The sequence below is a fragment of the Scylla paramamosain genome, chromosome 13, assembly GCF_035594125.1.
Source record: "Scylla paramamosain isolate STU-SP2022 chromosome 13, ASM3559412v1, whole genome shotgun sequence".
NCBI classification, from domain to species: Eukaryota; Metazoa; Arthropoda; class Malacostraca; order Decapoda; family Portunidae; genus Scylla; species Scylla paramamosain.
The window spans coordinates 4,301,014-4,373,102 of record NC_087163.1 but is presented as its reverse complement, the minus strand read 5'-3'; the positions used below and the strand labels follow the sequence as shown (position 1 = coordinate 4,373,102).

The window sequence follows — 72,089 nt, the reverse complement described above, 5'->3', positions numbered from 1 at the left end:
CTCGGATTGGAGAAATGAGCCCACACATTTTCCCCTTTCAATATATTAACGGCCTTTCCTATAATGCGCCGCTTTTAACGCCCTTAATATCTTCCTCAACGCCTCTAACGAACCGTTTTTACGAATTTCCAGGAATTCCCAAAGGTTCCCCGCATCAAATTCCTAATCTCCCCAGACGAAATGGAAAACTACTTCATGTTTTGGAACTCCGAGTTGATTGCGCGGCCTGACAGTCATCAGCATAAATATTTTCCCTCGTTCGTAACCACGCTGCTCCCAGAAGAACATTAATACAGCTCTGGTATAAACTTAAGCGCAGCTGTTTATTTCTTTGTTATGTAAGGCGCGTGCTCCCTCCTTCTGCCGCCTTACCTTGCAGCAATAACGTGTACTTAGGCCGCAGTGAGTGTATGTGAGAGGTGAAGCCAGTGACCTGGATTAGCAATCGGACGCGGAGGCTGCACTAATGGCAAGGCGAGGCGCGCTAATCACTGAGCCCTGATTGGTCGAAAACTCCGGCGCGCCCCCTGCAATGAGACAGTGTTTTCAGTGTGGCTTGATTTACTCTACTCGTATTATTGCGCTTTCAGGGAGGAGCAGGCCGTAACGGGTGGATGTTGTCTATATTTCTAAAGGTTTATGTAAGGTGACAATACGTGAGTCGCCTCTAGAGAGCGGAATAGAAAGAAAACTGATATTCTCCAGAGCGAGAGTTCTCATACATCATAGGTTGGCAGCCCTGCAACCAGAGCGTGCGGGGCGGCCGACGAATACACAAGAGGCATTTCTGAGCCGGTCTTGCAATCGTATGCAAATTAGGCTTAAATACAGCCAGGCGACGCAAAATGGACGCCTCTTAATGACTTCGGAATTGGAACGACGGAGATGGGATGGCGCTGCGCCGCCGCCTGGATTCCCGATTCAGAGAAGGAATTTGAGAGATGGGTTCATTAACGCTGTTGAGGAATTCCGAATTTATGCAGAGCGAGAGACTCGGACGGATATTCCAGCGGCGGTGGGGATGGGGGTAGGCGGGGGTGATGGAGGGCGGCTCTGCTCGGAGGCCATGTTTGTGTCGGCAGCGGCGCCTTTGTTTCCGGGGCGTCGCGGTGTGTCCTGGTAATTACGTTCGACTCCCTCCCGCCTGCGTATTACTGAATTAAATTATCCCCAGTTGCCGGCTCGCCTCGTCGTGTTGTTGTCGCTGCTGCTGCCATTGCACGCAGCCGGGGAGCGGGAGTGTCCAGATGCGCGACAACTCCGCCGCCCACACCCGTTCCACGCCCATCGCCGCCCGCCGCCGCCACACTGCCCCCACCCCGCGGAAAGCAACATGTATACACCCACTCCCCGGCAGCACCTCACCATTTTTATGCATTTCGACATTTTGTGACCTGGTTTTAATGAAGCCAAGTAAGGTAGAGGCGAGTCCCGGGTGACCTTTCCCAACGGGGCGAGGGCGGGGGAGAGGGAAGAGGAAGCAAGAGAGTGCCACGCGAGGAGAGGAAAGCGCCGGCATCGACCCAGCGGGAGGGGGACGTGCGGCCCAGTGTCCCCTGCTCCCCTCAGCGGCTTAGCATTTTGTTACTCGCTGTCGGGGGTATGTGTTTTTAACGATATTCCGGGGCGCTTCTTAAGGTTTTCTTCCATACATGATTGGATGGCGAGGTCCCCGTAATGATGAGCCAACCCCCTTTCCCCTTCCCCTTCCCCTTCCCTATTCCCTACCCTCCCCTTAGTCTGGTGTTGGTGCGGATGGCGGTGTTTGCGATGTCACTTGCCCCTGGTTCTCGTGTTATTGATAAAGGTGATGGTTGTTTGGTGGCCTTGTCAGTGGTGGTGCTTGTGTTGCTGTTGTTGTTGTTGTTATTGTAGCGGTAGTGTTCTCTGTCTTTTTTTTTTCTTTTTCTTTTTTTTCGGGGAGAGTGGGTAAAATTGATGGCTGTGTGTGTCTTGTTGCGTCGCCGTAAGATGTGTTGTCTTGTGCTTGTAAGAAAGTTGGTTGCCCATTACTTTCTCCTATGTGTCTTTCAGGTGTTTCCAATGAAGGTGTAGTAGTAGTAGTAGTAGTAGCAGTTGTTGTTGTTGTTGTTGTTGTTGTAAGTTTTGTTGCCTCTCGTCTTCGTCCTTGTCTTTCTTCTCCTTTCGCCTGTCGTCACCAGAATCTTAATTGTCATGGCAACAGAATACCAAGAAAACTAAAACCCGCTTCCCGCCATTCCTTACCTCCTTACTGCACCCTCTCTGTATCTAATGCCCGCCTCTCTCCCATCACTTATCACTCTCACTACCGCCCTTCAGCTCCTTCCCGACACCTCTTTTCCTTCTTACCACCCTTCATTGAACTCCTTCCTCCCATCCAGAGCTATCTCAATTACGCCTTCAATTCGTATCATCCTTACGTACCTTTCCTGGCCGCTGCTTTTTCTCACTTTAGATTAGATAGCGAGGTAAGGGGGAAACAAATCTGCTGGTGTTTGTTCTTTCTTTGTATTCCCTTGTGTTTCCATCACTGCACTTCCGGTATTAGTCCTTAGTAACGCTCACGCCCACCTTTCCCCTCACGCTCCTCATGGAATACCCACCCCCTGGCCTGTCCACCTTCTCTGCCAGTGTCGCCTCCCTCCTGCCGGGGACACAAAGGGCGGGACAAGGCCTGCTACTGGCGCCCGGTCGGTCCATCACATCCAAACTGAACGGCAATTATGTCTGATGGTCCGTGCGTGTGTCCAGTAATCTTAGGAGCTTATTATTTATCCTTAATACGTCCCCTGTGATGGGTATTGGCTATGTGTGTGTGTGTGTGTGTGTGTGTGTTTTGTATTTTTTGTTCATCTCTTTCGTGTTTCTCTCTTTGACTCCTTTTTTTTTTCTTTTTTTTTTCTTGTTATTGTTTTCTTTCCACTTTCCTTATTGTTGAGTTTTCTTCTTTTTTTTTTCATTCTCTCATTTCATCATCTCGTCTTTCTCTCCTATCTCTTTCTTTGGCTATCCATTTATCCATCCATCCATTCATCTCTCTGTTTATGTATCTGTTTATCTGTTTGCTTACCTGTTTGCCTGGGTATCTATTTGTCTGTCTATTTACTATCAATCTGTTTATCTCTTTTATCTATTCATCCGTCCATCCATACGTCTATCTACCTATCTGTCTTTTTATCCATCTATCTCTCTGTCTATTTATCTATCTATCTACCTATCTATCTATCTATCTATCTATCCATCCACCTATCTATCTATTTACTTATCCATATATCTACCTACCCATTTTTAACTACCAGTAATTTACAATAAAAACGTTGGCGAGGCGAAGGTCACACGGCAACAAAACCTAATATTTTGTACTGAGTATCGAGTCTCACGAGGTTTTCTTGCAAGGTATTGACTTCCCTCGACTGTAAAAGCGTTTCATGTCAATATATGAAGCCGCCGGGGTACATCAAGGCCGCTGAAGGAGGTGAGGGGAGCAGGTAGCCGCCGCGGTAATGCCAAACTTGAGAACCCGCTTGCAGAAATATTTGGACGGCGCTGCACATAATGAGGGAGAGAATGGGAGCATTTCGCCTCACGGAATCTACATGATGGGTGGAAGGCGGACGAATCAGAGGGATCAGGGTCACTGGGGGTCTGATTTCCCGCTCCTGATGACGGCCCTTGCTGGTGCCACGCTGTCGGAGGCGCGGCACTGGAGGCTGCCGGGAAGTGGCCTGGTTTAAGAGTCTGATGAGCAGATGGGGTCTCAGTTTTTCTTCATTGTTTTTTATGAGTTGGGGATTTTTAGAAGTATATCTCGAGTTAAGTATGAGAATAATTAGAAGTGTATCTATAGTTAGGTAATGGGATATTTAGAAGTACACGTATACAGCATAGCGATCTTTTGAAGTGTATTTAAAGTCCAGAATAGCGATATTTAGAAGCATATGTATACGTAGTTGAGCATAACGATCTTAACAAGTTTACGTAGAGTTTGGCATAGCGATTTTTAGAAGTGTATATCTATGATCAAGCAGTACGATGTTGAGAAGCACTTCTATACATCATAGCGACCTTTAGAAGTACACCTGTAGATTAGAGGAGTGATTTTTAAAAGTGTATTTCTAGTTTAGTATAGCGATAATTAGAAGTGTATTTATAGTATAGCATAGTAATATTTTTATTATGTACAGTTTAACAATCTTTATGCTTTAGTTAGGATTTTTTTTTTTTTTTTTATGTAAGAGGGGCACCGACCAAGGGCAAGAATATGTAGAAATTAAATAGGCCCACTGAGGCGCAAGTCCCCTGAAGGAAATATGTTACGGATTAGTAGTCTTAACCCTTTCACTGCCACTTGGCACACCTTTCCCTAATTACCAGTCAATCTTTACTTGTTCTATAGCCACATCCAATATGTAAACTATGAAGAAACTGCAAAATGTATTCTTTTTCATTGCTAACTTTCTTGTAGATGCTTATAAAGACTACATGCATTACCTCTGGTGTTGCTAATTGTTTCGTGTCGCAGTGAAAGGGTTAAGTAGTGTCTTGTGTTCTTAGTGTTGCAGAGAGTCAGTTTATTGGTCAGTTAATCAATCACGTGCGGTTCAGTTGTGAGTTATGAGTGTTGCTGTGAGTGTTGTTGTGAGTGTTGTTGTGAGTTGTGAGTGTTGCTGTGAGTTTTGAGTGTTGCTGTGAGTGTTGTTGTGAGTTATGAGTTTTGCTGTGAGTGTTGTTGTGAGTTGTGAGTGTTGCTGTGAGTGTTGTTGTGAGTTATGAGTTTTGCTGTGAGTGTTGTTATGAGTTATGAGTGTTGCTGTGAGTGTTGTTATGAGTTGTGAGTGTTGTTGTGAGTTATGAGTGTTGCTGTGAGTGTTGTTATGAGTTATGAGTGTTGCTGTGAGTGTTGTTATGAGTTGTGAGTGTTGTTGTGAGTTATGAGTGTTGCTGTGAGTGTTGTTGTGAGTTGTGAGTGTTGTTGTGAGTTATGAGTGTTGCTGTGAGTGTTGTTGTGAGTTGTGAGTGTTGCTATGAGTGTTGTGAGTTGTGAGTGTTGCTGTGAGTGTTGTTGTGAGCGCCTGTGTGGTCTTCAGATAAGGAAAGGCGCAGGAGGAAGGGATATCGTTTGTTGCTTAAGGCTTTTTGTTTGCTTTTTATTCAAGTTATTGAGATGCTATCAGAAATGTTTTTTTTTTTTTTTATTATTATTATTATTTGGTAATGTTATTGTAATGGTGGTGGTAGAAGTAGTAGTAATAGTTATTGTTGTTGTTGTTGTTGTTGTCGTTGTTGTTGTTGTGTCTTCGGAGTAGATTTTTCAACGACTTAAGTTTTCAAAAATATCTTACTATATTCAAGATATCCTAAAGAACAACAACGACAGCAACAACAACAGCAGCAACTACAACAACAACAACAACAACAACAACAACAACAACAAGCTCCGGGGTTTACATAAGTCTCCCATAACCTGGCAGCGACAGAAGCTTTTAGTCAGCACGTAAATAATTGACTAAAGGGAAGGAAAGGGCAGGGAAGGAAGAAGGGAAGGGAAGGGGGGGGGACACCGCTCCCTTCTGATCAGACAGACTTCCCTCCTCTCTTTGATTTTCCCTCCGGCCAGCCACCAACTCGGCTTCCCTCCCTCCCTCCTCTCCCTCCGCAGCCTCTCCCTGCCTCTCCCTGCCTCGGCCGGCCGGTGGTCAGTCTCCCCGGCCGGTCAATAGGGAGGTAATCCGGCTTCCGACCAAAATTAATCCACCGACCTCAAAGACGCGGCCTAATTGGTGGGCGGGGCCTGAGTGGCAGCCAATCCGCGGCCACCATCGCCTGCCGAGATTAATGAAGACCAATCAACTAGCGTCTTGCACCACCGTCACCTTATTAGGGCAATAAGAGAACCAATGAAGTGACAGAATTTCCACAAGCTTTTGACAGACTTCGCGCGCGTCGAGGGAGGAAGAAGGAAGCCACAGGAAGGGAAATATAGGGAAGGAAAAATAAAGAAATGACTCAATAGGTGCAGGAGAGGGGAAAGAGAGCGAGGGAGGGAAAGAAAAACAGAAGGGGAAGGAGCAGAAAAAGATAAAGGGAGTGAGAAAGAGAGAGAGAGAGAGAGAGAGAGAGAGAGAGAGAGAGAGAGAGAGAGAGAGAGAGAGAAACGTACCTGGTGAAGTAATAGTAAAGTCTCTCTCTCTCTCTCTCTCTCTCTCTCTCTCTCTCTCTCTCTCTCTCTCTCTCTCTCTCTCTCTCTCTCTCTCTCTCTCTCTCTTCGCTCGAATTTTGGAAGGAAGAGGAACTTTGACTGATGGTGGTGGCGAACTTGGTGGTCCGCGGAAGAGGAAGAGGAAGAGGAGAAGGAGGAGGAAGAGAAGGAGGAGGAAGGAAGGAAGAAGGAAACAGAGGAGATAGCACTGAAGATAAAGGTGATGAGAAGACAAGAATATCAACGGGAAAAAACGACGAGAGAGAGAGAGAGAGAGAGAGAGAGAGAGAGAGAGAGAGAGAGAGAGAGAGAGAGAGAGAGAGAGAGAGAGAGAGAGAGAGAGAGAGGACATATTAACTTGTACACTTGCTGCCTAAAGTTTCCGAGTCTTTCTTCTTTACTCGTGCGTGGCTTGGCGCTTTATTGCCCTCTCCTCCTCCTCCTCCTCCTCTTGCCTCTCTACCTCACTTAGTCCGAGTTGACCACAAGGGGAAGGAGGGGGGGCCGGGAGGAGTGTACGTAATAAAGAGGGAATGAGAGACATAACAAGAAGGTGCAGGAAAGCGACAGCAGGGAGAAGTAAGGCACACCTCGCCTTAGAGAGAGAGAGAGAGAGAGAGAGAGAGAGAGAATATTATAACTTAAAGAACCTTATGATAATTAATTGATTGATGTGTATTAGTAATAAGAAATGTCATATTTTTTTTTTTCTATGTTCACTATAGTACAATCCGTTATGTTGGAGCTTAATTTTGTTATTTATAGTGATGAATCCATTAGTGCAGACAGTGTTTATTCAAGTTTAAAATTGCCAAGGCGGCGCCAGAACGTACCCGAAAGGTGATGTAGTGCTGATGGTTGTAATACTCGACCTTGGAAGCGTTGTAGCGGCGGCGACGGGTGTAAACAATGACTCTTCGGGGCTGATCACTGCCTAAGAGATCGAGACGCAACATCACTTAATCTTGGAGAAGCAACGTTACTTTATCATAGAAATGTAGCTGCGCGAAACTGTTTTGTGGGCAGAACTGGACACGACTCCTAGGCTGCCAGACTACTCTTTTGATTCTCATGCATTTCAACCAGTCACGAAGGACCGATTATCATAAAGGCATTTCAGAAGACCAGACGAAAACATTCTAGGCTTTATATTACGAAATGATTATAGTTTCTTGTGTCAGAGTATTTTTTTTTTTTTTTTTTTTTAGATCCTGCAAAGTATCTCCAAAAATCTTGTGGCAATAAGGACTTATCTCATTTTTTATTTAAGGTTTCTCACACGTGCGGGTGCTTAGAGTCTTAGATGGTCAGCCCGTTCATGTTGGTACGGACAGATTTTTAGAGTGACGCCTTTGCAGAGCCTCATCCCGCCCCCAGAGGTCCCAAATACAGTCGCCTTCGATAGGAAGCATGTGGGTATTCTTAGGCCACTCAGCGATGGCTTGAAATATGTCCAGCTCCCGGCAGAATTCGAAGTCGAGTTTTGGAGATCACGTCTGAGCGATGACTGTTAGACCACTGCCTCACCCACTACACAAGATTATAAATATATATGCCCTACTGATTGCATTTAATAGGGTTCGAAATTGTTGATTCGATTCCCTTTCCTTTCTATTTATAAAGAAATTTAGCCGTACAGTAATGATTGTTTCCAAAATGTTTATCAGAACTCATGATGATGTATTGGTGGTACTTGCGTTTAAAATTACTGTTGTGAAATTAAATAGTGATCTTCTATTGGTAGCGGTGAGTTATTAAGGGAACACACACACACACACACACACACACACACACACACACACACACACACACACACACACACACACACACACACACACACACACACACACACACACACACACACACACACACACACACACACACACACACACCACTTCTTTCACTCCCCACACTCACTCTTCCCACTTAGTACATCCTCTCCCGCCGCCTCTCACTACCTGCATCTTCTCCATCTCTTTACCCACACCCTCTTCTGTCCCTTAACAAGCATGCACCTGCCTTTCACCACACCCACTCTGGCCCTCACTACCTAACACTCCACTCCTCGCACCCTCACCCCACCCACTTCAGTCCCTCACCACACCCACCACACCCACCAGCCTTACCTTCAGCCTGTCCTCGCTCACCACAGCCTCACCTCCTCGCCCGACCAGCGTGGTGAAAGCCCAAATGCACCATAACTTAAAATGATCGTCTTTATGGTGATTCTGACTCCCACTTTGACAAGGAGTGCACCATTCTGAGAAGTTACGATCACTTACGTGTTATGGGGCGCATGAATCTCAAACAAGATGGATAGAGTGCTTTTTATTTTGGGGGATCTAGAAGGTGGTTCTGAATTTATTCATGAAAACCAGCTGATTGTGACGCGGACCAACCTGCCTGCCTGCCTACCTACCTGGCTGCATGTCTGCCTTGCCTGCCTGCTTGCCTACCTGTCTGCCTACCTCCTGTGTTTGGAAATTCCTGTTGCCTGATTAAACTCTCTCCAATACCTGTTATAAGTTGTTTTTTTTTCTTTTTTTTCTGAATTTTCCTTTCAGCTCTTCGTTTTTATTTTCTGTTGTCATTCTTTCTTTTTATGCTTTTTCTGTGTCTTTTCTTTCTCTGAGGGATTAGTTTCTTTTTTTTTTCTTTTTTTCTTTCTTTTCTCTCTCTCTTAAATTTTTGCCTCTTCCTAACTTGCTTTGTTTCGCGTCTAGTTGACTGATTGCTTTCTCTTATCTTGTGTATGAATATGTTGTGTGTGTGTGTGTGTGTGTGTGTGTGTGTGTGTGTGTGTGTGTGTGTGTGTGTGTTTAAAATATTCAGTGGTGGACGTAAATACCATGACTTTGAGACCTAACTTGAATATCGATCCAAATAAATGATTAAGAAAAAAAGTAACACCAGCATAATTAATTAATGTCTACCTGGCAACAAGATGTAACAAATAATTAAATAACCCTTAAATAATAATAACAATAATCATGCAAGAATCATAATAGTTAACTCCCATCACTATTTTCTCATATCTAACCTCATTAATCGTAGTTTCAAATGGCACTTTTCCCTCCCAATCGTAAAATAATATTGGGCTTTGTATTATTTTGCTCTTATTTTCCGTTGTTTACTCTACTCCCCGTCACAAGGCCAGGTCAGTGTGGTCAGCTGTCCTCCAGGTCATTCTTCTCAGGGTGATTTTTGACCGTCTCGCTGTCCTCGGCTTCATTAAAATCGCCTTACTCCATAATACCCCAAAGCTCCTCCTCCTTCTGTTATTCCTCCTCCTCCTCTTCCTCCTCCTCCTCCTCTTGCGAAGTCCCCGTTTTTTTGTGAAGCACAAGATGGTGGGGCAGAAATTAAAGACAAAATGAGGTTGAATTAAAAAAAAAAAAAGGGAGGTTAGCAGGAATTCCAGTAGAGGTTGTGTATAAGAAACTGAGATTTTAAAACGAGTCGAGGTTGACGTGAGACTTAGAGACAAAGAGAGAGAGAGAGAGAGAGAGAGAGAGAGAGAGAGAGAGAGAGAGAGAGAGAGAGAGAGAGAGAGAGAGAGAGAGGAGACCAAGGAAAAAGGATGGAAGCGAAGAAAAAAAAACAAAAGAACATCAAGTAAGTAGACGTACAGATGGCAGGAGACAACATAAGCATTAAGGGCATCACAGTGGGGAGGCACGATCTCATACATAAATAAGGCGAAGGGATGCGGGTAGGGGGAGGAGGCCGCCGCCCCTACGGGAGTCCCAAGCGACGCCCCCACCAGGAGTCACTATCGCCACACTCATGATTGCACCCACTCACCCTGGCGGCGCTGCGATGAGGGTGAGGATGATGAGGGCGTGAGGGCGTGAGGAATGTTGGGTTTCTTGCTGTTTTGTGTTGCTGTTGCTTCTCTTGTTTGTCTTTTTTTTTTCATCGTCTTATTCTTTCTTTTTCACCTTCCTCTTGTTCTTCTTTCTCCTTCTCTTTGTTGTTGTTGTTGTTGTTGTTGTTGTTGTTGTTGTTGACCTTCTTCTTCTTCTTCTTCTTCTTCTTCTTCTTCTTCTTCTTCTTCTTCTTCTTCTTCTTCTTCTTCTTCTTCTTCTTCTTCTTCTTCTTCTTCTTCTTCTTCTTCTTCTTCTTCTTCTTCTTTTTCTTCTTCTTTTATCATGTAGGAGTGATGACGGCAGTCGTCTTTGTAATAGTAGCAGTAGTAGTAGCAGCAGTAGGAGTAGGAGTAGTAGCAGTAGTATTATAAGCTATAGACGGAACAAGCTTTATTGAAATTAATGACCACAAAACACTCATCAATCTAAAAAAAAAAAAAAAGCGCACAAAATATACACCACAAAACATTTATTTCCACTACTAGTGTACACCTTTCACACGAGGCGTCATATCGGAATTATTAACATAAGTCACTCATAACTCTGTGTGTGTATTGCTTCTGCTTCCTCTTCGTATTGTTCCTGTTGTCTGATATTACATATGGGGATTTTTCCTCGGGAGAAGAAAGTGACCACCAGGTGTGAGATCTGGACGGGAAGAGGAGGAGGAGGAGGAGGAGGAGGAGGAGGAGGAGGAGGAGGAGGAGGAGGAGGAGGAGGAGGAGGAAGAAGAGGAGGAGGAGGAGGAGGAGGAGGGCCCTGATAACCCCCACCCACTACCGCTCCTGCCTGGCTTACATATATTTATATTTCGGGGACATATTCACCGGAGAAATTGTGAGAACGCGAGAATTTCCTTTTTGTTGTGGAGGCGAGTGTGTGAGAGGGAGGGGGGCGGCCTGGGGAAGGAGGAGGAGCAGGAGGAGGAGAGATAGCGGAAGGGAGGTAGAACTAGAAGAAGACCCTCTCCAGCCAGCCGGTTCCTCCTCCTCCTCCTCCTCCTCCTCCTCCTCCTCCTCCTCCTCCTCCTCCTCCTCCTGCTTCTCCTACTCCTGCTCCTCCTCTGGCATTCATACATAAATTTTACACATATCCCGCCCGTATTTGTCGCGGGCTCCCTGGACACGGCGCGGAAGAGGAGACGGAGCCTTGTTTAGTTGGCCATTTCGCGAAGTGACGGGCTGTCAGTCCCGCTCCGGGCGAGGGGCTCGTGACGGCGGTAAAACATGCAGCATTGAGACGCGCCCCGCCATCTTGCAGGCCCCCTGGTGGCCGGCCGCGGAATAACTTAGAGAGATGGCGCTTTGTGTTACCCATCATGCCTCGTCTCCCTTTATTTCTTCCGCTATTTGTGAGGGGGAGACGACGTGTTCTTGAGGGAAGCCGCCTGGCTCTTCGCTATACTCCACGCTGACGCTGTTCTTTGTGTGTGCCTGTCTGTCTGTCTGTCTGTCTGTCTGTCTGTCTGTCTGTCTGTCTGTCTGTCTGTCTGTCTGTCTTTGTGTCAAGTTAGGTGCACTTGTGAGACGTGACGTAGAATAGTTTTGCTTTTCATACTTAAATTCTTATCCCAGTGTTGATGGAATTCGCCCAGGAATGGATTGTTCTTAAAAGCCTCCCATGTTGCAGCACTGTGGCCGCAGTGGTGGTGGTGGCACTGCTGTGTCCCCTGTGCTGCCTGGGTCCTCGTTACCAAGTGGGGGAATTCTTAAGAAACGAGATACTGATGTTATTCGTAAGGTTGTTGTCAGTGTCAGAGCAGAGAGAGAGAGAGAGAGAGAGAGAGAGAGAGAGAGAGAGAGAGAGATAGAGAATAGTATTGTCTTTATTTCTCATTTCATTGTATATCCTTCCCAACACTTCCATCCTTATTTCCCTCTTGTACTACATCCACCAAGTCCATTTTCTATTCCTCACCTCCGTCATTTCTCCAGCCTTTCCACGCTCCCCTCCCTTCCTCTCCCTCTCCCTGCTGCTGCTGCTGCGTCCTCTTCATCAGAGAAGGTAGATTTCATAAGCAACAATGCCCATCGTCTTCTTCAGGGGTACCAACATTCCTCAACCACCATCACAACAATCATTACCTCCTACCACCCCCTCCTCCTCCTTCTCCTCCTTCTTTATCACGGCTCATCCCGAAAAATAGGCTCTTGTCCGCCATCTTTCGCCACGTTCTCTTCATTACGGTCGCTTCGCCATCACGGTCCTGCTTCTTGTTACGCGTTCAGTGCGTGGGACGGGCCGAGTGTCTCACTGACGTGTTTTGTTGCTCTTTTTAGTCCGTCTGATACGTGCCAAATTATTATTTCCAGCGGTTTGAGTCAGGTGTTGGAAGTATGTTGTCATTGTGTAGGTAGATGGATAGATAAATAGGTAGATAAGTTGAGATTTAGATAGATAGGTAGATGGTTAGACAGATATATAGGTAAAAAGATGGGTTAGAATGCTAGATAAAGAAGTAGATTGATAAATAGATAAAGAAGTAGAATGATAAATTAGATTGACTGATTAATTGATTGTCTGATTAATTGACTTGGTCAGCAAATAGATAAATTAGACTTTTTTTCGGTTAGATTAGATTAGAGACATAATACATACATGATTTAATAGTTTTATCTCGTTACTGTCTGTCTCTCTTTTAAAATGAGTGCCCACGCCAAGGAGTCTACATAAGGGTTACGGGGCTAGATACAGTGAGCACCTCGACCTCCAAGACCATTTACAGAAGCTGGTCAGGGCTGAAAGGAGCGGGCCAACCTTGGTGAATAATAACATAAGAACTACAGAGAATAAGGCAAGCTGCAAGAACCCACCAGGCGTACACGAGGCAGTCCATGGTGCTACTTAGTTACTTGTTGACTTGGTATCTGAAGGTCACGCAGTTCAGGTCAACGGGGGTAATTGAAACGATGGAAACGAAGACCTTGGGAATAAACTGCTTTCTTTTCATTCGACTATTTTGAGAGGCCGCAGGGATGATTAGTCATGTTTTCAAGTGTTTACCCTGTTAATAATGTAGAAATCTTGTTGATTTGCCACTAGAGCCGCAAGACCACCATTAAAAAGCCCGTGTAACCTTAAGTAAAGCCTTTGGAATGTAGTGGAGATCCGGCGCAGAAATGTTTCATAATAAGATCCTAAGAGATGGAGTTGCAGAATGGAAATAACACTGAAATGTTATATTCAGACAGATGATTCAGGCAAAGGTAATTGATAGACGGATATGAATGAGAAACCGGCTTCTTTCATCGCTAGACAAGACAGTGGAGTAATATACGAGCATAAGGGGACGGGTGGAGGTGTGGCGCGGCACGAATGGAAGAGTTATGTATGGCAGAGTATTGATGGGGATACTTCTGTCTTTGCCGTCCATCTTTTCTGCTGGCGAGTGAATCCCCGGAGTGGCCCGAGGGAGGAGAGGTGAAGAATCAGCTACTTAAGTATGAAACATGAAAAGGAAGAAAAGACGAAGAAGACTATAACGGAATACAAAGAAAGACGAACAGCAATAGACCTCGAGATCCAAAATAGGTTGTTTATATATATCAAATCTTCACTAACTACAGACAAAGAGAGAGATGAAGGAGGAAAGTAGTCGCGAACGAACGAACGAACAACAACAACAACAACAACAACAACAACAACAGCAACATGCAGCCGCGTTAATAGCACTCTAAAGACGACGGTTGCTACACAGAAAACAAAACACAAACAAGTAACACACCACTGACATAAGACCCGAAGCACCACCACCGCCACCACCACCGCGGCAGTAACTCACGGCATGTGCACATTTCCCGGCGCACACAGACACGTACACAAAGCACAAACACACAAAATAGGTAAAGTGTCACGGGGCCTCAGGTGAAAAGTGTCCGAACACCTTCCCGTCGCGGCAAGAGGAAGCAACACCACAAGGGACGTTTAGGTCGAAGCTGCCATTGTTGCCCCTACAGTAAACGACCATAAGAGGGCCGTCCACCTGGTGCCGCCCGCCCCGCCCCCTGCAGAATACCACTGGATAAAGGTTGTCAAAAAAGGGGAACATTATCGGGGGGAAAAGATGCCACGCCACCAAACCAACAAGGGCGGGTTTTCTATCTGTTTCCAGGAGGATTTTCGACACACGAAAGGAAGGTGGCAAGGCACGATCTTCCCCCAAGGTAAATTATTCATTCCTTCGGAGAAAATGGGGGAATTTTTGGTGGGTGGGACGTGTTTCTGGTTATAAATAACAGCGGGCGGGGAGCGGGAAGGAGGGGCTTAAGGGGAGACAAGGTGTCGTAATTTGAGTCTCACGTGCCTTGTACAGGTAATAAGGTCCGTCATTAGGAGGGCACCAGGTGACAGCGTGAGGGATACCTGGGAGAGAGAGAGAGAGAGAGAGAGAGAGAGAGAGAGAGAGAGAGAGTATAGATAGAATGATACAGGCAGAAAGACAGAGTAAGACAAAGATAAGCAAGCAGACAGACAGACCGAGAGATAGACAGACAGAGATACAGACAGACAGAGACCATCCAGCCCTCAGAGAACAAAGCTTACAGTTTATATGCTTACAAAAGAAAAAAAAAAAACAGATAGACAGACATAGAGACAAGGACATAAAAAAAAAAAAATGTGTCTTAGAAATACGTGCAGGTTTTAAAAATATATAGAGAGACTTAAAAAAAATACATACTTAAATTGAAGCCAAAAATCCTTACCTCATATAAACGGATACTTGAAAATGGGAAAATATAAACAGAAAAGAAGGAAAAGCTGCTTGAAAATAAGAAAATAAGTGACATATGGAGTTAACAAAGACTGAAATGAAGAAATATAAAGTGAAGCAAGGCATAATAGAGACGAAAGATGAAAGGGCTGAAAGGTATAGGAAAAGGAGACGATAAGAGAGAGAGAGAGAGAGAGAGAGAGAGAGAGAGAGAGAGAGAGAGAGAGAGAGAGAGAGAGAGAGAGAGAGAATGAAAACAAACAACAAAACAAAACAAGATAACGAAGGAGACACGAAAAAGGAGAAAGGGAAGAGAGGAAAAGAAAATGAAAGGAGGAGAAAAAGATGAAGATGAAGAAGAAGAAGAAGAAGAAGAAGGGAAGAAAGGCGAAATAAAATGAGAGTTAAGTGCTATTGGGGAAAGGGGAGGGCGGGCAAGGAGAGGATGGAAAGAAAACGGAGGGTGTTACTCGTTATTAAAAGCGAGTGAACAAGAGGGAAGCAACTATAAAAGGGTTTTTTTTTAGAGCCGTCCCCGTGCCGTGTCGTCAAGAGAAGAATAAATTGGGCGTAAGAGGAGTGAGTAAATACGACGATATGCCAGAAGAGGAGGACTGGAAGCACCGGGGGGAGGAGGGATTAACAGGGAAGGGAAAATGGGGAAGAGTTGAATGGAAATGTTGGTCGTGTGTTGTAGTTGTGGAAATTTTGAGGGATAGAGAAGATGTGAATTGTTGTTGTTGTTGTTGTGGTGTTGGTGGTGGTTGTTGTTGTTATTGTTGTTGTTGGTGGTGGTGGTATTATTGTAGTAGGCTCGTTATTATTTTTATTATTGTTGATATTTTGGTGTTATTGTTATTATTATTATTATTATTATTATTATTATTATTATTATTATTATTATTATTATTATTATTATTATAATTACCATTATTATTATGATTGTTATTGTTTTTGTTTTTGTTGTTTTTGTTATTTTATTGTTCTTATAAATCTCATCATTATTATCACTCATGTTATTGTTACTCTTAGCTGCTGTTATTATTATTATTATTATTATTATTATTATTATTATTATTATTATTATTATTATTATTGTCATTATTATTGAGAGCAACTTATGTAAACCCCACTTATCCAGAAACATCTCATCCCTACTCTCCTTCCATCCATCTGAATTACTCACACCAACAGCACAATACTACAACACCAACACACGAACAAAGACACACCTACAACAATCAACACCAAATTAAAGACAGCATACACACACACACACACACACACACACACACACACACACACACACACACACACACACACACACACACACACACACACACACACACATACGCATCTACCAAAACAAACCCGGAGTTGATCACAATATCACGAGAATTTTTACATCAAAGAACAGCAGAAATAGCGGCGCCGAAGTGGAACCCTGCATGCTTTTATCTTCCCTTGACAACTGTGTTAGGTGAGCCGGGCTAGGCGGGAGGCCGGAGCATCTTGGTGGTGTGTGTTGTGATCCCCTCGCCCGCCCATGCATGAAACCTTCTAGTATTTTCCTCCTCTGATGACGATACGCGGTTGGAGGTGGGAGAGAAGAGGAGGAGGAAGAGAAGGAAGGAGGTTGTGGTTGCCGCGCTGCCTGCCGTACGGTACATCTCCTCCTCCTCCTCCTCCTCCTCCTCCTCCTCTTCCACCAAACAAAACAATGCTGTGTACTGCCTGAAAATATTGCCTCAGCCATAAATAATAAGAGGGTGATACGTAGTTCTTGAAAAGAGTAAACAAAATGTGTACAGACAGGGTTTTCTTTTTTTTATATTGTGTAGTACGTGCTTGTGTGTGTGTGTGTGTGTGTGTGTGTGTGTGTGTGTGTGTGTGTTTCCTAAGAGTTATGAAGATGTACCGTATACCTCTGGCTACTATTCCTTCTTCTTCTTCTTCTTCTTCTTCTTCTTCTTCTTCTTCTTCTTCTTCTTCTTCTTCTTCTTCTTCTTCTTCAATCGAGTGTAAAGATCTGCATATTACAAGTGGTCTTCGTATTTTCATGAGGATATCATACATTCATTATTTTTCTCTTATTCGAAGCTTGCGCACTGAAATGGAACTCTCTCTCTCTCTCTCTCTCTCTCTCTCTCTCTCTCTCTCTCTCTCTCTCTCTCTCTCTCTCTCTCTCTCTCTCTCTCTCTCTCTAACACATATCTTCCTCCTTTCTCCAATACGTCATTTCCATCGCTGTCATTAATTATGGCGTTTCCTTTCTTCTTTCAGTCTGTTTTTTGCTCCCTCCCTCTTTTATCACTCCTCCCCCTCCTCCTCCCTCCATCAATTTCATCACCACCTTACTCTCTTAAATTTGGCCGTAAAAATTAAGGATAATGAAGACGAATGATATCCTCTTCTTTGGCCAGCGGTTCCTCTCCGTCTGCTCTCCCTCTCTCTCTCTCTCCCTCTCCCTCTGTAAGGACACTAACGATGGCCATCCTTTGTTGTGTGCATGGCCAGTTTTAAGTGGTGGTCGTGGCCAGTGTCCTTATCAGTGGTCATCTTGCTTTGTGGTTAGTCGCCTCTATCTTTTTTTTTTTTTTTTAGTATTCTTTCCTTCGTGTATTCTTCTTTTCTTTATCAGTAAGTGTGATTTTGCGTCAAAACTCAATATTTAACTGGTATTTCAAGCTTCGTGGTATTCTTACTTAGGTTATTGGTACGATAATTTCGTCCATATGTATGAGCAGCCAACAGGGCGGAGGCACGGGAGTAGTACACACACACGGTACCACAGCAGCAGGACAGTTAGCCGGGGGGAGGCAGGCAGCAGGGTCGCGGCGGACGAGAAGGAAGGGAGGGAGTGGTGGCTGAGGGACTGAGGGAATGATACAGAGGTGCCGTGCCGGGGGCTAAGCGACCTCTCCGCTCCCTCTTTGTGCCCCGGCTGCATTTTGATGGCCGGAGATTTTTTTTTTATTTATTTATTTTTTTTCTTTTTTTTTTTTTTTTTTTTTTCTTCTTCTCTCCCTTAAGAACGTGGTCCCCGAGGTTTTCCTTGGCGGTGGCAGGCACAATACGCCTCTAAGTGGAGTTTCTCATACTAACGGAGTGGTCGAGATTTCTGGGCGCGGTGCGGTAAGCTCAGTATAGATATTACTTTGTGCCAGACCCCGAGATTCCGTAATGAAAGACTTCCTTCTGCGTCTCCTGGAGGAAGACAACGTGGGGGGGGGTGGAGGAGGCGGGTGGGTTGGTGCGGCGGCCGGCAGGTGGCAGCACACTCCAGCAACATGGCGGGTTTGCCGATGATCTAGTGATTGATTTTCATATTTATCATTATCTCTTTCTCTCTCCTGCTCACCCCCACTCCCCCAGCCTCTCTTCTTTCCCACTCCCTGTGTCCGCCGACGCCTCACTACTCCCCACGCCCCTTCTGTTCCCTCGCGTGTTATTTTTACTCTCTCTTGACCGCCTTTTTCTTGCGTTTGGGGTTATTTTGTGATTTTATTTAGTGGGAGAAGGAGTAAAGGTGAGGTGCGAGGCGAGGGTGATGGGGGAGAGGAGAGAAAGTGCGGGTGGTGGTGGTGGTGGTGGTGGTGGTAGTGGTGGTGGTGGTGGTGGTTGTCATTGCTGTTGCTGTCAGCATTCTCGTTGTTGTGGTTGTATCGTCGTTCATTTCTCTCTCTCTCTCTCTCTCTCTCTCTCTCTCTCTCTCTCTCTCGAGCACTCAGGGTCCATGCACCACGAGGCGCTACCTCAGCCTGGAATATTTGCTCACTTGCTCGTCGTTAGTTGGATTTCGCCGCAGCGCATCACTCCCGCGTCCTGGTGGAGCCACTCGTGTTGGGCCGCAATGGTTTCACCCCGCTGTTGCTGAATGATCGCTTGGACGGGCGCCATGATTAAAGGCACAACACTGACACATGTTACGCCAGGCACATTGAAGATCCTTTATGGTTGTTTCCCCTTCCACCACCTGCTATTCCTGGTACTTTTCTCTCCCTGGTTGTGATCCCTTTTCCCTCTGCCCAATTGTTTGCACTCGTTTAAGGTCGCTCCTGTCTTTCGAACTGTTTTGTGCAACATTTTTTTTCTCTTTTAATTAAAGCAAAACTCTACCAATATTACGAGGGTAGTAGAGGTGTGTAATTAAATATGTTGGAAAGGAACTACGCAGGTTGATGTTTGTTATCCTTTTATAGTTCCGCGTAGTGTTATTCGTACTGCTATTTCGCATGTTAACTGTGTATGAGTAATACAGTATTTCCTGTTCTTGATTTGAGTGTTTCTTCCAGACTACTGAACCGTGGCCGCATGTTTGTGTGGTCGGAGGATCAGGCACGCTTGCTGCTGGGCGCCCCTCCTCGCCGCTTCACCAGTGACTCTGAGGACTATACTGAGGCTGAGGACAAAGGGAAGGAGCGCCACGAGGGTCACTTGTCCCGTGAAGGCGATGTGGAGGCTGCTGAGGGCGGAGCAGAAAGAGAGTTATGGGTGGGAGATAAACTACTGGATCTCGGCGCCGGGGATGGGTACGTCACCCAGGTGCTGGAGCCCGGCGTGCGCCAGGTGTACGCCACGGAGACCTCCAGCGTCATGAGGAAGCGGCTGCGGGAGAGAGGCTACAGGTGAGGTGGTGAGAAAGTATTGCGAGGAAGTAATAGGCTTAGGGGACGGTGACAGGTGTGCGTCCACGTGGTGGCGCGGTGAGTGTTATTCAACAGTTTGAGGCGCAGCGGCACACTACAGTAAGACGTCAGCTGAAATTGACTGATTGATTGATTTAATGAGATGCAACAAAGGGAACACATGGCCGGTCAACTGAGGTGAATAGGTCATATAAAACCATTTCGAAATATAACGTTATGATCTTGCATTATGTTTTGATATGAAGCAATGAACTCGTAAAGCATTCTAAGACGTCCACCAAACAGTACAACCTTAAGGACTCTTGCAGGGGCGCCGGGGCTCACTGGTACCCTGCCGGAGCGTCACTTCTCAGGCAGTGCACCACAACCGCGTCACAGGTCGGCACGTAAAGAAACTCACTCTTTAACGAGGAATAAAAGAAGGTGAAGTGATTCCCCCAGTCTTATGTAACGACCAGGTGGCCTTTGAGTCTAGGTGTAGCTCGTTACCTGCCGCCCTCCCCGGAGAACCCCGAGGAAGAGACCAAGTTCTCCTGTATCCAGAAAAGAAGAACACAGGTGTAGGTTGGCCATTACCGTGAGTGTAAGGATTATAGAGCGCGAGGAGGCGGCCAGGTGCAGGCTGGGGAGAAGAATACAAGGGGCAGTAATGACGTGCCGTACAGCCCGGGGCGAGAGGGAAGCTGGCGTCGCCCCTCGCTCGTCTCCTCCGGGTGGGGAGAGGGAGCGGGGCCTGCACATGCTCACACCAAGGATAGAATTACGGTGCAAAGAAAAGATACATAAGTTGTACGTTTGATATATGTGTGTAGCATTATTAGCAAAGACGCTATTTTACCGGAGCAACTAAAGTCTTGTATAAACACAATGCGGTAGTTTTTTGTTGATGTTTTCTTCAGTAAATGACCAACAGGTGAGCAGCGCCGCCACAGGTGACATTATACACGCCCCTGCTTGTTGTCACAGCCTGTGTGAGCAAGCGGCGCGATGCTGGAGGTACAGCAACAGTGGCATGCAGTGTACGATCGCACCAACCATGAAATACAGTATCATAAAGTATTGATTCTAATGGTTTATGGCTTTGCAGTATGGGGTTCGAAGGCTGGAATCGAGCTGGTAATGCGGTTTAAAGGCTCACTGGAAGCCCGGGATATAGTTAAGGGCCTCCAGGCGGGGCTTAACGCTGTGGTTAACGAGACTGAGGTGAGGTTACGGCCAGCTTACCCTTCCCGGGCCTCGCTTATGACGCGGCGCAGAAGGACCTAAAGCGGTTTATGATTCGCTTAGACGGATTCACGCTGGCCTTTGGTGCAGTAAGTGGTGTCCAGGAAGGCTGAGGACGATCCCGGGGGTTTTAGGACGCTGTTGGAGTCTTCCGAGAGGCGTTAGAGGTGTTGAAGAGCAGTGGATAGGCGCTTAAAGTCTTGTACTGATGTTTTGTGACCTTTTCCTTCCTCTGTGTCAATGTCTTTTCTTATCGTGAGTTGTTATGGAATTTTAATGAGGCATCTGGAGAGAGAGAGAGAGAGAGAGAGAGAGAGAGAGAGAGAGAGAGAGAGAGAGAGAGAGAGAGAGAGAGAGAATGGTTGGATATTATTGATGTAAAACTGATTCTTCATTTCATCGCCTTTGGTTTGATTCAGCTGTCACCTTAGTTACCACACACACAAACACACACACACACGCACACACATTCTTGTTACCCCACGTGCCTGTTTAGGAGGATAAAGTTTAACTGGAAAAGTCCTTGAACAAACACAATTACTGATGTCAATTATCCTTTATTGTCCTGATTTACCGCAAACATCTCTGAGAACTTTACAATAAAACCTGGGGACCTTCTGCTGATGAGCAAGCGCCACCAACCAGCTTTCGAGACATTTAATAACCGCTGTAATCTGCTTATCTAGGTCGGGAGGCGAGTCTGGGCCAATCAGCGACGTGCTCCGGGTCTGGCCTGCGCTTGCCTCGGTCTCGGCCGCTCATTAGTCGAAATACGGCGCCTGGGAATCTAATTGGCTGGTTAATGAAGGCATTTCCTGAAGCGCGGTGGTGCGGCACGATAATCGCACTCCTTCATGACCTTATATCCGGTTCAGTAATGCGGGAAAAGTTTATGAATTCGCTAAAGTGAAATTAGACTGCTATTACCCGCCGCCCCACCAGGTTTTTCCGCAGCATTTACCCAAAGTTTCGCCGGACTGGAGCTGGAAGCGTGTGGCATCTCTCCTCCCCCTCCCCCTTCCCGCGACGATGACCAATGGCGAGAAAGACGAGAAGGGGACAATATTGCTGGCGTTGGCGCAGGAAAATACATTATGATCTCCCTTAATATCTGCCACACGAGAAGATGCTGGAGGAAGAACTGCCGCCAGCAAACTTGGGCGGCCGAGGGAGTCACGAGGGTCCTCAGGGAAGTGGCGGTGTGTGTATGTGTGTGTGTTCTGTTTATTACTTTCTCTGCTGCTGTATAGTACTCCAATTAGACTTTATTACAGGTCGTCCTCGAGGGAATTGCCTTGTACTTGTATCGTCTACACACCTACAGACAGACACTCACGCTACATCCCCTCCTAGTGCAAAAGTTTCCTGCTTTAAACGAAGGAACCAGGCAGGATTTCCTTTTCACGCAAACTGTGTTATGTTTCAGACACTTCCTTGGCCAGAGTTGTTGGGTTTCCTCCTCACGATGCCTTCAGCGGGGAGGACAGAGCAGCAGTGAGCCCCTTAGAGGAGGCTCTTTTCGTGTGTGTGTGTGTGTGTGTGTGTTTGGTGGCGGGAGGAGGCTTAGAAAATGTCAGATGTGTGTTAGGCAAAAGTTATCGATAATCTCTCTCTCTCTCTCTCTCTCTCTCTCTCTCTCTCTCTCTCTCTCTCTCTCTCTCTCTCTCTCTCTCTCTCTCTCTCTCTCTCGCTTTCAGCCTCCTTTCCTCCGGCAGCCACGTAGCACCACAAAGCCGCCTCCCTGCCCCAGGAGACGCCAACTCCTTCGTGAGGTGGGTAGCAGGGCGCGGGCTGAGGTCTCGGAGGCATGGCTCTCTCTGCCTCGCCATCTCGTCTCGTTAGCTACCATTAGAACACATCTCGCCCGTCATCTTTCACACACACACACACACACACACACACACACAGAGTCCTGGTCCATTTTATTTTGTTTACCGATGCTCCAGTTTTTGCTAAAGTTCATGCACTCGTATACTTGGTGTCTTATGTCAGTTAGCAGTACAAGGGTCGCAAGGCAATGGTGAATAACAGAAGGCTTATACTCAGATGCCCACTTTTAAATTAAGAGGGAAAATGTTAGACAAAAGAACGATTTAATTACTGAGCATCGACGCAACCTATGCTGGGGACAACTTCGGGTATTTAACGGCGGGCACACGTGTTCTGAATGTACAGAATGTTTACGTAGAGAACAGCAAGTTAAATGTGATGCTAACTATACTGGGCAGCGAAGGATGATTTCAACAAGTGACTGACAAATGAGCATGTTAACCCTTTGGCTGTTATATTGTACATCTTTCCTTAATTACTAATCACTCTGAGGCATCTTGCTCTACAGCCACCTCCAATCTTTAAACATAGAAGTTGCAAAATCTATTGTTTTTAATTTCTTTCTTTCCTGTAGATGCTTGTAAAGATCTCAGGCATTACTTCTGCTGCAGTTAATTGTTTCGCATCGCAGTGAAAGTGTTAAGTAGTGTGTTACCTGTAAATTGCTGTGAGGGAGGCATTTCAGGAAGCATCAAATTATGTTACTGATACGGTGTAAAATGGTGACACCGTACACAAAAACTTGTCATTAACTAGCTGATAACGTATCATTAAAATCGTATGCTAAGAGTTGGCAATGCTGTCATTAAGATTAGCATACTTTCGTAAGTCAGTGTAAGGTAAGCAAAACAAGAAACGTCAAATTACATCGTGAAAGTGTTTAGAGTGTCAGATGATGCCAGCATACATATACTGCAAGGGTGTCACAGGTGCTGAGGGGACGCCAGCAGACACCAGTGGTCACCGCTAGGCACTGACCACTCGCCTTATGACATCTGATTTAGCATCAAAAGGAATCGCAAGTTCCCTTTGATGGGTGACTTGTGACACCACGTCGGCCCTTACCACCTCTGGAGGCCTCGAGGGCTGGGATGGACGCTGGGGTGAGGCGATGAGGCGGGAAAGGGACGTCCACGAGGCTGAGAAAGTGAGAAAAGTGTTACGTGCAAGAGTTTTTCTCCTATTCTTAGACTGATTGACTGTATGTAGTGAGGAGACAGTGAAGAGACCAGCGAGATTGAGCGTCACAGAGTCAGTGAGCGAGATAGCGTCAGTGAAAGTGCATAGGAAGCTGAGAATGTGAAGAAGTGTTAAGTGCATGTGTTTTCCTTCCATCTGTGGACGGAGTGGCTGCATATAAATAGTGAGGAAGGTGACGAGATGGCATCCTCTTCGAGACATTGAAGGGGAGAGGCCTTTAGGATGTAGAGAGAGTGAGGAATTGTTAGTGTAAGATCATTCCTTCTATCCTTTGAGTGATCGTACTAAATAGTGAGGATGCTGGCGAGATGAAACGTCCGAGGGATCGATGAAGGACTGAAGTATAAAGATATTACTTGAAGGATTAGATCTTGCATTCCTTTACCCCTTATGATCTAATTTGCATACCAGACCTCATCAGAATTAAGCTTCCCAATTCCTTCTCCACTCAGATTATTTTTTCTAATTCAGACGGTGAAGTGTAGGTGGGATTAGGATTATAGCAAAATTAACAGGGCATTAATCTGAGGTTACGGCATTTATGGTTAAAGTTTAGGATGAGGAAGATGATAAAAAGTTCCTCTGGAGACTGATATAGTGATGCTTATGGTGATGGCGGGGGAGATTATGATTGTGGCGATGGTGAACTAATAATGGAGTTAGGTTGCACGCATAAAGGAGGATGTGCCAGTGTTCCAGTGAAGCTCCCTTGTTTGGAAATATTACACACAAAGCCACAAATCTTAGTCGTTCCTCAGGACATGTATTGATTTAGTGAGAAATATATGTGGCATAAGTTAAACAATTCGTGAAATATGAGGCAGTGGTGTTTGTCGACCCACGTTAACAATGAGCGGTGTGGAGTGTGGGTGTGGGCTGTGCTGCAGGGCGTGATGTGGTGCGGCAGCCGTCCCCCACTTGTAAGGGTGAGTGTGTTGTTTGTGTCCAGGAGTGTGTGTGTGTGTGTGTGTGTGTGTGTGTGTGTGTGTGTGTGTGTGTGTGTGTTGTCCAGTCAGTAATGGTCGTGGGTTTGCCTTTGTATCGCCTCTCTCTTGCTTTTAGTTGCTTGGCGTGTGTTTCTTGTGTGCTGTTCGTGTAGATTCTTTATTGTTACTTTACGGGTGTTGCAGTGTGAGGCGCGCTGCTTAGCCTGAGCGTAACTGGTTATGGGTGAGCGCGCCGTGCCCAGCGTGGTGGACGGCGGGCGACATATTCACCACTCAGGAGGAAAAACTGAGCACAAGCTGTTAGTCGTTGGCATCCACCGCCCCCCGTCACCGCCCCCCACACTGCTCCCCCCGCAGGTCGCTTGGTACCTCGCGCACGTTTCATAACTTTTATCCAAATCGCATTTCGTATTTCATTTTACCCTCGAGTTCGGTAATTGAGCTTTATCACCGGCCACTCCTGGACGAGGCCACTCGACCATAATGGACTGCGGGGCGCTCCAGATACGTGTAAAGATAGCGGGAATGAGTCCGCCCTGTTAAGAGTCCTAGCGGCATTACTCACTAACGTTATGGACTTTGTATTTCTGCGAACCCTCCGGCGCTACATTACTGCTGTATTGAGATGAGGTTTGTTTTCGAAGAAGCGTGTAGCCGTTCACTACGGTTGTGGCGCAGCTTCTCCATAAGGTAGGACTGGGGACTGACGTGCTGCCTCACTCCCTCCTGCTGCCTCCCGCTGCCTCCGCGCGCTGCCCCCTCCTCTCCTGCCCCCACTGCCCGCCAAGCCCCGCCCTGGCCATTGACTTCCGCCACAGCCGCCAGAGGCCACCACCTCCCTGCAACCAATTCCAAAATTTATGACTATTGTGAAGTTTTCGTCAATATATGGTTACATAATAGACGACCATATACGTACGACCATGATCAAGTGAACTCCGTGCCGTAATGTGCGAGCCGGAGTACTTGCACCGCGGCAATGACCGCCACCATCGGGGTGAGCAACGGTCACCCGAATACATCAGCGACGATGAGGCAACATTAGCCCCATTTCCTTTGTTTCCTGCTCGTTAGGTAAGTAGTGTGGCAGCCCAGCGTGCCGCGAGGTGGACGCCTACTAGGGATTCTCGAGGCAGACATACTTACTGTCCTCAGCTAAAGCGTATCCTCATCCTGGTGTTTGAACTCTCGGGGTATGGGAAAAGAACTGAAAAGTACATTTGATTATACACGAGTTGAGGTTAACAACACTGTCCCATCACTAAAGTATACACGATGTAGACTACTGCTCCCCAATTGGTCAGGCTGCAAGCTCACTAGATGGAGAAGGATCAGTTGTATCAGTGAGCCTGAGTCATTTGTGCCTTGCGTAATTTAGGAGCATTTCTGCATCACGGTGGCTCAGTATACCATTGGCCCGGCTGGCTCAAAGATATGATATTCTTCAGGAGCCCGCAGCATTCTCGCCGCCTGAGCCACACGCATCTCGCAACAAGCCCACGCACCTCCACCCTCATCCGTCTCACCTGAACTCATCGGCATCCTCCTACTCCGCCGGAATTATTAATAAGCGCATCGCCCAAACTTTAAGCTGGCAGTGATGTGTATTGCCTCATGAATATAAATTATAAAGACGACGCCTTAACGCATGCAAGCACCTTCTCTCCCCCATCCCCCCCTCGACCCCTCCTGGCCTGTGTCCGCCCCTCCGCCACCTTAAATTCCTTTTTATCATCCAAATTCGAAAATCAATAAGGTATTAAGAGAGCCAGAGTATCTACTTTCCCCGCTGCCACTTCGCATTGGCCTGAGGGACATCAAGAAGGAAGCGTGGTGCTCATGATGCTTAGTCACTTTATCTCCCTCTTACCTGCTCCCCCTTGTCTCCTGCCTTTGCGTGTCTTCTATGTGCATCAGACCTGGCCATGAATGATGTGTATTGTTTTGTGGAGTCTTCGCCCAAGCAAACCAATAAAACCCATGGGAAGTCTTCAACGCTCGGCTAATGATTGGAGTTAATTTAGTGAGGTTTTGTCACGTCTTGCTGTAGATAAACGTAAGACACGATTACATAAGTGTGCGAGAAGATTAAATAACGTGCATACAGACTAATGGCTTCTTTTAAGCTCTTAGTCTTGCTCCGTAACTTCCTGTGTAGCGGTAATTTGAGAGTGTAATAGTAGCCCTTACCATCACTTCTTGTGACCCTCCTGCTGAGCTCACAGAAAACTTAGTCCCCTAGCCCGCCGCAAGGGGATACTAATGAATAGAGGAGGAAGTTTAAGGGGGAAGTGGGATGCTATATCGTGTTTATGCTTTAGTGTGCGTGAGGTGACAGCAAACACAGACTCGAAGGAAAGAATAGATCGCACCGTTCCTCTCCTCCCTCCCGGCACATTCGCTCACTTGAGGTATCTTATTTCCCACAGGGTCCTGGACGCCTGGGACTGGGCACAAGAAGCAGGAGACACAGAGTACGATGTGGTGACATGCCTTAATCTCCTGGACCGCTGCGACACTCCCCGCTCCCTCCTGCGAGAGATCCATGCCAAGCTGAGCCCTAGCGGCACCCTGGTGGTGGCCCTTGTCCTGCCCTTCAGCCCCTATGTAGAAACAGGTGAGCTTATCTTTCTTGAGCGATCTTCATGACGGTGAGATGGATGTTGATTCTTCCTTGGGTCGATGTATCTGTTGGTTATATTACTGAATCCAGCTGTGTTTTTATGTTTTATTCGATAGAACTTGCATTTATTTGATTATTTTAGGTAACATTGATTATTTGGTAACATTTTTCTTTATCCATCTATCTATCTATCTTTCTATCTATCTATCTATCTATCTACTTATCTATGCACTTGTCTTGTCTTGACTTTCTCATTTGTTTTGGATTTCTCGCCGCTCACTCCTCCATTACTCTGGCGGTCACCTACACTTCAAAAGACCTTTCCTCGTCACTCTATAACTGTTTTGTTGCTCTTCAACCATGACCCCTTAAATAAATATAATGGAACGATGGAGTTTTGCAGTGACTTGGATGGACATAAGGCTGTCTCTCCAATCTGATATTAGAGTTGTCACCTTTAGCCGAGTGATTATAAAAAGTTGATGTACCAGATCTTGACACTGACTCACTTACCAAGATGTACCTGGTGTACAACGGAGATTTTTTAAAGTTTCTTCTTTCTGACATATGTACTACTGCTTCACAAAGACGGAGACAAACTGACAAAGCGAGGAAAGAAACTGACACTTTTCGCGTCTTCAGGGACAGCAGATAACCTTCCCTCGGAGGAGCTTGGCATTGCTGGATCAACACTGGAGGAGCAAGTCAACTGTCTGGCTACCCACGTGTTCCCCAGCCTGGGCTACACCCTGACACGCTGGTCTCGCCTCCCCTACCTGTGTGAGGGTGACCTGGACCAGGCCTTCTATTGGCTATCTGACGTGGTTCTGGTCTTCAGAAAGACTGATGTATATAATGAGACGGATGAAGAAGAGCAGTTTTCTGATGCACTGGAGAGTATCAATGTTGAGCTGTGATGGGTAGATTTGATACATTGTGTACTTACTGCATTCATACTTGTATCTTTAATAAAAAAAATCAGAACATTGCAATATTTGTTTCTTATCTCGGCACCACTGATTGATGACACACACACACACACACACACAGAGAGAGAGAGAGAGAGAGACAGAGAGAGATGCAGACAAAAACAGACTCACAGAAAGACAGACACAGATATACACAGATATATATTTACAAACATGCACAAGGACAGATACATAGACAAATATGTAATCAGTTGTTAGCTTTTCATAACTGTAATTAATAATTGACAAGTGTGTGCTGTGAACTGCAGCTTTTCATTCTTGCGCATGCGCGTCACGGCATGAAGCAGGCATGAACCTTCTCCCTCTATTCGAACACCACGCACTGAACCGCCCTCACCGTCCTGCTGGCCTGCTGTTCCAACAAAGACACCTGCTTTCCACTATGGGCCCGTAAGTACCACCTTGTAGATGTACTGGGCTAATTACAAAACAAGGTGTGGTAGATGCGGGGATGTTCTTAAGGGAGTTATAATTAAAAGCGAGGTTCATAATGGTGTGTGATGAAGACATGCTCTGGAAGGTGTGTTAAGGAAATGAACTGGTGCAGGGCTTCAGGTATTTGGCTTGCAAGAGACGCAGAGAGCTCTATGCAAATTGTAATCTGCAAGTCTTGATAAAAAAAATTTAAAAAAAGGCGGCTGAAAAGTAACGACATTTAAAAGGTAAAGCATAAGATATGGTAGAAAGATTACAAGAAAGGGAAAGTTATACCCTGGATCAGATTAAGGAACGTGCAATGGTAACAGTCAGTGGCTACAAATCAGAGTCGGGGTAAGTAATCAGTGGGGTACCATAAAGATCAGTTATGGAACTACTCATAATTTTAATGCGTATAATGTGTATAATGGAATTATTAGCGATATTAGTATATTTCCTGATACGAAATTAGGTTAATTAGGTCAGATTCCGATGCAACCACCCAGCCAACAGATAAAGTAAACGAATGGATAGACAGATGGCAAAAGCAATTCAACATTAGCAAATGCAAAATACTGATGCAAAGGAAATCCATATAATAATAGATACACGAAGAGCGAGGTGATGTTGGAATTAGAGGGAGGAAAAGAATTTACGAGTTGTCTCAAATCTCTGTCAGAAAGAATATTGGTTAATGTGCAGGATACCCGCTCCAGTCCAAACTGTCTAAAACTTTGCTGACGTACGTATGTACACTGCAGTAAGTAAACTATATCATCATGTCAGTGTTCAACAGCAAAGTAAAAAGGAATAATTGTAAATGTTAACCCCCCCACACACACACATACTCTACAGAAAAGATACACCAATGTCTGTTAGTACAGAAGGAAATAATTGAAAAGATAAGTGATGAGCGATACTCCTCACGAGAGACAAAAGCCTCCGTAACATTCGTTATGTTAAGTGTATTTACGTGACATAAGAAATACAAGGGTGATATAAACAAAAAGGGTTAGTAATCATGATAGGACTATAATTAATGGATTCAAGCTTGATGAGCTAGACATGAAGAAAAAAAAAAATCATTGGTACATGATTGCAATGGACTCGGTAATCATGTCAGTGATGAGTCACGGCGAGCTTTAAACAGACTACTGTCCATTTCAGGCCATGTGAGGGATCGTTTTTCTAAAAAATCTAAACAAGCAGTTCAATGTGACATTTTGGCGCAGCTTGTTTGACACCGTCCCCTAACTGATGACATTACAGTACATCGTCAAACGTGCATCATTAAGAAGTTTACTCTTGGTCTTCAAGGGTAAATTGGCATGAGCCGAGTACACATTCTTTGCTTTGTGTGACGTAGTTACACTCAACCACCTCTCCCTCCACTATCGTTTTTCCCTCCTTCCCTCCCTCCCTCCCTCCCTTCCTCCTTGCTCTCCTCCTACCCGCTATTCCGGTAATTACTGCTTTGTACCCACGCGGTCATCGACAACAATGAAGCTTTCCTTCCTCCTCAGCATATGGCTATACACCTACGCCCGTATGTCCATGAGTTACCATGCTAACTCTTTTCACTCACCAAGCCAAGTTTCTATTCTTCTCTCTGTAACCTCATCTCAAGTTTCCTTTCTGACCGTTCTATTGCTGCTGTGGTAGACGGTCACTGTTCTTCTCCTATATCTATTAACAGTGGTGTTCCTCAGGGTTCTGTCCTGTCACCCACTCTCTTCTTATTATTCATTAATGATCTTCTAAACCAAACTTCTTGTCCTATCCACTCCTATGCTGATGATACCACCCTGCACTTTTCCACGTCTTTTCATAGACGTCCAACCCTTCAGGAGATAAACATATCACGCAGGGAAGCCACAGAACGCTTGACTTCTGATCTTTCTAAAATTTCTGATTGGGGCAGAGCAAACTTGGTATTGTTTAATGCCTCAAAAACTCAATTCTTCCATCTATCAACTCGACACAACCTTCCAGACAACTATCCCCTCTTCTTCAATGACACTCAACTGTCCCCCTCTTCTACACTGAACATCCTCGGTCTGTCCTTTACTTATAATCTGAACTGGAAACTTCACATCTCATCTCTAGCTAAAACAGCTTCTATGAAGTTAGGTGTTCTGAGACGTCTCCGCCAGTTTTTCTCATCCCCCCCCAGCTGCTAACTCTGTACAAGGGCCTTATCCGTCCATGTATGGAGTATGCTTCACATGTCTGGGGGGATTCCACTCATACTGTTCTTCTAGACAGGGTGGAATCAAAAGCTTTTCGTCTTATCAACTCCTCTCCTCTAACTGACTGTCTTCAGCCTCTCTCTCACCGCCGCAATGTTGCATATCTAGCTGTCTTCTACCGCTATTTTCATGCTAACTGCTCTTCTGATCTTGCAAACTGCATGCCTCCCCTCCTTCCGCGGCCTCGCTGCACAAGACTTTCTTCTTTCTCTCACCCCTATTCTGTCCACCTCTCTAACGCAAGAGTTAACCAGTATTCTCAATCATTCATCCCTTTCTCTGGTAAACTCTGGAACTCCCTGCCTGCTTCTGTATTTCCACCTTCCTATGACTTGAATTCCTTCAAGAGGGAGGTTTCAAGACACTTATTCATCAGTTTTTGACCACTGCTTTGACCCTTTTATGGGACTGGCATTTCAGTGGGCATATTTTTTATTGGATTTTTGTTGCCCTTGGCCAGTGTCCTTCCTACATAAAAAAAAAAAAAAAGCACCGTATAGCGGTCAAACAAGGTAGAACCACGATCACGATTGTTCGCATAAACGATCCAACTATACTCGCCGTATACTTCTGGATTATCTGCAATTATAGACAAGTAATATGTGCATGGCTTCATATTTCTTGCACTAGAGAGAGAGAGGGGGGAGAAGGAAAGTCATAGCCGAAAGGTGTGAATCGTTCATCGCATTCCTTTAAGCCAACCGCCCCCCTCCATATAGAAGTTTTTACATGCCGTTAACTCTCTCTCTCTCTCTCTCTCTCTCTCTCTCTCTCTCTCTCTCTCTCTCTCTCTCTCTCTCTCTCTCTCTCTCTTAGTTGATTGGTAATAGTTTCGACCGGGTTAGTCTGTTCAGTATTTATCAATGATCCCAGCTACGGTTCTGTAAGCACGTATTATCTACATTAATGCTTGCTACATCACGGAACACATAATGCCATATTGTAGAGTAGTAGTTACACGAGTCTTAATGCAAAGCATGTTTAAGAGATTTGATCGTTTAATCCATTGTCTAATTTATCGCTTAATATAATAATATAAGAGTCGTAAAAAACGCAGTGCAAGAACTTAATGTTGATGTAGATGCAGGGGAGTAGCTACACAGGCTTATAACTGCATATATATGGCTGCATCCACGTCCCTGGTCCTCCTCCAGTTGCCCCATGTAAGCCTAGAACACGGTAGGCTACTGTATAGATTGATCTGCCCTTACGCGTACTCGAAGTGTCCAAGAGGTTAATGCAACTTTAGGGCACAGTTTGCTCAAGACTACTTCCCCCATCCCCTCCCACCCTTACACACACAAGATGGTAATCATGGTGGTCATGATGGTGCGGCAAGGAAGGACGGTGCCAAGTGGGTGTTGCTCAATCAAAGTGATGCCCGTGAGCTTCGTGCCGTACCGTGCATGCGCTACGAAGCATATGACGTTTCAGGTCTCAATGTTTGTCAAATATTAATTGCAGCTTTACAGTAACATCTTTCCTAGCTAATATAGTTACAGAGAAAAGAGGAAGTTATGAAGAAGCACCGGGTACCAATATACTATGATAACTGGAATTGAGAGATTTAGAAAAAAAAAAAAAAAATCCGATTCTTACGAGGTTAACCCTGGTAAATTCAAACTACAAATACATTATGTGCTTTTTAATTTTTATTTTATTTTTCTTATTCAGCCTTCTACCTTTTCTGATCCTTGGTGGATTAACTTAAGCAAGCCTATGTGCTTCTGACCAGCCTTCACCATGCGTAAAACCAATAAATGGATAAATAAGAGGTGTGCAGTGATGGAGGTTATTATCGTCTGATTATATCTTTACAGCATCCTCACCTTTAAACAACCCCCTACTATACGTACCAATACTTATTTTTTACTTATACTCTGGGGTAAATGTGTATTTCGTTCAGGATAATCAGAGGATGTAAGGTAGTCATATGAGAGTCTGCAATAGTCCCCTGAAGGCCCACAGGATAAACCCCTCAGCTTAGTAGTCCCGTTGGCTTGTGAGAAGCAGGAGGCCCCTGCTGCCCCTCCCACCACTGGTCCCTGCCTCCCCACACCCACGGTGATGGCCGACCCCGCCCAGCATCCAAGGTGAGTCTTCAGACCTGCTGCGTTTTCAAATTTCCTCCTGCTATGAGGTGCTTGTAAGCTCGCCTCCAACCACTGGCATTCTGAAACCCCAGGTGTTGGCCGAGGTGAGGGGCGCCACCAGGCAGTGTTTACCTGGCCCTGACCTCCACACCTTCCAATATAGTGACAGGTACACATCTGACCAGAACTATGTCTACCTGACTGATTCATTGCACCGTTAGTCAATGTGTTTCTGATGACGGACCATGCTAGTACCTTTAGTCCGAGTAGTGGCTATCAGTACTGTTCATCATCAGCCAGTGTGTGCAGTACACCAGGGGAGTGCAGGGCTGCCTGGATGTTGGGACTGTAATGATATGGACACAGAACACATTCCTCATTTAGTTTTGCTGATTTTTTTTTTTTTTTCTGAATCTTTTGTAATCTTTATGCTGACAGGAATTTTAAGTATTCATATTTATATTTCAGTACACAATTCATGTATACATTTCATCCCTAGCTTTGATGTGTGTTGCATCAGTCAGATGCATCCTTTTCAGGAAACCACTTTTTGATGAGAGGTTCTTTCCGTCCTAACTTTAAAATACATGCAGACTTACCACCAGCATTGTGCTGAAGACTGCCTGTGATTGGACATGCATTTCCTTAATCAGTGTATAGTTTTAATTACATCTGTGTTTGAATATTACCAACAGAACCTTCAATGCATCACACAGGATCTGTGATATTTTTATAAAGACAGCATTTATTGGCAGTTTTATTTTTATACTTTAAGGTAATTCATTGGATGGTCACACACAAGAAAGGGCCTCTTTGTAATACATCTTTCCATTAATAGATGGTGTTTTCTCAAATACAGAACTTTCCCTTCAAAAATCAAACTTTTACGACTTATTTTTTCTCTCAAAATCCCATTGTTGCTTTTTTTCACATTTGGTTTTCACCTGTCACATGTGATCAGTTCCAGTCACAAACCTCAGACCTCAATAATATATTGCACTATATTGCTTTAGTTATGCATCTTCTTTAAATATGAGAAAAATGTCATTTGCAGCAAAATGGTGCGAGTCATATCAGTCCATCACTTCACACGTCAAGATGTAGCTGGCCTGGAGCGCTCAGGGGGCCGAGGAGTCACCAGGGGAAAAGATGACATTCTCCTGGTCGGTGGGGAACACACCGTGGATATCCGTGATCTCAAGGCTGGTGGAGCTTTGCAAGGCAGTTTCCCCACTGTTGATCTGGTCCAGCAAATTGTTTACTGTGAAACAGGTACATTACACAGCAGAGTTCTATTCTTGTTTCTTCATGAGAATGTTCATTAAATGTGTTCATTTACATATGTCCAAAGAGATTGCAAATGGAATTAACTATCAAGAATATAGACTGATTGTTAAGCAAATGTTTTTATATGCTAAAACAAAGGTTTCCTCAACCAGGCAACTTTGTGGTCACATTAGAAACCAAGCCAGCCAGACATGGTGGTGATCACCGATATGTACGAGTCTATCTCCACTGGGATCAGAGCACCACCAATCAGCCAATGAGGGCCAGGATTGCCGGGCGCGTCACACCCAGCAGTCAGTCAGGTGTCGCTAATCTAGAAATGGTGGAAATTCCTCTTCGTAAACCAGCAGAGTTCATTGCCTGCTGTCAATCAACTGGGAACATTGCTGTGGCTTGTGGCATCAGTGTAACAATATTCAGATTCTGTGAAAAGACCCATGATCTTTCAAAAGTTAAATTTATTGACTTTGAAGAATACATGGAACTTGACATGTCCTTCATTGTTAAGGAAGTTGCCATGTCTGAGGATTTGATTGGATGTATATCTGAGTCAGAAGCACACATCTTTCAAATTACAATCAATTCACAACTTTTGAAAGCAAACTCAGAAGAAAAAGAGAGTAAACCACAAGAAAAGCGCAGCAAGTCCCGCTCCAAGTCCAAGACACGGTCAGCATCAAGATCCCCAGGCCGCAGTATTGACTCCATGAGCTCTGGGGGCTTGATGAAGGAGCGTCTGAAGAAGGAGGTTAGCTGTCACTGTGTTTATTTTTGGGGATACTGTATGCTGAATTAACATCTTTGTGATGGCTTAGCTTATTAAAAAGATAGTATTAATAAGGAAAGTTTTTTATAATATTAACTGAAGGTGTTTTATTTACAGGATTCTTTAATATCCATAAGAGATGCTGATGACTATGTAGATTTAAGTGAACTTACATGGGTGCCAACACTGTCCTATGGACGGAGGCGTCCTGCAGAAGACAGTCGATTTCTCCTGTTCCCCTCCCTAGTAGGAGCTGCTCAGTGTGGGCCAGTAGCTGAACCAGGGGAGGTCATTGGTCCTGTAAGGTGAGCTGCAAATTTTTCTTTTTTAATTAAAAGTTGTGTAAAAGCAAAAGTAATGCATGATATTCCAAGTAAGCATAGTGAGCTTATTTAAGCCCTCTTTGATTTCCAGCTCAGCCCGATGCTCCAGTGTTCGCATGAAGGTCCTCACCACAAACTCTTCAGGAGTGAAACTTCCAGCAAATGTATTTGAAGCAGTGACTCTCATCCACCGGCGAGCTGACCACACCAGTGATCCTGACATTCCCTTCTCCAACCTCATGCTGATGGCTGTGTATGAGTCAGAGAAGGGGAAGAAAGGTGAAAGATAGCATTAGAACTGCTTGAATTTAACCTTATATAGGCCATATAATATTTCCTTGGCCCAAAATAATGATGCTACATATTTCAGACCACTAGATTTTACAAAGGTCCCAGGTTGAGGATTGATATGATTCTGTATTACTGTGTGGCTGATTTGTCATGTTGATCACCAGGGAAAGGAAGGATGCTGTTTGATGCAGTACTTAGATTCATTACATTTTTAGATTATTAATGTAACTTGATTTTCTGACCCTTAACGAATAAAGCTTCCACATTGTACAGATACAAAAGATGTTTATAATGGTGGCAAAAGAAATCCATTAATTCTTCTTACATCAGGAATTAGTGGTCAGAGAGAGAGAGAGAAGACAGAGACTGCCTTAGGTATCAAGCTGTAGGAAAGTTTTCTCATTCTGGAACACATTTATATCGCATTTGATACATATGTCCCTTCTGTCAATGTGTCTCTGAGAAGGAAAGAGCCTTCACTTCTCCCTGGTCATTTTGCTTGCTCTCTGCCAATAACTAAAACCAGTAAGGTGCAACTACCAGCTAACAAAACTACTGCAGTGGTGGGAGATGGCCTAGCCTGTTACCAGCTTTTTTCTGGCACATTTGTGGATTTTCATGCAGTGGCAATTGTACCTCAGATAAACCTCATTATTTTTTATACTGTCACAATAGCCTACTTCATACACCTGAGATGTGACCTATTTAACTTCATTCTTCAATAGATTTGACCTCATTATCCATTCATCAGGTGCATCAAATGCAATGTAAACTTGTGCCTGAATGAGCCAAGCAACAACTTTCTGAAGTTCCATACCTAAGACAGCATCTTTCTTCCCCTCCCTCTCCCTCTTTCCCTAGTGTAAGGATTGAATGTATAGATTTATGGATTTTCTTAGGGTTTTGTTTAAATTTTAGTTGTTTTCTTAGCATTGTCTTGTAATGTCAAATTTTCACTCCTGTAAACTACAAAACCATGTTACATCTCAGGATACTTTTATTTAAATTACATAACAGGAATTTTCATCTTAACAGATGGTAAAGCAACTCCCCCTCGTCGTCCTTCACACCCACTACAGCCCTCCGGGTCAGCCCTCAAGGTTGGTGCTTCAGTCTTCCTTACAACTCCACATGTTGGCCAGCTGTACCACATCACTCTCTCTTATGATGCCTTCAGTGAGTCAAGTGTCTCCATGTTTTCAAGCATGTGTTGTAATTAATATAGGGTTTTGTTAAATGAAATTACTATTAGAAAATATTTAAAACAAGGAACATTGTTTGTAAATTTTAGAGGAAGCAACATAATTTTTTCAACCAACCATTTTTTACATAAATGTGTTATTCAAGAAATAACTAAAGTTAATATGGAAAAATAATATTGATGTTATATTGTGTTAAATATAAAGCAGAGGCTGGATAAATTGAGTGTTAATATCAGAGGTACTGCTAAACAATCTGAGCTTTCTTTGCATTAAGTAATGATTACAATTTCTCTCCTAGGTAGCAGTGTAGTGCGTGGCGGTGTCTTCTCTTACACAGCACCTGTGTACTCAGTGGCACTAGAACCATCTCTCCTACATGCCCTCACACTAACTGGCCTGGAAACTTACACCCTCAGACCACACCCTGTTGTTGTTGTGTCACACCTCCCAGAGGGCCTCAACATGGTTGTAAGTAGACTGGAAGGTGAAGCAGTTGGTGGAAAGTCTGTTAATTACAAAATATTAATTCATTAGCTGAATTAAATCAGAAGGTTGGGCAGTTGAAGCAAACAATGTGGAAGGTGAAATATTTTGTTTAGAATAAACTCTATTCCCAGGTTCCCCCACACTGGGAGGAGACTGTGTGTTTGGTTGGACTGCGGCCCTTCCTCAATGTTGAGACACTCACTCTCACCAAATCTTGCCTTGCCCTGATAGCTGCAAATAATGAGTAAGTCACTTTTCTTGTTATGTAAGTAGTTAAAGATTTTTCTTTTCCAGAATGAGATTTGTATTCATAATTCTTTCTTAATATATTCATATGTAGTGACAGAAGAGTCAAAGTCATCCTTCGACCTAAGTGAATCAGCCTTATTGGCCTGACTGGTAAACTGTCAGACTCACATGATCTTGAGTGTCCTTATGGTGGTTCATTCCTTAGTTTATCTATCTTGTCCTGTGATCAGTTTCTTGGTAGCAGTTAGAAGTCATTGCTGAGAATCAAATATCTAATAGGACATTCTAGGTAAATACAAACTAAACACATTATCAGCGAGATTTAAGATGATCACTAATGACCAAAGGATTTTTGGTCTGTCATGATTTGTCATACCATTTACACAAGAAAATATTGAAAATGTTTCATAGAAATGCCAAAAATCTTTCCATTAATAACAGCCTTATATCATCCCTGAAGGGAGGGATGTAGACCAGATATTTACATGTTGCATCTCTATAGATGCACATTTAGAAAGAAATAATGTCTTGTGTTTCTTCCCCAGAGGTGGTGACAAATCCCACACAGTGTACTCACTCCACCTGCCTAGTGCTGCCAACCTGTACAAGGAGATGGTGCGTGTGGGCCGTAGCCACCGCTCTGCCTCTCCCTCTACTTACTTGCACTTGCTATTGGAAGCTCATCTGATCCTCACCACAGCCCTGCACCACGAGCTGCCTCAGGCTGAGGAGTCTGATGAAGATCTTTGCTCTTTGTTGCAGGATTCTTCAGCATTGCTTGGTGATTACTATGCCCAGTAAGTTATATTTGTTTACTGGTTAAATAAAATCCCTCATCACATTGCAGCACAGTATAAGTAATAAAATTATATTATCTTATTATAAGCTTATTTTTCTACAGGTGTGATACAGAGGCAGAATGGAAGCAGGCTACTCAGTATTACCAGGTGTCCAGCCTCACTCCTGATGCAGTAGTAGAGAGGCTGGAGTTGCAGTGCCCAGGCCTTGTTCCTGTTGTCTCAGCTCTTCTGCTCCATCCAAACACAGCTCCACTCACTGCTGCACAGGTGAGGCAATGTGAAATCCTTCTTAGCTCAAGAGCTTGTGTTCAATTGGAGATGTGCTGTTAACTACATACATATAATCATGTGTCTTAATTGTGTGTCATTTTCAGGCCAACTGTGTTTTGGAGATGATGGAAAAGATTGCCCCAGAAAAAGTGTCTGCAGTAATTCTACAGTCAAATTGCTTTAAGGAATACAAGAAAGATAAGGTAGGAATTTTATTAACAAAGATGTGTTAAGAAAATGTTCTGCTTATTTCATTAGTATTTGTTTTTTAAGAACAATAGGTTTTTGGCCAGATTTAATTGAGAATTCAAACCTGAGTATATATATTTTTTTTTTGTGATATTTTTATTTCATGTATGCTATGAACTTCCCATCCCAACAGGTGCTGGCAATAATAAAAACAGAATTGTCCAAAACGCAGGAGCCAAGACCAACAGACGTCCTGGCCTTGGCCCTTGTGATTCTGGACAGAGGATCACCTGAACAGGTATGCATACATACTTATACCTAAATTTCTCCATCAAGATTTGTATATAAGACTATTAATTAATTGCCCTTCACTTAGGTAGCAACAGTTGTGGCCTCACTTCGAGCTTACCAGTTGGTAGTGGTGTTGCTGCAGCATTCCCGTCTTCTCCTCACTACACAGGATGGGACAACAACACTCTCCCCCTTGGCACAGGTGAGAAATTGTTAATCCTCCTCCATGACATGAAAATTGCATGAGCAACTTATTTTCTTGTACTTGTTGGACTAACATTTATTGTTGAATGCATTTTTTACAGGTCCTGGCAGAGCACAAGAAAGAAGTTTTCACAGAGGTATTTGTGTCCATGATTGGGGAAGGCACTCTGTCTTTGAATGCTTTTGTAGATGCCTTTATAGCAGTGTATCCAATTGTGTCTTGTGGCCCTGAGTGCAACACACATTCACTTTGGCTTAGAGACTTTCTGGAAAAGTTCTTCTTGGAATATGCCCACAACACTGAGGTAAGTAAATGCTTATAGAAAGGTGATTTTGTTCTTTTTATTCATGCTTTAGAGCATAATAGTCAACTTGTGTTTAATTGGCTTGTCTGCCAAGAATAAAATCAGCTTAATTAATATTGCAATATGCACAAAATATATACACAATATAGTTTTATATCTGGTGTGTGTGTGTGTGTGTGTGTGTGTGTGTGTGTGTGTTACAGATCACTGACCAGCGGGACCGTTATGACAGAGCTGTACGAGTGCTGGTGAGCCTTTACCTGGCCAGTCTCATGGGTGCTTTCGGTGATAAGGTATGTACATGGTGGTACTATTCAGATTTATTTATTTTTCTTTTTTATTTATTTATTTATTTATTTATTTATTTTTTTTATTTTTTTTTTTTTTACAAAACAAATTTAGTGCCCAAGAAACTCTAGTCCCTGTGACAACTGAGTGTTAATAAACAGTCTGACCCATACATAACATGCAGAAAACCATAGAATTAATCTAATGATCAAGAATTTCACTTGACAAGCTATTTTCAGATAAGATGGCCAACAATACATATATGATATAAGACTTTAGACTGATATTTTACCTGTTACCCTGTTTTATTTAGTACCTGATTTTTAATTGAAAAATCCTTGCACATTAAATGTCTGTAGTATAATATACTACAATGATAATACAGCATGGTAATTTTGTTTTGGATTCCTCAGTCTAAGGAAGACCCAAATTGGAGTGACCAGAGAGTAGCCTTGAAGGAGCTGTATGCCCCACGCCCAACATTCCTGGCCCTTCTGCCTCCATTTAGTCAAGAACAGTCCATGAGCAACAAAAGCCAGGCAATAGTTGCTATTGAAGGAGAAGCCCCTGAAGACAAGACTCCCTCAGAAGTTAAGGAAATGAGAAAAACCTTGTCTTCCTCACTGCTGCACCTTGTGGTTCTTCAGGTAAATGCTCCTTTAACACTGCTATGCTATACCATACTATGGTGATGGTTGAGAAATTGAAGTTTGGATTATAATCAACCTTACACCAGTTTGTCTCAGAAGACTTTTGGTTGTAGCAAAATTTTAGTGTTAAAAAGTGTAAAAATACTTCTAGTAGTCATGTGAATTGTCCAGTTTTTCTTCCTTATCACTTGCCCTTGCAGTGCTACATTCACATTTTTTATCAATCATTTAATATCTCTCTCTCTCTCTCTCTCTCTCTCTCTCTCTCTCTCTCTCTCTCTCTCCAGTTTGTCATGTACTGTAAATGGTTAATGAGAGTTATTTTCAGTCTCTCCTAAGCTCTGATCTGCCATCATCAGAGGATCGTTCAAACGTTCTCAAGTTTGCCACAGCCAATCCATCTGTTTTGGGTGCACAGTCTCTCAAGATACTATGCTTGGATCGCTCACAGCAGCTGGATTACATCTTGGAGGAGTTTCCATATGCTCTTCTGCAGTTTGGAAAGGTAATTGTGGGAATCATGGAAAGAAATGTGTTAATTTAATTTGAGGATTGGTGATGATGTCATACAGTAGTCATTGCTTTACTTCCTTGTGCATGTGAATTTGAAATACATACATAAAAGGAAGCAAGAAAAGTGTTATGAGGTATGAATATTGTTTGAGAGTATGGCACTTAGAATGAATGTGAAGAGAATATTGTATGAAGGGTACAGTGCTTAGACTTGGATTATGAGAATAGCTGACAATGGGAGATTGAATGTAATGGAGATGAGATCTCTATGGAGTATGTGTGGAGTGACTTGTACAGAGTCCGAAATGAAGTGAGAAAGAGGACAGGTGTTGTGAGAGACTGCAGGACAGCCATAACCATGTGTGCTGGGGTGGTATGGATGTGTGAGAATGGAGAATCCTTAGATCAAGTGAGAGGTATGAACTTGTGAGATAGAGGCCACATAAGGGATGCATAGATAGTGTAAAGGAGGCCTAAAAGGGAAGAGGGCTGACACTGGGGCATAGAAGAATGATTGTCCATGACAGAAGTGAATGAAGAGCAGCTGTGAGTGGGTGAAGAATGACACAGCCCTGTAACCTCCAAGGGAGATGTTACACATTGATGGTCTCACACAGATGTGGTAGGGAAGAGTACTTGCGATGAAGGAGCCCTTTTCCAGACAACTGTTCAAGCTGTGTGACTGATCTTCCAAAAGATGAGGGCAGGAGTACTTTCTCTTCTCCGTTGGGGGCCAAGGTGCTAAGAGTGGCGTGAATGTGAATGTTGTGTGCCTCTTTTCAGGTAGACAGCCTTGGTATAGATAAGTGAATTTGAATTAAGACCTACAAAACAAGCTTAGGAACTTGGTATTTAATTTCAGGCTTTTGATTGTTTACCCTTTGAATTTCAAGACTCTCTCTCTCTCTCTCTCTCTCTCTCTCTCTCTCTCTCTCTCTCTCTCTCTCTCTCTCTCTCTCTCTCTCTCTCTCAGATGCCACTTTGTGTCAGAAATAGCTCATTGATGATCTATAACTCTACATGCTTCATGGGTTTTGTAATGACTAACCATTGCTTTGTCTTTTACAGGATATGTACGAGTCCCCACTAGAGTGGGAAGAACTTGTGACAAAGTTAATAAATCATAAATCCAGCCTTGTGGAATCAGATGCAACTTATCATATTTACTCAGATGTCTTGAATGGTAAGATCAAATTGTATTATCTATATCACATTTATTATCCAGCCTCCATTTTTCATTTTCATGCACTTATATTAACAATATTATGAGTTTTGTGTTTTGTCATATAACCTTAATTGCTCCTTGCTTCTTGAAAAATACTGCAATTACTCAATTTTCTAATGGGATACATTTGCACATCCAACTTGTACTCCTATGCATAATCTGATGCTCTTCCATAGCAAGAACAAGCCTCTGGGGTTTGGTTCATTTGCTGTGTGATTGAAATAAAACAGTAAATTTTGCTCAGTGATTGAAGCAAAACAGCAAATTTTAGTTACATGTGACATGAAGAAAACAAGTAATTAGCAGGCGGTACTTTGAAGGCACTCATAGGAAATGCATATGACTAGCAAGGAGTTATTCACTAGGTGTTTCTATCAATCTGCCTACCTCTCTAACATCTCACTCATTCATATACAATCACAAGGGAGGGGCCATAGCAAAACAGCCTACACTGCATATTTACTTTGTGACTATGCAAATCAAACATGTAATCTATCAAAATTATGTGCATGAGCATCAAGAACAGTTCATATTTTCAGGATGGTGCAAATTATTTACAAAGATTTGCTATAATAATTAAAATTTAAGAATTAAGAGATTAAGTATTTTGAAATTTTATTCAACTGGTATCAGTTACATATCGGTATTATAAATGCTGGTCTTGAATATTGGTTAAGTATTTACTTTTAATACCTTTTTGGTGATCCATATATGTGTGAATATTTCCTTTATTAAGATTGATCTTTTTGTCTACAGCTGTATTAGGTGAATTGGTTCTGACTGCACCTCTAGATATATTCATGAGGATCATACCCAGCAGTCGCCATGAGGAGTTCAGAGGTCACATCCGGCAGTGCCATTCTGCTGCCTTGGCAGTCCACCTTCGCAATTCTATGATGACCTACGCCAAAAATGTGTTGACACAAATGGCAAAGTAATGTGGATTGGTCATTGACAACTCCAGGTGATGCTAAGTCAGCTTTCATGCCTAGTCATTAGACTTATTATGTAAGTATTGACAGAGCTGAAAGGAGGAATTTACTGTATTTGTTGATGAGGGGCAAACTAAGTGAAAAAAAAATTTAACTAAACAGTAGATACAGGAATTCTTTGAAGTAAATTATTTTAGTACAAACTATGACATTGGGCCAAATCTTCACTTGTAGTCCATTGATCATTTTAAGGTCACTTGGTGTCACACTGATTATGCTCTTCCTTCCAGCTAATCTGGCTCCCAGTCATGACAATTTCTATATAGGAATAGTGCATCTCTATGCTGTCAGTTTTTGGTTTAGTTGATTGAATCTCGATAACATTCTAGTCATTTGAATTATTCAGAGATACTTTAGATATTTATGTGCTACTATATGGAATTTTAGACTACTTGTCCTCCATACTCCCCTTTGGGTAGCCTTTATTCTTCCCATAAAGGATGATCATGGCAGAGCTTTCAACAGGTCGTCATACTCTTACATATTGTTGTAGTGCAGTCAGCTACCATAAAGGGAAGAGTAGCATATACGAGTACTATGGAAACAGTGCACTTAAACAAATCTAGTGGTTACCAGAGTTGAGCATACCTTTTTTTTTTTTTTTTTTTTTTTTTTTTTTTTTTTTTTTTTTTTTTATGTAGGATGGACACTGGCCAAGGGCAACACAAATCCAATAAAAAAAAATGCCCACTGAAATGCCAGTCCCATAAAAGGGTAAAAGGGTCAAAGCAGTATTCAAAAATTAATGAATAAGTGTCTTGAAACCTCCCTCTTAAAGGAATTCAAGTCAGGAAGGTGGAAATACAGAAGCAGGCAGGGAGTTCCAGAGTTTACCAGAAAGGGATGAATGATTGAAAATACTATTAACTCTTGCATTAGAGAGGTGGACAGAATAGGGGTGAGAGAAAGAAGAAAGTCTTGTGCAGCGAGGCTGCAGGAGGAGGGGAGGCACGCAGTTAGCAAGATCAGATGAGCAGTTAGCATGAAAATAGTGGTAGAAGACAGCTAGAGATGCAACACTGCGGCAGTGAGAGAGAGGCTGAAGACAGTCAGTTAGAGGAGAGGAGTTGATGAGACGAAAAGCTTTTGATTCCACCCTGTCTAGATGACAGGTAACAGGGACTAGTCAAGGATTACAAAAATAGCAATGGCTTAGAAAATGGCTATAGATGTAGCTAGATTTGAAATTAAGCTAAAGGGGGATGTATTGTAATTATAGAATGAGGTGGATTATCTTGAAAGAATAGAGGAAGTGTCAAGAAGGGATCTCTCATGTAGGAGTAATACACCAGTATGTGAGGAGACTAAATGAAGTACTAAGCACAATTTAGATATTGGTAACTATCACAAGTTTTGGAAACACTGCTATCACCATCCTTTACTTGTGGGACTTAATAAGTAGCAAGGAATATGTGATGAACAGATATTATCCCACCAGTGTTGTTGATTACAGCTGCACAAAGCATGTTAACCTTAGTCACCAAGTTACCTTAGTGCATAGCATCGCAATAACTGCAGACATTAGGCCTTTGTATTAAACTCAAATATGTGTTTTACAGCTATATTTTCTGTGGCTAGCTTAGTATTACAACTAATGAGGGATATTGGTCATAATCAATCACTCAGGTTACTTGCACCATAAAAAAGCAAAGGGTGGGATACAGCAGTTGGCTCACTGCATATATAAATCAAGAATGGTGTGGACTGATTCAAGTCATTTTTAGCTGTTCTCTTATCCTAGTCATTGAACAGGGATTTAATTGTCAATTTAAGCAGACCTCAAATATATGGATTTCTTGTTGATTTTGTCATGATCTTGCACACTGAAGCAGATCCTGTTATTACTATTGTTATTGCTCTATTCTCATTCATGTTATCATAAATATGCATACGATTACTAGTGATTAGTTATCATTTAGGTTATATGACAAGGCACTGATTTCAAGGAATACACTGGCAGGATTTTTTGTCAGCTTTCCACTTCCAACAGGTTTCCAGACTCACTGTCTGTACTACACAAAAAAGTAACTATGGGATGGATGGACAGTGTGAAGACTTGGGCATGAAGGGGGATAACTCGAGGGCAGTTGTGAATGCATCATTCTGTTAGAGAATTTGCACATGTAAATTATCAAAACTATTAATTTATATGCCATAACTATTGTTTTATGCTATATTTCAATTACAATGAAAAATTTTCATTTGCATTGTCTAAGGTGATAAATTTGAAACTGCTCTCCATTCATCTTCATCACATGTAAGCACAGTTTTTTGCTCCATTCTTTTGCATCTAGTGCACTCTTTCAACTGCCCATCCTTTCCACACTTTTATCGTCCTAAATTACAAAATGCAAGAGTTAGCTGTTGAAGTTTTCTTCTACACATACCATATCTATATCTTCTGAGTGGCCTTCCTCTCTTATTAGGATCTTCACTTTCACAACCTCTTAATTAACTCATCTTCTCAATGTGTGGCCAAACTACTATATATCTCTTCATCCACTCCACATTTCACTCCCTTTCCACAGGTACTGATACTGCACTTTCATCTGCATTTTCATATGTAATTCCATTGCTCTTACACTCCCATCTCATCACTCCACATGCCTCGTAGGTAACTCATAACTCACATTCTCGACAGCTGCACTCTATTCTACAACCAAATATCTTTGCCATAATCTGACATAGCCAGCAGTTTAATATTCCTTAGACCTCTCTACATGTTTCTCTCCTCCTCATAACCCTTGCAAGTGATCCTATGCATATCTTGCACTGCCCTCTCATTTTTCATCCATCTCACCATGTTTACTAAGATAACACAGTACTTTATAATCTCTTTCACTACTCTATTCTTTCTTTATTTCTTTCTATTCACTACAAGTTTAATTTATAAACACATCTCTACTTTCTTCCCCAGAAAATTATCATAATTTCCCCAGCACTTGCCTTCAGTTTCTCTCATATACACTGTAGAACTGATCCATCATTCTCTACAATTCCATTTGTATTTTAAACCATAAATTAATTTAATAGAATTTTATATCTATTAAGCAGAATTGCTTTTATAAATTCAGAATGATGTACCTGATCCTACAAATGTGTGGATCAAATAGATTTGTAAACAATGTGCATGGAACAAACTGAAGGTGAATACTGGGGAAAAAAAAGGGGGGGGATTGAGAGGAAATTAGTAGAGGTATGACTTCAGACTACCCAACAGGGTAAATGCCAGTGTTGTACAAAGAAGTGAGGTGATTGTGGGAGGAGGGAGAGAATGAGGTAACTGAAAGCAGTAAGACAATGTTAATAAATATGGGAGGAGGAAATTAAAGATAAGGCTGTGAAAGATGTATGTCACAGGATCACATGGAAGGAGAGAGAGAGAGAGAGAGAGAGAGAGAGAGAGAGAGAGAGAGAGAGAGAGAGAGAGAGAGAGAGAGGAATATGTCTTTACCAGCATAGGCACATAGAGCAGAGACTTTGATGTAGAATAGGACACAGCTGTAGGAATTCTAAGAGGGGACATGTAGAGTGACAAGAAGGAAGCAATGAGAGCAATAAAAATTTGTATGAAAGATCTGACTATCTAGATGTAGGCAGGGTAAATTGTGGTTTGGTAGAATGGAACCAAAGGGACACCAATATAGTAACTGCAGAAAGTTATGGAATGAGATGCCCTCTAGTCCCCTTATAAAATGTGTTCATCCATGTCACTGCATTCCAACTTACAGGTGAATATTGTACACTGGAACTCTCCAAGATAACAGGCTATAGTTTGTCACTAGGTTCAAGGTCAGGCACCTACTCAGCTGTTGGAGAGGTGGTTAGGCCTTGTAGGTGAGCCTGATTCCACCTACCCCCTCCCCAACCTGTAAGTCATATGCTGTTATATTTAGCCTGTCACTTCTTTACCTTGTCTTTTAGGATGGCTGGAAAGAGGACTTAGGAGCAAAAGACTAATGCTCTCCTTACAAACCGCACATTGCCTGGGAGGAATATCGGAGCATTCGAGTCGGAGTTAGGCAGAAAGCACATGCTCTGCCACCCAGCCAGATTCCATCACACGCCCATTTCTGGCTATTTGGGTGTTTTTTTTGAGTTTTCTGGTTATCTTGGGGTTCTTGACAACCTCACATCTTATGACCAGGTGTACTTTTCCTTGGCCATCCAGAAATCAAGGCATGAGGTGGAATTTGGCCAGGTAGTAAGAGCATGAGCTTTCTTGAGTACCAACTCGTACATTGATATTTCCTTCCAGCCAATGCATGCTTCAAGTAAGGTTGGAGGAGATAAGTGAGAACCAGGATTAACCTTTCCTCCAACAACTGGGAAGGTGCCTGACCTTAAAACCCATGACAAGCTACAACCTGTTGTGTATGAGTTGCTGTTGTACAATGATCACCCACAAGTTACAATACAGTGATTGATGCACGCATTTCATTACAGACTTTTGTCATGGGAACCAAAGGGTGTCTTGTCTTGTAATTTTCTGCAATATTCTAGTATGCCCATACTGAAAGGATGAAGAGAAAAGTATCTGAAAAGAAAGCTAAATTGAATATCCTACATAAAATGAGGAGAAAGCCTACACTTGACAAAAGTAGCTTAAACAGCAGTAACTCCACTTCATTCTCTAGTGGCTGAACAGAGCAACCTGTATTAGGCAAGCAAGATCCTTAGCCAAGTAATGGATTGGTTGCTGCCATATGTTATAACTCAGTGTTAGCTTTTTTTTTTTTTTTTTTTTTTTTGTTATTCATTGATGAGTATGCTACTTTTTCATAATTACCAAAAAAAAGGTATTGGGCAAGTCACAAAAATCCAGCCAATATGAAGAAATAAAGAATCAGAAAAAAAATATTAATGAACACACTTGTCTAAACTCTGGGAGTTAGACAGCACTGCTGTCACACATTCATTGTATCAGCAGTACACACTACCTCCTCATAGATTTTATAGTTATAAGTATAGGAATAATAAGAAAACACTGAGAAGGTAGTGTGACCTGCTGAGATGGCTGTGTAGCAGCAGTGTTACTGGATTCCCACATCCCTGATAGTTCATTCATGGTCATATTTATTAGTTTGTTATCATAATAGGCCTGAATTTTGTAACTTTTCAACCTATCATTTTGTTAATTATGAAATGGTAATATGCATTGTTAGTAATGAATTTAAAACAGTACTGAGTTGTAAATACACTGCAGCAGCCAATCAGTGCTCAGCTACAACACAACTAAACCTACAGAGGTAGCTGGGTTTCAGTGAACTGATGTACAGAGAAGCTGAGCATCACAGAGAGTGTTTGGATATGGAGAACTGGATGCTGTAAAGCAGAGAAATCATCCTAGCTGTCTCCAGTAAACTTTCTACATCTAAAAATCTCAATATTCTGCTCTAGTGTTACTTAACACATGCTCCTGAAAAATTTTAAATTTAATTATATATATATATATATATATATATATATATATATATATATATATATATATATATATATATATATATATATATATATATATATATATATATATATATTTTTTTTTTTTTTTTTTTCTTTTATATATATATTTTTTTTTTCCTTTTATATATATATATATATATATATATATATATATATATATATATATATATATATATATATATATATATATATATATATATATATATATATATATATATATTTTTTTTTTTTTTTTTTTTTTTTTTTTTTTTTTTTTTTTTTTTTTTTTTTTCCTCTCCATATTCCTCTCCATATTCCAAGTTTGAGACCCCAAACAGACATTGTGCCACACTATCCTGCTTCAAACAACTACATCAACTCCCAGTGAACTTCATTTTAACACTCATCCTCCTGTAGGTAACATGAAATCCTAAACATTACAAAAAAAGACTACCTCATCAAGCAACATAACATTTAAAATCACCTTCATCCTCATTTACTTTGACTTAATCTTTGCTGACAAGGCACGAGGTTTTTTGACTCTACAGCTGACACTGGACGTCCTGAAAGCATTTAAAGAATATAGTATTTTCTCCAAGGAGTACCTGTGGAAAGGAAACTAAGAACATAGTGTTTTAACTGAAAATACCAATTTTGTGGTTTAATTTGTTAATTATGTGACCTAATAAAGCACCTTAAATATTATTTTAATATAATTTACATCCTAAAAGGTTGCAGGAGCAGATTACTGTGATGCTTTATAGTTAGAAAAGGTGAAAATTCAGCCTAAACTGTAACCAGTCAGTGATCACACCCAGAGCAAGCACTACCTATACAGTTCACTGCCCAAGTGAAAGTTGGTTATCCTTAACTGTCTTGCCACTAATAACAATGGACACACAGAACCTTAAAAGAATGCAAATAACACATACAACCACATCATCTAGTCTAATTCACAAAATTTTCTTATTCTTCATTAAATGATGACTTCAAATATCCAGAGAAACTAACTAAAAGTTACAGACAGCCACACCATCTAGTCTAATTCACAAAATTTCCTTATTCTTCATTAAATGATGATCTCAAACATCCAGAGAAACTGACTCAAAGTTACAGAAATTACCAAAGTGATAATTTTGTATGCATCCTCTACAAAAAGAATGACAAAATGACTGCAAATCTAACTATGAAAAGTATATTAATCACTACAAAGGAAAAAACTAAGCCTATTTATGAAAAACCAACAGCCCTCTTAACAAAATGAGGAGTTTGGTGTAGAGGGAAAAACCTGAATCAAAACTATAAATTACACAGAACTGCAGGAAATTAGGTATATCTATATACTGACCATTGAATTCAAGATAAAGTGACTCATTAAATGAACAAAGAATAATGAGCTCTTACATGGTTGAATTTTGGTTTCCAAGGAAGACATTTCTAGCTATTCACATTTGCCAGCATTAGCTTTGTAGCATTTACAATATACTGGGAACACAGCCATCACTGATTTCTCATGGTACCATCCTGACACTACCAATATGATTTCAGGAAAACATATAACAAGCCCAATCTGAAAACATGATAGTTTTCTTGCAACACATTCACTTTAGAAATACAAAGGTTAACAACATTACAAACATGTTCTCATTATTCTAGCTCTCCAGACACCAAGATCACAATTCATAACTAATGATAAAATGTGATCCAAAGATGCATTTATCAGTTAGTAAGCAGACTCCTCCAGGTTATATAATATCTAGGAAACCTGTCATGATGTGGGGCTTAACCCAATCATTTAACAGTTATCCACAACTAAAACTCTAGTATTGTTTATGCACTGAGCAATGGTTGCAAAACGAAGCAAGGCACATCACTACTAAAGTGGATCCAGACTAACTTGGTACTTGGGGTGTTTGCTCTACCCATCCACACTGTTGCCACCTCAACCCTGGAGTGACCTGACCAGACCTGACCTAGGCCAGCAGGACATGGCCTGGATGATTCATGTGTCAAGGATACTGGGACTGCAGCACTGCATGACCTGTACACACTACCATGTGTACCAGAAAATATACGTCGTTACATCAAATTGAAAGCCATTAAAAAAACATGCAGTAGTATGTAACAACTTGTAACTTTGGAATAATTAAGGCAAAGGATGACAGTATGAGTGAAAGAAATGTGTTCATGTGCTTGTCAACAGTAAACATGACAGCAATGCGTGACAGGTGCAGCCAATGGTTCAATTACCAAGTAAGGCTGGATTCACTATAGTGCTTGTCCATATATGAAAAGTGGAGAAAATCTAAATATTTTACCATGAATCCAACTCCAACTGAAGCAAGACTGGAGTGTGGAGCACAATATGCAGTGGTCTTCGGGCACATGTCAACTTGTAAGGCTGCCAGCACCATGACTTACCACTCGGTCATCTTTTACCCAACAGCAGCAGCAGGAGAGCACACACCTGCAAACATGTAAGGTGTAATAAAGTATCCTAAGAGCCTGAACAATGGGTGTTACATTATTCTAATCTCAATATACATTACATATAATGAATGAACTGAGGCATTTAGTGTAGGACGGGAGAATCTACATCTTTCGTGGTTCTGAGTTAGACTTGCCAATTATCTTATGTCACCACATGTTTCGAATGTCTTTTTTGCCCTTACAACATAGTCAAAAATTCCTCTGAATATAGAGATGCACCAAACTTAGCGCTCAGAACTTTATCACATGTGGAAGGCAACAAGAAAAGTACATTGTAGGAGAGGCGAAGCTGATATCAGTGTTTACCAATCACTGGTGGGCTGCACTGACATTATGCCACACCTTCCACACAGCCAATCAGACAAGAGCACTTCCTGCTAGTCCGTAAAACAGCATATTGTTGGATTCACCCTCACAACTAAAGGAATTCACTGAGATAATATTTCAAATGCCAATAACTCAAAACTTCATTTTGTTGGATTCGCCTTAACTTTCCAACACTACTTAGCGCCTTGATTAACCTACTCTAAATAAGGATGGATCAAACTAGGGTGACAAATATATTGGATAGGTACATACAGTGTCCACAATAAGTTTTGAGTGCCTTATGTTAGAAATCAATGGTAAGAAGCAGACAGAACACTTGCATTTCTCCTCTGTTGTCTGCCTGACAGAAGTCATCATACATCTGACAAATCAGGAACCCCTCTGGACCTCCACACGTCAGGTTTTCCTGCTTAGTGCTCGGTGAGCTGTAGCAGAGAGAAAGGATGCTGATCTGTTTCATGCCAGAATTCTGTACTTTCAGTTCTCCACTTGTTGCTGCTGTAGTTTTGTTACAACTTGGCTCAGATGTCTCCAGACAACCTCAATAATGAAGAAAAGGCTAGAATTTTGGCCTGGTGGTGTGAAAATGTCACTACAAGAGAAATTGTCAGGTACAGGTCAGAGTGAGAGGACTACAAGATCAGTGGTTGCTCCTTCTCAGGACCTTCCTTGAAAACTTGGGAGACCAAGGAAAACCTCTAAGGGTATTGATGAGCTTTTGAACACAAATTATTGAAGGATCCATGACTTACAGCCTGTCAGCTAAAGAAGACTCATCCCAAAATGCTGGAAAACATCTCAGAACAGACAATACAGCACAGGTTGTAGAAGGAACTCAGCCTCCCCCACATTCAAACTTGCTCGGAAACTGCTGCTGACCAAGCTAATGGCGAAGACACTTGCTTTTGCCCACAAATATAAGAGTTGGACTGAAGAGCAGAAGTGTAAGGTGCTTTTCAGCAACAAACACACCTTCAGGTTCATCAGATCACAGCCTGGAGAGATTAGATGACCACGGAATTCTGACCACTACAAGCCTCAGTATACAGAAAAAACCGTGAAACAGTGAGACAGCATGATAGTCTGGGGAGCATTTAGTGGTGCTGGAGGATGTGCGGGGCTGTATTTTTTGCCTAAGAATCAAACAATGCGAGCTGATTTTTAAAATTCAGATGCTGGATGATCATATGCTCTTTTTCAAGATTTGCATGGATGTCACACTTTCATGTAGTGTAGGGTGGTGTACCATGTCAAATGGTATAAAAAAAAAAAAAAAAAGTGATGAAGTGGCTGGAGGAACATGACACACTGCATCTTGATTGGCCAGGTAACTCCCCAGATTTGAGTACAATCGAGAACTGTTAGAGTCACACGAAGGAATGGCTTGCAATATGTGACACATCTTCAGCACCACAGCTGATTGATGAAATCAAGAAACTGTGGATCACTGACATGGGCCATGATTACTTAAAGAAACTTGCTGATTCTATGCCTAGGAGACTCAAGATGGTTATCAAGAAGGCCCAGATGATTAAATACTAATATATGAGTATTTTTCTGTTTTATTTACATTTCTGTGTGTGGGCTGCAGGTGTGGGAATAAGGCAGTCAATACTTTTTGCTCTGTGAAATACCAGTCTTATGAAATCAAGACCCACCTCAAAAAAATTATGAAAAATCTAAAAATTTAATAAATTTCCAACTTCAGTGAGTCTCACTTTCAAATCATCATGAACTTTGGAAGCATGTATAACTAAAGTGTGTTGCAGTACTACTAAGTAGTAGAAAGTAAATAAAAATAAAACGAAAGTGACGTGACAGCGCCTGAAGGCATTCAGTGCGCCACCAGTCTAACCTAAGAACAACGGCGTAGTGGATTCTGCTCAGCCTTGACAGTCCTGCCACTGAATACACACGTTACTTTCAAGTACTAATAATCAAGTACTATGTGAGGACGAGTTAAACAAGATTCACAAACTTATAGCCGTCTGTATTTAAATATATACCTCTCTGGAGCCTTCCCACAATCAAACCTTAATACTTTATAATGAACATGTACCGGCGAAGTACACCAGGTAATGAGCATCCTAACCACAACAGCATCGGTGGTCCGCCACCACTGCAATGCCCAGCCTGCTTCACCCTTCCCTCCTCTCGCCCTGCTAGCCTACGCCATTCTATTCACCCAAGACTCATCATGTATATTCAAGAGCTTTTCTGAGCGCTAATACACTCACAACTGCAGATGTTACAGTAATACAGGTTGAAAAAATAAATAAATAAATAAATGAATCACCGCTTCTCACTTACCTCCACATGCTACCTGCCATGTTGATGACCACGTCCACGTGACGATCCACGTCATCATCGTCCATTCTCATTTATGATTTCCTACGAAACATGAATTAATAGAAAGTATCATGAAAAATCACGTATAAAATACGCTGAAGCATTAATAAGAAGCCTATTCATGTGAAAACTTTATTACACGAAACAAAGACATAACAACATTCCTGACTCGTTTTACGCTTTTCTACAATCTATGAATTATCCATGAAAAGGTGCTACTGTTAAGTAAGTTTATAAATAAAATACAGAGGCTATTTTCACTACTTTATTTAACTTGAGAAGTTGCATATATTAAGTCTGATGAATGCATTCAGGAGAAAGGCCGCGTTTTTGCTGTCCAAGATCGAGGTTTCGAACTTTCGACTACAAAGATTAACCATATAAAGATAGATAAAAAAAAAAAAAACTCCAGAATCCTAATAAAACACAGAAGACAAAGTTAAGTATATTGATAATGTATTAAATGTCTATTGTATGGTTAAAGGACCACAACCTTTCTTGAGCACAACCGATTCTTCGTTCTCTGAGACAATGAGGTTTAGTTTCGAGCTTTCAATCAAACTATAATAGTACCTGCCCTTCTACCCCTTTGAAATATTTCAGTATCAATCACCAAGTCATGATGGTGTTTATAATCAAGCAAAAAACCTTGGGTAAGTTGCAACCACTGAACTTCAACCCCCTGGCTTAGCGACGCAATAAATGCATATTGACAGATCAGGAGATGAAGAGGAAGTAAGCTAACCATGTCCGAAAAAAGTAAAATAAATAAATAAAGTAAAAATAATGAATAAATTGAAGGTTTGGTACTCATTGACAAATGAGCTCTGATGTCATGCAAACTCGAGAAGATAGCGGGAAATGACAAACAGATATACTCTTTCTTGTAATTACCTACACCACTGCATGCGTTGCCTAACTTATGAATAATAACGAGGATCTACTTACTTTAGTTTGTGCACTCTCTCTAGCTTCAAGTATCTCCTATTAATACAATGTGCTTTCACCGTGCTCCACCATAAGCCCCAAGAAGACGGTATAAAGAAAATCTCAGGAAACTAAAATACTTTATGAACAAGGACATCTACTGAGGAGTGACGTGTCTCGTTTCATCAGCTCTCTGGGGAGTGGGAAGGACGAGGGTCACAATCTACCTATTTAGGTACTTAAATCCTTTAAGATTTTAACAGTACCAAAAATACTAAACTAAGCCATAAATATTTCCTGTGTAGCAACACTTAAAGCTACATTAACAAATATAGAATTACTCTTGTAAACAACCAAATCGGAAGTGCAATAACAACCACAGTAATTAAGTGACTTTATTCATATATAGACAACTTCATTATAAAAATCGGTTATATACAATATGCTACAACAGCTTTGTCTACATCACAGAAAAGCTTTCATCTACCTTAGCAGATCTCTCAGTGGAGCCACACAGCACACTCCCTCCACCAGCTGCATCAGGACTGACCACAGCTTGGCTCACAGGGCATATGGTTTTAAAAGTCTATGGAAATATAAAGTGCACAAAATTCAGTGGCTTCCTCTAGCATATGAAACGTTACACTGCAGAAATTTTACTTTTTATAAGGCTCATTTTGAAATAATTTGTGTAATTTAAATTACTAAGTATTTATGAAATCATTTCCCCTTCCAGGAGAGAGAGAGAGAGAGAGAGAGAGAGAGAGAGAGAGAGAGAGAGAGAGAGAGAGAGAGAGAGAGAGAGAGAGAGAGAGAGAGAGAGAGAGAGAGAGAGAGAGAGAGATCCTTCTCTTCCATTTGGGGCACCCCCCCACCAATGCGTGAGAGGAAAACAAAGTTGTTCCCTGCTCACATCACTTACACACACTGCCAAAGGTTCATCCACACATCACTATGCAATTTATTCATAGCAAGAAACAAAGTTTTGCTAGGCTTATAACAACCAGCCAAAGTCCAGAGGTGTGGCAGAATGTGCCCTTGTACCTAATTATCCCTCTGAAACAAAATAAAAACCTGCTGCAACTACATAATTTTTCCTGTTAAATCTTAGGAATGATTTGATAATAATAAAAAAAAAAAAAAAAAAAAAAAATCTAGTAATTCACATACATAAAGGACACAAGCAGCTGAATAGACCTGTACAATGTTCCCTTCAGAACCACCTATCCTAAGACACAAAGACACTACATGGCAAGAGAAAAATCAAAAGTGTGAGGTTAAAACAAATGTGGAAATTTCAGTATAGAATGGAACGTAATACAGTTCAACAAGTACTCAAAATTATGATTACTAAGTTATTTAATGAATAAATTTATTAGTATATGATAGATTATATATTTCTAAAATTATGTCAACTCTTTATGAACAAACATGAAAGGGTACAAAAATCTTCAAGGACATAACACATATATAAAATACCTCCATCATCATTCTTTTTTCCAAAATATATTTTGTATGTATGTGCACCCATAGCTGGGTGCTTCACTGCTGCACTAACAGAGGGCAGAGCTAGTGCATGTGGACATGCAAGTGTTGCACACAATGCTGTAACAATATTGGTGTCAGCCAGGGACCTGTTGCTCCCTCAGGCTTGTTTCATGCTCCTTTGGTTGTTGTTGGGGATACAGCAGGAAGGATAAAAAGTATATATAACAGAGTATTAACCTTAAAATGGGTTGAAAGCACATAGCTGAGAGTTTATCAGTACCTATCCCTGGGGTGCAATGACACTGTAGAGGTTTTGATCTTACATTTCTTTTCCCTCATGCAAGCTGAGAGTTCTCAGTGCCTCCATTTTGTCCATTATGTGGTGAATTTCATTGTGACTTTGCTAAGAAAAGTGTGGTGAGCAGCACTGACCCCATGCCAACAAAACACATCATTTCATGCTGGTAATGGGCTCTTAGGATTCTCATGGAGTGCACTACAAGAAAAAAATATAAAGAAATAATACTGTCATTAAGTACAAATACAGTATCAACATATTGTTTAAAATTAATCTTTCTGTGACTATACTTTGTAATAACATACAAAAAACATTGGTCTGGCTTATACTGCTTAAAACTCAAAATATGTTTAATTGTCTACTGTGAACAGGAATTTGTTTCACTACACTACTGTGCAAAAAATAAATGCCACACATTGTTTTCTTCTTTCCCTTTTTGGAGTTGGTAACATGCTGTAACTACCTTATGCTGAAAAAAATCATGTGTTGACACTTGCTCACTCTTTGTATAAACAACATCACATTAATTGCAACATATAGTGGTATATAGGATGGGGTTCCCACCTCTTCGTCACAACTTTAGCCTTGCAAGCATGGCAATCAGGCATAGGAAGAAGAGGATGCTGTGGCATGCCTGATATGTTGATGCAAGTATGATTAAATCTTAAGACTATTTCAGTGGGATGCATCAAAACTGTATGATACTCAGTTTACAAATGCTGAAACATGATAAAAACATAATGCTGAAACATGATAAAGGTGCTCATATATATATTCACAAAAAAAGAAACAAGAAAAAGGAGAGAGAGAGAGAGAGAGAGAGAGAGAGAGAGAGAGAGAGAGAGAGAGAGAGAGAGAGAGAGAGAGAGAGAGAGAGAGAGAGAGAGAGAGAGAGAGAGAGAGAGAGAGAGAGAGAGAGAGAGAGAGAGAGAGAGAGAGAGAGAGAGAGAGAGAGAAGAATCAGCTCATCCAGCAGTACACAGTTTCATTGACTTGATACAACAGTACTGTATAGTGGACTTAAAAATTACTAATATCAAAATATTGGCAGAGCATGGAACAAAACTCTTTATGCTTTACTATTATTATAATTAATTCAGAACTTCATAAGTTTAGTAGATGAAAAATGTTGCCACAAACTGAAACACTACTATGGAGAAGGGCAAAGATGGAGAGCTCACTTATGTTACTTCATCGGGTGTGGGTGACTAGCAGTTGTAATCAGTCTGCACGTCTCCTGTGCCAAGCATGCCAATAAAGGCCATGTCTGGAGCAGGGCACCACAGCTGGCAAGTGATTGTTTCATAGATTAAATAACTATAATAATGATGATGATGATGTCAATACTGATGAAGGAAACATGGAGATCTTGGCCTAGTCTTGCAAAAGTGATTGTGATGAGTGGACTAATGGTGACGAAACTTGTTTACTACTAAACATGTTATAATGAACTCTTCTTCATTACACTCATTTACAGGTCAGTGCTCCATCATTTTATATTTCTGTCTTACCAATTATGTACAAGTAAATTTTTGTCCATCATTTGTCCGTGAATGACAGACTTTCTAGTCTTTAATCAGTAGATTGCTGAAGGGTTTAATTAGAGAGCTCCTATAACCAAAATCTGTAAATGGAACCTAGCAACAATGAATGAGATGAGGTAATTTTATCACTAAATTAAACATAACTGTATTCTAAATGATCTTCCACAACATAACTTGTAGTCCGAGTCTAATACAAATCATTTATATGTGAAAGATATCACTGAAATGAGTACTTTAAATTTATGCATTATCTCCTCACATGAAAACTGTTCACCAGCAACAGAATCAGAAAGGCACAAAAAAGCAAATACTACCAGTTTGCAACTTGTCACCACTGCCTCTTCTGGAGAGAGAGAGAGAGAGAGAGAGAGAGAGAGAGAGAGAGAGAGAGAGAGAGAGAGAGAGAGAGAGAGAGAGAGAGAGAGAGAGAGAGAGAGAGAGAGAGAGAGAGAGAGAGAGAGAGGAGAGAGAGAGAGAGAGAGAGAGAAATTCAGGATTCTATGATTGCCATAAATTATCCTGACAAGAAATACCAAGAAAAGGCTTTGCAAAGAAATACATATGTACAAAAGATATATAAAAAACAATATATAAATAAAAACCAAAGGTGAAAAGGGAAAGCAGTAGTTGAAAGAAAGCAGGCACCACATAAAACCCTGGCTTGGCTGTAGTGAATCCTCACTCAACCCTGTGATGCCTCTGTGTAGTTTATCTGAATAAACTTAAGTTTCTGAAACAGATACACAATTGGCTATTTACATATAGGACTTGGAAATAGAGATATCTATTTGCAATGGAATCTGTGTAATCTTACAACATCTGGGAACAGTTTTTGAACAGGTTGTTGCCTTAGGATGAGTTAGCACCTATTTTCAAGTAGCAGTGTGTTAACAACTGCAATGTCAATTGGTAAGTTTGTAGGATATCATAATTATGTAGTTCCTGTGTTATTTTGCAAATGTTCTGAGCACTTCTTTCTGTATGGTTGGCTAAAATCAAGTACTTTAATATTTCATCCAACTGTTTCATTTAGTAGTAGTGCATACAAGCTGATGTTGTTAAGCGTCCAAGTGTTTTGCTAAATATTGAGCAAAATTCTACTGCCACAACTTAAAATTCTCCCCTTGCTTAAGAGTTGGTTGAAAAAACTGTCAAGATAAGGCCAGGTGACTGAACAATAATCTGGCAGTGTAATAATGAGGCACAACAATGGTGAGCTTCATACAAGCTTCCTATCATTACATCAATAATTCTTAGCAAATATGCACAATAAAAAAAATAATTATAAGCTTACACATGCCCCTATGCATGTAGTGGATGCATTTATTATTGCTGAGAGCAGACATAGCACAAAATATAATAAGAGGCAAGACATAAAAAGACTAAATATTTCTTAGTATGCAACTTTCTCAGCCACAACTCCCTATTGCCGGAGTCTGATCAACTATGGGGTTCATATATCTAAATGCAATCTTGATGACGGGTATGATGAGAGACCTCAAAGCTGGCAGTTTAAAACCAATATATTACCTTTACCTAGCCTTGCTTCAACCCCTACTTTTACTAATTCTTATCCAAGGGAGCATAAGAATTTGGATCACATTGCATTAAATCTGACTTGAGTGATTGTGATTTGTGGATGAAATGTGGAGTCAGCCATCAATATGTAACGGTGTTATTCAACAATGTCTAGCAATCCATTTAAGCGAGGCATGAGTGAGTACCCTGACAAAGTGCAGGTGCTGCTGCTGCTAACAAGCTTCCATCTCCACACAGTCTCCATACAGTTTTAAGTAGCCACATGGAGGATAGAACCTCAGCTCTACTTTAAACTGCTTGACCTTATAATGATGGCAATAGTGCTAATGACAATATGGCTGCATCTGGCTTGGTGAAGGCCCACAGTGAGGTGATGCACTGCAGGGCTGCCAGCAGTCTATTCTCTAGTAGCACTGCCATTCCTTGCCCCTCTGACTCTATTCAGTGTTTTTCTACCATACATAATTTGCCACTAAATAAACAGACAGGCTTGTTGTGGATCAACAAATCTCCAGATACTTGTTATTTCCATGTATGCATTTTGTGGCTGCAACACTGAACATCTTGACCTCTCAAGTGGTTGGGGGAGTGCTTACTCCTTAATAGTTGTGGCTATAGAACTGTGTAAATCACCTAGTCCATAAAATAAATGCAGCATCACATTTTGAAGAAATTTTCATATACTGATACTGTGTTGCAATATACTGCACATACTTTGCCTCTGGTGTAGAAATTGTAAGATATGCTGTGCAACTGAGCTTCACATAATGTGGTGCAGGGAGGGAGGACTGGTTCTTGTCCCACAAGAGAATAAGATCAAAGGGAATGCTTGTGACTGAAAGCAAGTAGACATCTTGGTTATCCATCTTTGAGAAAGATGTCAGCCTGGTATGTAGACTGATGAACTCTGTCCATTGTTCAATTCCATCACTCATCAAAATAATGCTTAATTTTATATTATATATATATATATATATATATATATATATATATATATATATATATATATATATATATATATATATATATATATATATATATATATATATATATATATATATATATATATAAAGGTTAGTCATCATTTTCTGCTGCTGTTTTTATAGTTCCAGTTGTTAAATACACACCATCCTCTTTGATCACTAAAAGCCCTGCTGTACACAATCCTACTCACTTTCACTTATATTTCAATCCCAGCAATGCAAGGTTTTCCCTTTACTTTCAAGTTCTAGAACAATCTGTCTTTCTGCACTTTCCCTCCATCCTACAACACAAAACTCAAGAATTATGAAAATATTATAGATATTAAATTGAATTGTTTTTTCAGTATTCAACCCATTCTGCAAATCTGTAACATTTAACATGTTTTATGACAATTTGTTCATATATATATATATATATATATATATATATATATATATATATATATATATATATATATATATATATATATATATATATATATATATATAATCTTCCTTTCATTAAAAAAAAAAAAAAAAAAAAAAGAGTAAAAATTCCTGCAAGTGTTTCCCATGAAACAACTAATTGGCATGGGATAAACTCACAGGCCTGTGGTCACCTTTCATTTATATTATTATTAATATTTCTTTTAGCATTTATTTCTCAAATTATTTTTTTAATGCATACATTTATCTTCTGATACCTGAATTTGTTAATGTAAATTATTTATAAAATGAAGTAACTAACCTGAAGAATTTGATGACTCCATAACATATTCATCTCAGGTACAGCCTCCTACATTAGAAATATTGCAGTTTAAAAACCAAGACAACTGTCAGATCAAGTTCAGTTTTCAAAATTGAACTGGATTCAAGTTACCCTTAAATAAAAACAGGTTCTTCAAATGTCAAAGGTATTATAGAAGTCATCTTAAAAATAGTTTTAACTTTGGAAGCATGATTCATTTATCTCTAGCAATACATTTCAGATGTTATATGATGGATGCCTGTGTTAAGATACTGTCTTCAGTTATTTTTCCTTATGTTGAGTCCTGAGCCTTCATCACAATTATCTTAAATGACCTTAGAAGTGATTATGATGATGAAAATATGATGATGATGATGATGATGATGATGATGATGATGATGATGATGATGATGATGTATTGATACATACAATAAGCAGAGATGGCAGAGGGAACATGACATTAACATTTGCAATAAGATCTAAATTCTGGTTATCAGCTGCTAGTGCAGCACCTAATGAGATGAAATGCAGTCATATTAGAGGAGCAAATCAATTGTGATATGTTCAGATTTTGTGTTTGGCAATTCTTCTGATAGTTTGGAAAAGCATACTTGAGATGCATAAGATAAATGTTTTTGCCAAACTTAGAAGCTAAAATTTTGTATTATAGCTAGGAAAGCATTTTCTTCAAGATGATAATTTGAAATCACCTCCCTAGGAACACACTATGCCATGGAATATATTGTTATGTATCACATAATGGGTAGTGTGCTTTCTACTGCCTCTTTTTGTTATGATGTGACAGGTGAGTGTATTTCACATTATGAAGATGCAAAGCAGCACTTCAGTTGATAGAAAAGAAGAAATAAATCTCTTGATTATTGACACAATTCTAAAATTAGTAAAAACAACTGCTTATTACCTGATATCAAAATAGGAGACCCTTATGTTACATGGCCAAGCACACCTTTGTAAAGAAGCACAGTACTTGGAGAGGTATTTAGCAGTCAGGTGTATATCACTGTGCTAGTAAAATATATAACTTTTAAACTTGTAATTAAGTAAATTTAATCATGAAAAAATGCACCACCATTATGTTGTCTGCACTTCATATAATATGAAGTTTTTAAATTTAAAGAAATAATTTTTAAATAATCAATTTCATTAATTTTCAACAAAAATCAAACCACAAAGTGTATCCAAGTACAGTAACACTGCATGGAATCTGTCCCTCTTCACTGATTCACTCTTAGGAAATAAATTAACGACTTGTACACAAAACCTTGGGATTAACAAGCCTCCTTCAGGGCATTTCTGGTAGCTTTCGAGTGTTGGTAATGGAGGGTGGGGTGGAGGGCATGGAACGGGAGGGACCCTGGGTGATGCAGCCAGCAATGCCTGGGCCTCCCATCAAACTCCCAGCAATCGTGGGGGCGGCCTCGATGAACAAGTCATGTTTTTGGTCCCGGTACTGTGCCCACACTGGGGACTTCTCCAGCAGGGCCGTCACCTGCAGCACACACAATGTTACTAATCACCTACACATTTTAAGAGCCCATTAGAAATACTGATGTTTTATCAAAATTATACAAAATTGTACATTTCTTCTTCCTCCTGTTTATTCAGAAGATCTATTGTTGAAATGAGTGTAAGGAGCAATACTGATATGAGTTTATATTGATTAACTGCCCTAAGTAGTAATGCATTTATTCCTTTATTTTTAACAACTGTATATTCATCAATATATTATTTATTTATATTTGTCTATCTTTCAATCAATATATAATCAATAATCAGACTGACTGTGTGTGTGTGTGTGTGTGTGTGTGTGTGTGTATTATATATATATATATATATATATATATATATATATATATATATATATATATATATATATATATATATATATATATATTATATATATATATATATATATATATATATATATATATATATATATATATATAAAGCTGACATGAAATCAGCTCAAATATCCCAACTCAGAAAAATGTACTCTAACACTGAGCCTCTCTCAACATCAAACTGAGTATGCTAACCATTATGCTATCAGACTGATTTAAGTACATATAAAACCAGAATAAGATTGATCTAGAGTTAAACTCCAACAAAGACCTATAAAATGGAAGAGATGAAAGAGGGAACAGTCAATGAAATTGAGTGAACAATCAAATCCTGAACACTATAATAATGAAAAGGATGTAAGTAAACTTTAATAATGGTAAGCAAATGTAAGCACAACTGTACAAGGTACAATTATTACAAAAATATGAGATTGATGACTTTCACTTACTGTTATGTAAAATCTTAAGATCACCAAGAGCTATATGGCCTGTGCTAAGCTAATAATAAGTAAAATATAGTTCAGACTTACCTCTTCATTATGCTGGGGAGAGGCTGCCATTGTTTTCAAACAAACCACAATTTGGGCTTTGGTAGAAGCTGGCTTTTGAACTTTTGCATCAAGTGTTGAGCCCAGCAGGGAAAGGAGGAATGGTATCACATTAGCCTTGAGGCCTTGATCAACAAAGGCTGTTGCCGCTACCTCACCAGTGGAAAACAGGTTGTGGAGGGCCTCACAAGCCACACCAACCACATCTGGCCGAACTTTCATTGCAGACACCAATCCAGCCACTACTTCTGTTCCTTCAAGAACAGTGAGGCAAACCTGAAGAAAAAAATAAATAAATAAATAAAAAATAATAATAATAATAATTAATAAAAAAATTATATATATATATATATATATATATATATATATATATATATATATATATATATATATATATATATATATATATATATATATATATATATATATATATAAAATAAACAAATAGAATCAAAGCATTAGTTGATTATCTTTATGTGAAAATAATATTTGATAATGGCCCTACAACAATCAAAACTCATCATCAGGACCTGAAACACCTAATGATTTCTGTCCTCTGGGAAATACATGTTATTGTACTTTTCCTGCTGTGCTTTGCCTTTATCATTTATGAAATGTAATTCTATCCAGTGCATACAATATTACCTTGAAATTATGAAGCATTAGAGAAAAAAATCAGTACTACAGTGTTCAGAATCCTGAAAGTTCAGAATCCTGAAAGAAGTCAATACTTGCAGATCCATTACAATACTATTTATTTAACTGTATTTATTTCCTGCATTAAGCTAAATGAAAACTCAGGATTTAATAACAATTAAGATAAAAATAACTTACCTGGCTACATGTAAACTGATGCGTGGCATGTGTAGCAGCACGCACCACTACCAAATTTTTGGAGGACAGATGAGCCACCACACGTGGGACGTGGCCAAGTTGAGGCAAGTATTCCAGCAGGGTGCGCTGGGCAGTCAACACTGCTACCAATGCACTCAACACCAATTCAAATGTGTCACCCTGCCACAATGTAAGACATCTTTATTAAGATAAATTATTTCCATAAATTCCTCATCATGTAGTTTTCTGCTATAATGGAATGAAATTATGATTTCTGAACCAATTTACTTACATCATTATTCTTTGTCATATGATCCAGCAGAGCATCAAAAAGATCAGACACAAAGGCCTTAGGCTTCCGCAATACCCATGTAGGGTTGGACACCAACAGCCGCATATACACCCCACCAACCACCACTTCTCCAGAAGTGGAAGACAAGGACACATCCTCAGGGAACTTCCAGACAACATTTGGATCTTCACATTGCTGGGTATGGATTCTGTTATGGATATAATGTAAGATTTCACTAAATAATCTTTATCTACAGATTAAAGTTGTAAATCAAAAATATATCAACAAAATACTTTCTTTTAGCTTGTTTTATACAAATTACAGATATGAATTTAAGTGTAATGCTATGGCATAACATGACTACTCTTTCAAGATGTACATAAGTTAAGTGATAATGAAATCAAAAGTTAAGTGATGATGAAATCTCAAGCGCTACTCACTCCTCCACCAAGCGGGCTACCACTGCAGACACCCTTTCCCTAGAGTCATCTGTCCATATCAGCTCAGGGTTCTCATGTTGTGCCTCGTACATGTGGACAGCTGTGTTGGGGGAGTCCCGCATCTGGTCAACAAGGGCTGATGGTAGAATCCTGAGGAGGATGAGTCTCACCCTTGGTCCCACCAGTTTGTCACAGGTCATCTTGCCCATCAGCTCAGCAGTTTTCTCCCTCACCTCCGCATCGTCAGAAGAACAGAAGAGGTTGAGGAGGTACATGACTCCCCCTAATTAGAGATAAAAATTTAATATGCATATCTAAAAGAAAAGAAATATCAAATGTATGCAATATTTAATATATTTTCAGCATAATGCAAAGGATCACACTGGCAAAAATTTCAACACAATATTACGTTTCTAGCACCTATTTACATCACTAAATCCTAAATTCTAGATATAATTTTACAATCTAATGTTTCTATTCTTGATGTATACTTATTTATATACTTAAATTTCCCACTTTCCTTTGTGTACTGCATACTAAGTTCTCATCCCATAAACAGTTACTGTAACAGCCACAAATCTCCTCTGCTGCTGTCATTTCATCTAAATGTAGTACCATATGACATACCTTTGTTAAGAGCCTCCTTAACAATCTTAGTGTTGGACATGAGGGCATGGAGGATATTGAGTGCTGTGAGGCGATCATGCACCAAGGCAGGTGAGTGTAGAGCCAACATCAGATACACCAACACCTGTTAAACACCAAAATTGAATTTTTATTTTTTTACTCTCATACAACAAACACTATATTCTTATCATTACTGATAGACCTGGAATATGAAACAATCATATGCAAAATTAAAGAAAAAACTCTTAAGAAGAGAAAGATCAAACACTGCTTTACCTCTGAGGCAGCAATATCACTAACACAGTCTGCATTTCCTGTCACTCCCTCCATCACAGCTAGCACACTCTGCTGGACAGCCACACACCCCTCAAGACGCAGCAAGGAAAACAGGAGCTTGAAGTGGCCTATGCACTGCATCTCAACACCTGAAATTAAAAAGAAAATCAGTTTTCTTGAGAGGTACATAAAAATGGAAAATTTGTATTTGTTTATTAAAGCAATATACCACTATAAAAAATCAACTTGTGATGCAAGAGCAAGCTATGAATGCAGGTCTGTAATGAACATGCAATAGTATGATGGAAAATTGTCAAAATATAAGTTAATGCAATAAACACTCTGAAAATCTGAAATGGTTAGAGGATAACGTTCAAAGAATAAGAACTTCAGCCCAACACACAGTAACCACACTACATGATATCTTGCATTTTTCAGTAAAAGTTACAAAAGTTTCAAAGCTGCACTCACACAAACAGAACACATGCTGACAACAGGTAAAGTAAGTAAACATTCTTCAACCAGGACTCTCCCACAATCAATTTCTGAACAATAATACAAGATTAATATAATTATGTACTGGTAGCATATAATCTTTACTAACAAAATAAGCAGGTAACAAAACACAGAAAAAATTAAATATTGTGTTGACTCTACAGTTCAAAATATATGTAACTTTTAAGGTCCATCAGCTTCACTTACTACAAATGTAATATTTTCAATTGGTGGATGAATAAAAGCAATCTTAGTACATGTATTCACAGCCATATTACAATAATCTGAAGACATTACAGAAAATATGCAAATACTAATTAGGAACTTGAAAATGATAATTCAGTTCAGCATTTGCATGAATTTCTCTAGAGCCCAATTGAGAAAACTAAAACCTCTAGCCAAAAATATTCAGATCAATGGAACTCATCACTCATTCTCTGTGATACATTAGCAGCACATAGACAACACACTTGGAGCATTCTTCTCTGCCTGTACAAGCACACACAACTCAAAGAGCTTTCTCTCACATAAAAACAAAGTTCTACAGATATGCAGCACCATAAATCCAATAGCAAATGTATCATCAACCCACCTCACACTGGCACAAGGGTGGTGGTACAACTTGGTGAGAGTCAAAGAGCTAAATGTAAGTAGCAAATATGCTTGTAAAAGTTTATTAATAAAATTAATGTAACTGATAAATACTATGAAGGCTAAAAATTTAGTTATATTGCCACACAGAACAAGACAGTTAGTGAAATTGATAATAGTAAATCTAGAGAGAGAGAGAGAGAGAGAGAGAGAGAGAGAGAGAGAGAGAGAGAGAGAGAGAGAGAGAGAGAGAGAGAGAGAGAGAGAGAGAGAGAGAGAGAGAGAGAGAGAGAGAGAGAGAGAGAGAGAGAGAGAGAGAGAGAGAGAGAGAGAGAGAGCATTTTTTTGGTATATTTTTCAAGATCATATATTTCTAAGTTTCATGACTGAAAATTTTAAAAAATCAACATATAAAAATTAAGATTTTTTCTCACTTTTAATTTTTCAGGCATCACCTCGGAGCTCTGTAAGTTTCTAATTTTATAACTTCCAACCAAACTATGGTACTGTCCTAATGCCAAGAAGCCCCACCACCCTGTGCCTCAGACTGCCACTGTGGCATCAAAAATAGTACCTGGTTTCCGTTCACCATCTGGGGAGTCTTTACAATCTCGTCCTGTGGCCAATTACACACAACAGTTTTAAGATCATAAACAAAACAATCAAATATTTCAGAATGCACTACTGAGTCATGCAACATTTACAATCATTAATTTTCACAACAACTTCCTGGTGAAGTTACAGAACGACAGTTATATTGAAAATGCTTTGGGAAGATATGAAACATGAAAGCAAACTTAAACCTATATACATAATATAATGGATGAGATACACTGCAATCCTCAGATAGTGAGTATAGCAACACAGGCTTATTATGAGCTCCAATGGAATTAGTCACTCTGGCTAACATACTGTGGGCTATTTCTTACACAGTGAAAGCTGATGCTCTCAAAATCACACTGTCAATTTCTCACAATGTCAGCATTTCTCACTTTCTATGCTGATCTAAAGCATAAAGTATGAAAAATTTACTTGTTTATATCCTCCTGTGCTCAAGCCTGTAACAAGAAATGACAAGTTTTTGGAGACTGATGGAAAACTTTTTTGGGTGTGCAGTGACTGGCATCAATCATGATTTCAATTGTGATTATAGTAATTAATATTTGTGATAAGCTGTGTCAGAGAGAACATCAGCTTAAAGTGAAAATAGATTCAGGGATGACAGAATACTATTATGGTGTGAATATGGTGATAAACATAAAGGAATAACACTTCTTTATAGAAAAGAATGTGCAAGTAGGAGCTGGGAAGAAAAAGACTGTGACATGATGAAATCTAAGCATGAAAATAAACACGGATGCAAAAACTACAATATGCAAGAAGCATGTACTAACAAGAGAAGCTTTACACCTTGCTGTCTAACTAGTACTTCCAAAGAGTTTTCAGAGGGAGTGGGGTCATCAGTGAGACAAATAACATCTTAAATAATGTTAAAACAATAGCCTTCACACTCACCTGGGTTATTCTTGATGACATTGACAAGTGCTCTGAGAGCATCACCAACTCTGGCAAGCCGTGGGTGAGACAAAGAGGCTGAAGATAGAGACAGCAAAGAGTGGAGGTATTGCGTCTCGCCTCCAATATACTGCAGTAGCTCCAGGGTCAGCTCTTTGGACTTCTGTTGACATAAATATCATTTAATTAAAGACTGGGATACAAATATTTCCTTTTGTCCATCATGATCCCTTACAAGTGACATACACATAAAAGGATAGTGAGCATTTTGTAAAGTCATTCTAAAGCTTTCAGCTATCTAAAGACCTAACAGTAATCAGCATATGAAAAGAACTACTGCACTTTGTATTTCAAAGTCTAACTGCTTTCCAAGTGTCTAGCTGGTTGTGTTATCATGTATTTGAATTAACCCTTCAAATTAGCACAGTCTGAGTGGAAATGTCTGAAGCTCAAAAGCATTTTTCCTAGCATACACACACACACACACACACACACACACACACACACACACACACACACACACACACACACACACACACACACACACACAAAAAAAAAAAAAAAATCTAGTAAACAAAGAATATTTACTTCAAAAATAATGTAAAATATAAAAGCATGGTCATAATGGTAATAGTTCCTAAGCGAAGAAGTATAGGATTCTGAACACTCAGCATTCTGTATGACATAATTCAAAGACAAGAAGCAATGTACCTTTATGGGGAATGATGGCTGCTCATTGTAGATCCTGATGAACACACCACCAATCACCAATTCATCCTTGTGTGCATCAAACTCAAAGGCTGCTCCATACTCAGGGTCGGATTCCCCAGTGCGTACGTGGGCTTGCTGGTTGGTGGTGAGGAAATCAATGAGCTGTGTTCGTGTCCCGTTGTCCCATATGAGATACGGAGTCTCCACATTGCTGGTCAGGATCTTCAACACCTGCAAAACAATAGATGTGTTATTTATAGTCTTTTGGATAACTTACATGCTTTCTAATTTCTCTCCTTATACTGAATACATTGTATGCATGCAGAAGTGTTGCTTAATTCTTGACTGTAATGGAGGACTTGAATTCATGATACGTTTTCTTTATTAATTCTTTTTATTTTCACTGACAGGCTTTAATGCTGCAAATATTTTTTGTCTTTAGATGTTTATAAAATATGATCACATGCTATAATAATGAAAATTAGGTAAAATGCAGTACAAATAATAAAAATTGGGCAGTTGCCAATCAGTGCTCAGCTTACAGACTTGAGTAGGCTCCTGCAGCTTGCCTGGTTCAGCTTCCAGCAAACAGACTGTAGTTGATTTCTTTACCTGGATCTAGTTCAGCAACTAAAGAAATAACACTAAAACCTAACACAATTTTGCTTATGCAATCATAAAAAATAACAATAATAATGATGACAGAATAATTCCTTTACTGATTATAATCTACTGTAGTCACATAATTTTTGGAAGTGAGCACTAACCTCCTCTGATGTAACAGTGGGTATGAGGGAAGTAATATATGGAGTTAGGAGCTTCTGCAACACCCCCTGGATGACGGCATTGACAGGGGTGGCACGGCTCTCCTCAGTGTAAGCTCCTGCCAGTCGTCCACAAGCATACAGGGCCATTTTGGCTAACCGATTGCTCAGCTCCTAAAAGTTATTAAAATAGTTGAAATTCAATAGGAAAAATTAGTTATTCACTATGAGAATATCTATACAATTTTAGTCAATATATACAAGATATTTTTGTAATTTCAGTCATGCAGATATGAAGTAAAACATCAATAACCATCTTCTAGAAAACACCAAATCACCTGTTGGTTGGAATCCTCGCACTTGCTAACACCGCCTTCATCCAGCGTGTAGTCATAGGAGAAGAGGAAGGGCAAGAGGTGCCAAAGGATTCCTGCTTGTAACAAATTCATCTGCAGGATTTGGTCAATGGCCAATGCTGACACACACTCCACACCAACCAAACACACACGCAACAAGGACTGAAAAGGTCACAACAAAAGTTAACAGCTAAATTAATAAATGAAGATAAGACCTAACAAAATATATCCCAATATATCAGTAGATTGCTATTGATGTGATATATGAATAAGCATTTTGGTTTAAAAATTTTTCTTAACTACTCAAACAAACATTATTGCTCACTGTATCATCTACAGATTGAGAACATGCTCTCCTGTGAGAGGATTACACAATCAACTTTGAAAGCATGTGACTAATCACAACAACCCTAGCTAGCAGCCAGACACGGGACTGAAGCTGGGCTCAATGTTGGCACCACGAAGTCATGCTGTTTGGTCATGGCTTCAGCACTTTTAATTGATACACAAAATAAAATGATGGAAGTACAGATTAGGAAAAGAAAGGTTCAGGGGGGGCAGGCCATAAGTGAATATGGGAGGGAGGAGTACAAGACAGAATGAGTCATCAGTGTAGGTAAGCAGCATACAGTATTTGGTTTAATCTTACAGTAATATATCATGTAATATAACACTCATTTTCAAGAACAGATGATTCTTATTGGACATCACCATCCTGTGGTTCAATAGGAATCAGTTCAAATATCTGAGTGAAGCTTTATCTATATAACACTTGAAAGAATTTGGGTTCAACTTCTTATCTGAGAAACCTGTGTATCATTTTAGTTTCCAATGCATGATTAACAAACACATTTTTGACCTTGAAAAACAAGGCCTGATATCTGCAAGCAATTATTAGAATCTATTTTGCCAATTTACACACCATTGAACAATTGCATTTTCTAAAATGTGTAGTATTAAATTTGCGTGATTTCTTTGAGGCCAGAAGTATTTATTACACCGTACACTCTTGACTCACTAAGAATAGTGAACTATCAGGCATTACGGCAGAAACAGGGATGAAGACATCATGACATACAAACAGAACGGTCTTGGTACAAGAGTCACGTCCATTTCTTAATCAGCAAGGCAAAATCCAACTTGATGTATAATGAAAGTGAGGCAACAGAGGAAACTATTGAGGAAACTGCCAAAGGGGATGATTTCCCATGAACTTCTCATGTTGAAGATCTTAGAAATGAGAGTTATACAATGAAATGTGACAAATCATATTATCAATGTTGCACAACTGACTCTTATGTAGAGTGGTTAGTGATGACAGGTCCTCTGGATATGAGAAAATACTTGTGGG

At 40.9% G+C, this 72,089-nt stretch overlaps 3 protein-coding genes and 1 long non-coding RNA gene across 5 annotated transcripts in view; 2 read left to right on the top strand and 2 right to left on the bottom strand.

Annotated features, from left to right (window-relative positions):
• Positions 1–19,028: 19,028 nt before the first annotated feature.
• LOC135106363 (protein-L-histidine N-pros-methyltransferase-like) lies at positions 19,029–28,226 on the top strand. Its single transcript, XM_064015300.1, has 3 exons — positions 19,029–19,389; positions 27,041–27,228; positions 27,877–28,226. The coding sequence occupies exons 1-3, from the start codon at positions 19,076–19,078 to the stop codon at positions 28,149–28,151; spliced, it is 777 nt and encodes a 258-aa protein (XP_063871370.1). The 5' UTR covers positions 19,029–19,075; the 3' UTR covers positions 28,152–28,226.
• Positions 28,227–28,547: 321 nt separating this feature from the next.
• Positions 28,548–46,766, top strand: LOC135106362 (BLOC-2 complex member HPS3-like). 2 transcript variants are annotated; one of them, XM_064015299.1, is made up of 19 exons: positions 28,548–28,613; positions 34,037–34,254; positions 34,422–35,017; positions 35,153–35,340; positions 35,450–35,637; positions 36,685–36,825; positions 37,150–37,319; positions 37,469–37,581; positions 38,132–38,383; positions 38,488–38,653; positions 38,761–38,859; positions 39,039–39,143; positions 39,222–39,338; positions 39,442–39,645; positions 39,849–39,938; positions 40,347–40,580; positions 40,912–41,088; positions 42,165–42,279; positions 43,078–46,766. In XM_064015299.1, the coding sequence occupies exons 1-19, from the start codon at positions 28,606–28,608 to the stop codon at positions 43,257–43,259; spliced, it is 3,363 nt and encodes a 1,120-aa protein (XP_063871369.1). In that variant the 5' UTR covers positions 28,548–28,605; the 3' UTR covers positions 43,260–46,766. The 2 variants fall into 2 exon arrangements, with proteins under 2 accessions (XP_063871369.1, XP_063871368.1); XM_064015298.1 differs by lacking the exon at positions 28,548–28,613 and adding an exon at positions 32,758–32,982.
• Positions 46,767–49,388: 2,622 nt separating this feature from the next.
• On the bottom strand, positions 49,389–53,952 carry LOC135106361 (uncharacterized). Its single transcript, XR_010271274.1, has 3 exons — positions 53,883–53,952; positions 51,074–51,222; positions 49,389–50,805 (listed from the first exon to the last, which is right to left on the bottom strand). It is a non-coding gene; the product is annotated as an uncharacterized LOC135106361 (long non-coding RNA).
• A 7,760-nt stretch (positions 53,953–61,712) lies between these two features.
• Positions 61,713–72,089, bottom strand: part of LOC135106360 (dnaJ homolog subfamily C member 13-like) — a 102,563-nt gene continuing 92,186 nt past the window's right edge. The window contains 11 exon segments of the mRNA XM_064015297.1: positions 61,713–62,937; positions 63,820–64,113; positions 64,672–64,851; positions 64,964–65,171; positions 65,404–65,686; positions 66,031–66,154; positions 66,307–66,455; positions 68,908–69,070; positions 69,619–69,849; positions 70,386–70,556; positions 70,721–70,900. Of these exon segments, the coding sequence (XP_063871367.1) occupies positions 62,731–62,937; positions 63,820–64,113; positions 64,672–64,851; positions 64,964–65,171; positions 65,404–65,686; positions 66,031–66,154; positions 66,307–66,455; positions 68,908–69,070; positions 69,619–69,849; positions 70,386–70,556; positions 70,721–70,900 (2,190 nt within the window). The 3' untranslated portion in view covers positions 61,713–62,730.

Excerpts from the sequence above, each read along its gene's own strand:
- LOC135106363 (XM_064015300.1), top strand. The coding sequence starts at position 19,076 with ATGTTTGTGTGGTCGGAGGATCAGGCACGCTTGCTGCTGGGCGCCCCT. Across the intron at positions 19,390-27,040 it reads CTGCGGGAGAGAGGCTACAG|GGTCCTGGACGCCTGGGACT; the intron begins GTGAGGTGGTGA and ends TATTTCCCACAG. Across the intron at positions 27,229-27,876 it reads CAGCCCCTATGTAGAAACAG|GGACAGCAGATAACCTTCCC; the intron begins GTGAGCTTATCT and ends TCGCGTCTTCAG.
- LOC135106362 (XM_064015298.1), top strand. The coding sequence starts at position 32,957 with ATGGCCGACCCCGCCCAGCATCCAAG. Across the intron at positions 35,638-36,684 it reads GTCAGAGAAGGGGAAGAAAG|ATGGTAAAGCAACTCCCCCT; the intron begins GTGAAAGATAGC and ends TCATCTTAACAG. Across the intron at positions 38,654-38,760 it reads CTCCACTCACTGCTGCACAG|GCCAACTGTGTTTTGGAGAT; the intron begins GTGAGGCAATGT and ends TGTCATTTTCAG.